General features: G+C 34.9%; 6 protein-coding genes, 1 long non-coding RNA gene and 2 pseudogenes across 8 annotated transcripts in view; 6 read left to right on the top strand and 3 right to left on the bottom strand.

Annotated features, from left to right (window-relative positions):
- Positions 1–5,597, top strand: part of LOC142539392 (myosin-1-like) — a 16,086-nt gene extending 10,489 nt beyond the window's left edge. For both annotated transcript variants that reach the window (XM_075644818.1, XM_075644821.1), the window contains exons 16-23: positions 171–329; positions 690–896; positions 1,798–2,003; positions 2,097–2,232; positions 3,216–3,345; positions 3,427–3,573; positions 3,917–3,984; positions 4,734–5,597. In XM_075644818.1, the coding sequence (XP_075500933.1) occupies positions 171–329; positions 690–896; positions 1,798–2,003; positions 2,097–2,232; positions 3,216–3,345; positions 3,427–3,573; positions 3,917–3,984; positions 4,734–5,399 (1,719 nt within the window). In that variant the 3' untranslated portion in view covers positions 5,400–5,597. The remainder of the gene's footprint in view (positions 1–170; positions 330–689; positions 897–1,797; positions 2,004–2,096; positions 2,233–3,215; positions 3,346–3,426; positions 3,574–3,916; positions 3,985–4,733) is intronic.
- Positions 5,598–6,088: 491 nt separating this feature from the next.
- On the top strand, positions 6,089–10,053 carry LOC142539393 (FAD synthetase 1, chloroplastic-like). The gene is made up of 5 exons (XM_075644822.1): positions 6,089–6,792; positions 7,216–7,268; positions 8,327–8,462; positions 9,110–9,285; positions 9,375–10,053. The coding sequence occupies exons 1-5, from the start codon at positions 6,410–6,412 to the stop codon at positions 9,899–9,901; spliced, it is 1,275 nt and encodes a 424-aa protein (XP_075500937.1). The 5' UTR covers positions 6,089–6,409; the 3' UTR covers positions 9,902–10,053.
- A 6,764-nt stretch (positions 10,054–16,817) lies between these two features.
- Positions 16,818–19,097, top strand: LOC142539390 (uncharacterized). Its single transcript, XM_075644816.1, has 2 exons — positions 16,818–17,196; positions 17,938–19,097. Exons 1-2 carry the CDS (start codon positions 16,875–16,877, stop codon positions 18,828–18,830), a joined length of 1,215 nt encoding a protein of 404 aa, XP_075500931.1. The 5' UTR covers positions 16,818–16,874; the 3' UTR covers positions 18,831–19,097.
- A 2,085-nt stretch (positions 19,098–21,182) lies between these two features.
- LOC142539391 (putative GEM-like protein 8) lies at positions 21,183–22,438 on the bottom strand. Its single transcript, XM_075644817.1, has 4 exons — positions 22,170–22,438; positions 22,000–22,080; positions 21,643–21,917; positions 21,183–21,545 (listed from the first exon to the last, which is right to left on the bottom strand). The coding sequence occupies exons 1-4, from the start codon at positions 22,351–22,353 to the stop codon at positions 21,369–21,371; spliced, it is 717 nt and encodes a 238-aa protein (XP_075500932.1). The 5' UTR covers positions 22,354–22,438; the 3' UTR covers positions 21,183–21,368.
- A 6,399-nt stretch (positions 22,439–28,837) lies between these two features.
- Positions 28,838–30,740, top strand: LOC142538835 (pectinesterase-like; annotated as a pseudogene).
- A 4,781-nt stretch (positions 30,741–35,521) lies between these two features.
- LOC142539387 (transcription factor SRM1-like) lies at positions 35,522–41,880 on the bottom strand. The gene is given in 3 exon segments (XM_075644815.1): positions 35,522–36,459; positions 40,376–40,491; positions 40,493–41,880. Coding segments are annotated over 3 exon segments (843 nt in total). The 5' UTR covers positions 40,760–41,880; the 3' UTR covers positions 35,522–35,999.
- On the top strand, positions 36,459–38,067 carry LOC142539389 (uncharacterized). The gene is made up of 2 exons (XR_012818893.1): positions 36,459–37,859; positions 37,955–38,067. It is a non-coding gene; the product is annotated as an uncharacterized LOC142539389 (long non-coding RNA).
- Positions 41,881–60,354: 18,474 nt separating the features above from the next.
- Positions 60,355–62,298, top strand: LOC142539386 (high mobility group B protein 7-like). The gene is made up of 8 exons (XM_075644814.1): positions 60,355–60,578; positions 60,917–60,999; positions 61,103–61,154; positions 61,247–61,345; positions 61,438–61,495; positions 61,584–61,628; positions 61,717–61,803; positions 62,000–62,298. Exons 1-8 carry the CDS (start codon positions 60,454–60,456, stop codon positions 62,081–62,083), a joined length of 633 nt encoding a protein of 210 aa, XP_075500929.1. The 5' UTR covers positions 60,355–60,453; the 3' UTR covers positions 62,084–62,298.
- A 176-nt stretch (positions 62,299–62,474) lies between these two features.
- Positions 62,475–64,559, bottom strand: LOC142539385 (uncharacterized; annotated as a pseudogene).
- Positions 64,560–72,089: the final 7,530 nt, after the last annotated feature.

The following is a 72,089-nucleotide window of genomic DNA, read 5'->3' as shown; positions in this document are numbered from 1 at the left end:
TGTCTCCCCCAATTTTAATATTGAATACGGATTCACAAGGTCCTACATGATCATTCTTTTTTTTTTTAAATTCTTTAACTTATGGTGGAAAATAAACTGAATGCAGTTGACTTGGAAATTTATGTTTCTTTTATTTTTCTTCCTCATGGATTAATTATTGTCTTGTGCAGAAACCTTTAGGGTTGCAATCCTTGCTAGATGAGGAATCAACCTTTCCAAATGGCACTGATTTGACATTTGCCAATAAGCTCAAGCAGCATCTGAATTCCAACCCTTGTTTTAGAGGAGAAAGAGGCCAAGCTTTCACTGTATGCCATTATGCAGGGGAGGTATTCACTTTTATTACTGAAATCTTTACAGATAAATAACCGCTGTTTCATTACCACCCCCTTTTTCCTCGTCAATTCACTCACACAGAAAGGTTAAAGAAGTAAATGCAGAATAAAATTCTAGTGGCTATCTTTTCAAAATCTTAGGTGCTGCCAGTTCTGATATTTAAATTCTTCGCTATACCCTGACTACATAAATGTTGACATTGTGCTTATTGGTCTATATTTTTATTGCTGTTTGTATGTGCTACAAACAAGTACTAAAAATATTTTAATCGACCATAACAATAATTTGTAGAACTTTTATGCTTAATTTGGTTTTGATCTGTGAAACTGTGCTGTCTTCTTTGCTCATTTCAGGTTACTTATGATACGACTGGGTTTCTCGAGAAGAATCGGGATTTACTTTATTTAGATTCCATCCAACTTTTATCTTCTTGTGCATGCCACCTTCCTCAGGCTTTTGCGTCCAGTATGCTTTCTCAATCCGGTAAGCAGGTTGTAGGTGCATTACATAAATCTGGTGGAGCAGATTCACAAAAACTAAGTGTGATGACAAAGTTCAAGGTAACAATCACGTCTCCTTCTTAAAGGATTTTGGAGATTAAATTTATGCCCAAGTTTGGTGATCTGGGTTGGGATAAACTAAGTTGCCAATTGAAGATGCTATTGTTCGGTACAAACAGATGAAAGAGTACTTCGTGGCCATTGGTCTGTGTATTTCACCAGTATATATTTCTCCTTTTAATGTGATGTCAAAATTATGATGACATGATTGGCATCAGATAGTATGAAGTGACTGATTCAGGAAGTTAACAAAAAGTAGCAATGATATTCTCTTCAATTTGAACTAGAAGTCTAATTATAGCATGCCATGTTTTCAGATCCTGAACTTTCCTTCTATTTGTATATATGGTGAAAAATCAATTAAATAGCATTATGTTGCGTCGCGGTTCTACATAAGGTTTTATTGATCAAAACCTGTTGTCTTAGTCTTACCATATTGCCTTGATAAGTTGGATAACTAGCAACAATATGAATTAGCGGGTGGTATGGACCATATTCTAGTTTAATAGAATCACATGGTCTAATCAGAACTTACAAGTGTGATAGGTTCCCAGATTTGATACTGCCAAGGATGATCCTTGCGGGGGCATACTCATGATACATGTTTGGCTACATATGTTAAGTTTGCATGTCAAGAAATGTGGTCGAATAAGGATCAATGTTGAAAATTGTTAAAACCTGGTATCAGTTTGCTTTTCTGTTTGATTACATTCAAACTTGCTTGCCATTTGGACTTTGTAAGTATGCACCTGGTAGGGTACCGTGCCCTATATGTTTCTTCTTTGGAGTGTGGGAGGATGGGGTTTGGATGTTAAAGGCAGAGGTTTATGAATAATATACTTGAGGCAATGCTTTTATTATGTTGTTGATGATGATAGCGGTGTTTACTTTCTATTATCAGGGCCAATTGTTCCAATTAATGCAACGCCTGGAGAGTACAACACCTCATTTCATACGTTGTATAAAGCCCAACAACTTTCAATCTCCTGGTACCTATAATCAGGGTTTGGTCCTACAACAGCTTCGTTGTTGTGGAGTCCTAGAGGTTGTAAGAATATCAAGATCTGGTTTTCCTACTAGAATGACTCATCAAAAGTTTGCCAGAAGGTAAAGGAAATGAAATTAGCCATCATTACTTATTTGACTTCATACATTCTCTATTTTTATTCGAATTGTGTTCTCGCCTTCCACCTTTGTCAGATACGGTTTTCTTCTATTAGACCATGTTGCATCACAAGATCCACTGAGTGTTTCTGTAGCAATTCTTCAGCAGTTTAATATTTTACCCGAGATGTATCAAGTTGGCTACACAAAGTTGTTTTTCCGGACTGGTCAGGTGAAAAACTCACTCTGTATATTTGTCCTTTGCTCTTTATTTGAGGAAACAATGTTAAAACATGCTGGTAATTAATGTAGACATAAATAGGCCTGAACAGTTTTCTGTCTGTGTATGTTTTTATGTGATTTTCCCATCTAGAGTGCTGGCTTAATTATTTTAATCAACTCCCAAAAATTTGAGATTCACGGTTGGCAATGTAGAAAGATGCTACAGGTTAATAAAACGTCAATTTATGCCATAAGATTGTGTGTATGGTCCTTTTAATTATTATTCATACCACTAAATTATGGCCACTGAACTTATAGGTCCTAGTTTCTTTCGAGCATTACTCTCTTGTGCCAAACAAAGGTTGCAAGAAATGTTGGGAAGTATTCTGCTTTAAAAGAATAAAAATTCTTGTCTGATGATTAACCCCAATAGTTACTTCAGAAGCTGTTAGCAATCTTGACTTTATTATTGCTCTAAAATCGGATTTTGCTGTAGTTAAGTGAAAATAGGCGACACTTCATCTTCGAGTGTTTGGATGGGCTTTTTTTTTCATCTGAATATATATTTCGGGTGGGGGATTATTAGGTATTGAACCTTCACATCTCCCACATTGGAATAGGGGATGCCACTTGACCATGATGTCACTGAAAGTGCTTGGTTGGGCTTTCAGTGAAGCTTTCTCTACTCAAAAGAAGGCACATGTATTGAAAGTAGTTATAAGAATTCTGTTCATTTATTTATTTATTTTCAAAAAAATTTCAATCAACATATTATTTCATGTTCAAAATACAATCAGTACTAATCTTCCTAGTATGGAAAAAGATTTGGAACAGTTTATCAAAGATGTGTCTGTATATCTTGTTGCTAGATTTACACAAATTCAGACGGGATCCTGGAATTACTGAATTCAAATAGTTTATCTAGGATACTTGCACTATCTTATTATCATCCTTTATGAACATTAGTTTGCAACTTATTGTGAGTTGTTTCAGATTGGAGTACTTGAGGATACAAGAAATCATACCCTCCTCGGTATCTTGCGTGTTCAAAGCTGTTTCCGAGGTCATCAAGCTCGTTGCCATTTAAAGGAGCTTAGGAGCGGGATTGCCTCACTTCAGTCATGTATGCCTATATATATCTAACATGATTATCATAATATTTACCATTTATCATCTCTATGAGCAATGAACCCTTTCAATGCAGTTGTTCGTGGCGAAAAATCTAGAAAAGAGTTTGGAGTCTTATTAAACAGACATAGAGCTGCTATATCCATTCAAAAGAGGATAAGAGCAAGGATTTACGGAAAGAGGTTCGACGTTTTGAAGGAGGTGTCCATTTCGATACAATCAGGTAACCATAATCTGTATTTACTTGGTGACTGATGACTTCACTACCCCATTAAAGTTCATGCAATGTTGCATATTCTGGAATCTGAATATCTGCCAGTTAGTCCGTGGGCTGTTTATTTTTAGCTAAAATTTTAATTCAAGCTGACAAGCTTTTTCACATGCTGATGAAAAGTTTTCAACATTATTTTAGAAGCCGACGTGACTGAATTTTTAAAGATAGTAGCTCCCTGTCTTGTTGAAATACTAGACACTAGCAGGACAAATCCTGATCCTCATAGCTCATTGCTCTAAGAGGCGAATATTGTACTGATACAATTTTTTTCCTCTTATTTTTTCTTTTCAAGTAATTCGTGGCTGGTTGGTCAGAAGATGCTCAGGAGATGTTGGCTTGCTGCAGTTTGGAGGAAGAAAGGTACACTTGATTCTTTCAGTTTTCCTAAAGAAAAACCATACACATATGTTTTGTTGGCAGCAAAGGAGTCACTGCTGATTCAGTTTCTTTGCTGTTATTTTTTTTGGGAAAATGGGATTCTTAAACCAAAGTGAACACACTCATATCATTGCAAGTACTTGCAATTTCAAGATCCATCCAAAACAGTTAATTTTTTTTTCCAGTGTTGTACTGTAAATGTACTAGAGTCCGATCACATAAATGTCAACACCCGTATCCTAGCTCTAGATTCGATTTTGGCACAAAAAATACCACTGGTATCATGAGGGCGGAAACTTTACCTTAAATGAAACTGTTTCATAACCTTTTTTTCTGAACTTTAGTATCGTAAATGTAAGCCAATCACTTCCAACTGTGCCATTCAATTCCCTTTCTACTGTTTTTGATTTATCTGCCTTTTTCATGTTTGAATGTTGATTGAACTCTCAACTTTAAACAGTTAAGGGTTTTCCTCTAATATGGAGTCTGATATGTTTGTCTTGATGTCTCTTTGCGATTGTTGCTATTTGAATTTTACAGTGATATCTGAAATGAAAAAAAGTATCATTGGCTGGAAGATACGTTATTGAACATATGTTGATAGTTAAGATTGTTCTTGACCAAATGGGGAAATGTGTTATTTCACATTTGTTCACGCATTTGCATATTTCTCCTTTATAGGAGTCGTGCATTTGGAGTTATTTTTTTCACATTATTATGTTGCAAATCAGGGCAATGAGCCGGAAGAGGTACTGGTGAAGTCATGTTTCCTCGCTGAAATGCAGCGTCGTGTCCTGAGGGCTGAAGCTTCTCTGAGAGTAAAAGAAGAGGAGAATGATATCCTTCACCAAAGGCTTCAACAATACGAGAATAGATGGTCTGAATACGAGCTAAAAATGAGGTCCATGGAAGAAGTGTGGCAGAAACAGATGAGATCACTGCAGTCTAGCCTTTCAATTGCAAAGAAGAGCCTGGCTTTTGATGATTCCCGCAGAAACTCGGAAGCATCAGTGAATGGAAACGATGACAGAGAATCTAGCTGGGAGAGTGGTAGCAACTTTAGGAGTCATGATATCAATGGCGCAAGATCATTAGGTGCTGGTTTAAGTGTCATCAATCGACTTGCTGAGGAGTTTGAGCAGAGGAGTCACGTGTTTGGAGATGATTCCAAGTTCTTGGTGGAAGTAAAATCCGGGCAGGTCGATGCAAAAAATTTGGATCCAGATCGCGAGCTTCGAAGATTAAAACATATGTTTGAAGCTTGGAAGAAAGATTATGGAGCCAGACTGAGGGAAACAAAGGTGATTCTCCACAAGCTCGGAAATGAGGCAGGGTCATCAGGCGAAAAGGCAACAAAGAAATGGTGGGGGAGGAGGAACAGCACAAGGATAATTTGAGTTGCATTGCGTTTAAGCTCAATATTCTTTCATATGCTAGGTACTGCACTTTAGATTTAAGCTGACGTCATCTGATGAAATATCATGCATAGCTGATGATATTTGTTTCACTCTTATAGGAAGACCTGTGGACTGCGATAGCTTTGAGTATGTATATATATGTATGTTTTTTTGGCCCTTTATTGATTTTTTGAGAAATGGTGCTGTAACGTCTCTCTCAGAAGACCAGCATTGGGTATAACTCATTTATTTATCAGATGGATTTCTCTGGTACGAAGTATAAGTTAAAGTATGTTAGCGCTAACCTATTAAACTAATAAAAAAACCAATTAATAATAATGAAAAAAATGCATGATTTTCGGTTGATTAATTTGAGTCAAAATAGAAATGAGACACCAGTTTGTCTTTTTTGGATCCTACTATGGGCATTATGTGTCGGCATATCCGGATTTTCACTCGACTAAGGCCTTTCCCTCCTTTGGCCTCCAAACACGTTGGGTTCAGCTTAATAGTTGATGCCACACACATACGATCCCTGCCACTAGACGGGGCCGACGGTGGTCGTGGTAGATTCGAGTCTCTTTTTCGACGGAGTGAACTCTTCTGTCGTGTTGCATTTTCTCTGGTGGGTCCCCTTTTTCCCATCGTACTGGAGCGATTCGAGAAGAACGATTAGGTTAGGATCGGGGTCGGACCCTTATGGTCCAGGTCGAAGCCGGACCGTCGAGTCAACAATTTTTAAAAGATAAAGCTGTAATCGACCCATCTAATATCGGTTATGGTCCCATTTTGAAGTCAAACTTGTCGACCCGATTAACCGGTCTGTGGACCACGAGCCGCGTCTGGGTCACCAGGGCCAGGTCTACCTGCCACCACCTTTTTCTTGGCGCTGTGTTCTTCTCCCACCTGTCAGCAAGTAAACCTCTTCTCCATGAATACAGTGAAAACAAATTAGCCATTTATCAAAGAAAAAGGGGAAAAAGGATAAAGGAGGCGCAAGAAAAAGAGTGATGTTAAGTGCGTCTCGTATTTCACAGCAGTTGCGAGACCACCATTCTCTGCAATTAGGGTTCTATGGTTACCATTCCAATTGGAGAAATTCTTATCATTACCGCAGCCTCAGGCCATCCCACCTCTCTTCTTCTTTCGTTCTTTCGTTTCCCTTTTCGTTCGGTTGTAATATTGCACAATTCCCATTTCGTTCCTCCAAGAGATTTTTCAGATTCAAATTATTGCCCACCACCCATTCATGTTCTTCTTCCGCTTCTCCCCATCCTTCTGTTAGCAATACTAATAATGACGACGACCCGGCTCGTGTGTCTTTCGTTAATAACGAAAATTGTGTTCGGAGTGCAATACATCCTCCTCCTCCTCTCCTTTCTGGTTGCTTGAGGTAATTTTTCCCCGTTGATTTGGTTTCTTAATTTGGTGCATTATTTCCCGTTGGCATATTTTGGACGAATTACTGTTTGTTTTAAAGTTTGGATATTATTGTGAAAACATGTTATGCTTCGTTTCGCTCAGCTGAATCAATTTGTTCGCTCTTGTCATTTCTTAGTCTATTGAACGATGAGGTATTCAGTTTTGGACGATGGGCTGCATTTTCTTCACATTACTGCAATTTTATGTTATGGCAGAATTCTCCTCGATTTTTTCCCTTTTTGCATAGTTTCTGCAATCAATGAATCCTTGTATATGTACATTACTGACCCCAATTAAATGATGTCCAATTTCCACGTCCTATTCTTAATCTTGGGGAATTTTCTATTCTCAACTATTCACGATTCTTATTGCCACGGTATGTTGCTTTTAACAGCCCAGCTGGAGATGTTCCAGATCCTCCATCTGCAAGATTATCACCTGTGGCAGGTTGCTTCTTTGAATATTGTTGGGTTTTCAGTTTGCTGGAAACAAGTAGCCAGAAAATATTATTCTAATTACAAGAGTCCAAATAATGGATATTTAGTATTTCAGTATTGTGGCTGTAGCATTGTTCAACTAATGCTTTAAGATTATAATGCCTCTTATAAAGTGTTTTTTGACTTGTGACTTCACTTCTACCATTTAAATATTTCAAGGATTTTGTTTTGTTCAGTCAAAGAAGCAGCATAGTTAAATTTGGACTGCAGTCTACTGATTTTTGCTTTGTGCAAATGTATCATGATCCATTCATGATATTTAGACTACCTTCTGTACTATAATTGCCTTAAAATATCTGGAGGTCAAATATCTACTTTGATGGGATCTTATGTAGATTTTGAATGTCTCAATCTCAGATTTATTGAGAGATTGATCTCATGTGTATTTTTGATAGGACTAGGGTATTGTCTGGTATTTTGTCATGAGTGGATCTCTAGTCCGCTTATTGTAATTAAAAACTGTTAAGTATTTAATAAAATATAGTTTCTTATATATATATAAAAAAAGATTTAATTGTGAATCTGGCGTCATCCATTTTTCATCATGTGGTATTTTTTAGTGTGGTTCATGCTTTTCTTATCGTTGTCAAGATCTATCATCAGTAATCAAAATTTCTTTTTTTTTTTTAATATGTCCTGAATAAAAGCCTCGGTCTTCATTTTATGTGCTGCTTAATTAATATTATGGAAACTGTTTGATAGTTTCTACTTTGTTGTAATTAATCTTGTCCTGTAATTTTATGCTGTACACTTCTATTTCTCTTGATGTGCGATGACTCTTTGTTAAAAAAAAATATCACTCATTTAAAATTTGAAGGGATTTGGCTTGAAAACGGAAATTTTGATGCATATTGCAGCTATAGTGATGCTTGTGCCGTGCTTACCATACCCTGCAATACATTATTTGGGAAATTTCTTCGTTTTCGACAATCTTTTATGGTTTATTATTACAAGTTAATGTGATTAACAGATGGATTGATGTTTGTTTGGTGTTATTCATTCGAATAGGAGGGATAGTAGCTTTGGGAAAGTTTGATGCCCTTCACATTGGTCATCGAGAACTTGCCATCCAAGCTGCAGAGATAGGAGTTCCATTTCTCTTGTCCTTCGTTGGAATGGCTGAGATACTTGGGTGGGAACCTAGGTATGGTATGCCCTCTGTCTTCTCAACTTTGTTGTCCCTGCATATATTAAAAAAATGCTTGCACGAAAGAACGAACTATTTTGTCAAATTAATTATTTTGTCAAATTTAATTTCAGATCAATATCTAAAGATATGTCTTGTGAATAAGTAAGATGAAACCCTCATAAATAACCCATACTTCAAACTACTTATCTACAAATATTACTGGTGTAAGGATTCATATTCTGAAATTTGATATTTTATAGCCACATACATCGAGCAGTTTGTTTGATATACTTGTGTGATTACCATAAGTTATTGTTTATGCTCTTTTTATACAAATTAAGGAGATGACGTAAATCTTGTTAGAATACTGGTTTTGCATGACTGTCAAATCTTTCATGCCACTACGCTAGCGACTTTTGCTCTTTCGAGATTTGTCGAAGTTGAGTGTTAGCACTCTGTCCATTAGTTACTTTAAAGCCTGCGTGTTTTTAAAATATTAAAGAGTCGGATGGGTGCTATTTTTAGATTTTTATTTCAGGCTTGTGTATCAATCTGTTCCAATTTTCTAGTAATTTAATAATAAATAATTAACCTGCTGCGGTGGCATAAAGCTAAGAAGTTGATTGGATGTGTATTCGTGACCGTTATGACTTTTTGAACAGAGCTCCTATAGTTGCCAAATGTGATCGAAAGCGAATTCTTTCCTCTTGGGGTCTGCTCTGCCATAATGTCATCCCTAAGGAATTCCAAATTGAATTTTCTACAGTTAGATATCTCACCCCACGACAATTTGTTGAGAAGTTATCAGAGGAGCTTGGAGTCCGTGGTGTTGTTGCTGGTATAGAATTTCTCTGTTGATCTTCCAGATTTATACATTTTATTTTGGTCCAAAAACAGATACATTAAGCACGATTGTTAGTGTGGCAGGTCAAAACTACCGATTCGGATACAAAGCCGCTGGTGATGCATCAGACCTGGTGCAATTGTGTGCCGAGTTTGGCATGAGTGCATGTATAATAGATTCTGTCATGGACAAAAACCAAGACTCTAAAGACATAAACTGTAGCAACTCAAAGGAGAAAGGCCAAGTCTCATCCACTCGGGTTCGTCATGCTCTTGCCAAAGGGGACATGAAATACGTGTCAGAGCTGTTGGGACGCCGTCATCGTCTTATGCTAGGGGTCAAAAACAAGGAAAAGTTTTTCATCAATGGAATGAGGTTATCAGCTCCTAGATCTTGTTTGTTGAATCTTCCTCCCTGTGAAGGTGTATACGAGGATTGTTGTCTGTTGATTGGTGAGGAGAATGTGGTGGTACCCTGCAGAGTGATTATCGAGACCACAAATATTCACGTGGAATTAGAGGAATTAGACTTAGCCCCTCACTCACATGTTACAGCCCAAAACTCGGAGTTACTGGGTATAGAATTTGGAGAGTCGTCAGTTTTAAGCTAAGCTAAGTATACATATTATTTATATGGTGTTTTGGTAGTAACAATAATGCTTACAAGTTTACTCCTTTAGGATTCATTTGACTTACAAGAAATGAATACATGCTATTTATATACTAATTTATATGAATTCTAAATCATTCTCTATTACCACTATCTATACTTCCATGCATTGTTTTGTTGACCATTCGTACTTGAAAGTATAAAGTGAAAAAGTGAGAACTAAGCAACATTGCAGTCGTATACATGGTTTTCTAAACAAATTTCTTATGTGGTACAAAATTGTTTTGGAATAAATTGAGAGATACAACTCAATGTAAGCTACTACCACTTGGATAACTAACAACTGGCAAATCAAAGAAGGGATATAGGTAGTGGTTGTAGGGCAAAAAGTTGTGTGAGACGGTCTCACGGATCGTATTTTGTGATGCGGGTCTCTTATTTGGGTTATCTATGAAATTTTTTTATTTTTTATACTAATAATATTATTTTTTATTATGAATATCGGTATGATTGACATGTTTCACAGATAAATATTCGTGAGATCATCTCAGAGACTTACTCATGGTCATAGTTCCATTGTCCTTAAAAAAAGTCAAAGAACACATAAGAAACGTTTTTTATTTGAGGTTTTTAATTATTTTTTGGAACTTTATTATATTAATAGACACTAGGCATATTGATATTAGTCAAGTAAAAAATCTTCTAGATGTTGTGAAAAAGTAAAAATTTATGGTAAAAAGTAAAAATCTCAAACTCTCAAAATTTATCAAACAACACACTTTATAATATTTTTTTCTCTACTCAATTGTGAATATCTTCACAAATGGTGAGGCTATTTATAGAATTTCTTTACAAATAATCCAAAAATAAAATACATCATTACCTACATCATCACACACTAATTTTCAATATTTACAACTCTTATTTTCAACATTCAAATATTCAATACACACATTTTAAATATTATTTTCCAACACTCCCCCTTGTGATGATGATCATAATGATTGTATTAATTACGTGTTTTTATACTGCCTCGTTAAAAACCTTACTAGTAAAAATCCATTGGGATAAAAACCATAGTAAGGGAAAAAGAATGCAGTCACGTAAACTCCCCCTCATGTTGACATGAACAATTCTTCACAAATTTCGTAGATTGCGCATCCTAATATTATATATGTGCTTTCTGAATATTGTCGTATGAAGTGCCTTTGTGAATAGATCTGATGAGTTTTCACTTGATTGAATGTGACGAACATCAATACATTTATTTTTCTCAAGCTCCTTGGTGAATGCGAAGAACTTAGGAGGAATATATTTAGTTTTGTCGCTTTTTATGTATCATTCTTTCATTTGAGCAACACATGCAGCATTATCTTCATATAGTATCACATGTTTCTCGTCGAATGATAATCCGCATGATATTTGGATATGTTGGGTCATTGATTTTAACCACACACATTCACGACTTGCTTCATGTAGTGCAATAATCTCGGCATGATTTGATGAAGTTGTTACGAGCGTTTGTTTCTGTGAATGCCAACAAATTGCAGTGCCTCCACGAGTAAATACATATCCAGTTTGAGAACGTGCATTGTGTGGATCAGATAAGTATCCAGCATCAGCATAACCAATATACTTGGATTAGCATCTTTTGAATACAAAAGTCTCAAGTCTGTTGTTCCTCGTAGATAACGGAATATATGTTTAATTCCGTTCCAGTGTCTCTTTGTTGGATATGTGCTAAATCTTGCCAACAAACTTACGACAAAAGATATATCAGGCCTTGTACAATTTGTAAGATACATAAGGGCACCGATAGCACTTAGATATGGTACTTCTGGACCAAGAATATCTTCATCATCTTCACATGGACGGAATGGATCCTTTTCTATATTTAATGATCTAACAACTATTGGAGTACTTAAAGGATTTGATTTATCCATATTAAAACGTTTAAAGATCTTTTCTGTATAATTTGTCTGGTGAACAAACATTCCACATTCTTTTTGTTCAATTTGTAAACCCAGACAATACTTGGTTTTTTCCAAGATCCTTCATTTCAAATTCTTCCTTCAAGTATGACACAACTTCTTGAATTTCCTTATTCGTTCCAATGATGTTTAAATCATCAACATACACAGCAATAATTACGCATCCGGATGTTGTTTTCTTAATGAAAACACGAGGGCATATTGAATTATTTACATATCCCTTTTTAATCAAGTGATCACTTAGTCGATTATACCACATTCGACCGGATTGTTTTAACCCATATAATGATCTTTGTAATTTCACAGAATAACATTCTCTGGGTTTTGAACTTTGTGCTTCAGACATCTTAAATACTTCAGGGATTTTCATATATATATTACTATCAAGTGATCCATATAAGTAAGCTGTAACAACATTCATAAAACGCATTTCTAAATTTTCAGATACCGTCAATCTAATCAAATACCGAAACATAATTGCATCCATCACGGGAGAATACGTTTCTTCATAATCAATTCCAGGTCTTTGAGAAAAACCTTGTGCAACAAGTCGAGCTTTATATCTTACAATTTCATTTTTCTCATTTCGCTTTCGAATAAAAACCCATTTGTATCCAACAGGTTTTACACCTTCAGGTGTAAGGACTATAGGTCCAAAAACATTACGTTTATTTAGCGAATCCAATTCAACCTGGATGGCATCTTTCCATTTTATCCAATCTTGCCGATTTTTACATTCACCAAAAGATTTTGGGTCATGATCTTCATTATCATTTATGATGTCGATTGCCACATTATAAGAAAATATATCATCAATTTCTTCTATATCTTTTCGGTTCCATATTTTTCCAGTATTAATATAATTGATAGAGATTTCACAATTCTCGTCAGTTTGTGGTTCTGACAGAACATTTTCATCGTCATGTGTTTCTTCAGGAACATCATTCTCTATTTTATGATCATCATGTGTTTCTTCAGGAACATCATTCTCTATTTTGTGATCATCGTGTTTCTCAATGAATTTTCTTTTTCGAGGATTTTTATCCTTGGAACCGACTGGCCTTCCACGCTTCAGGCGTTTAATGACATCATGAGTATCTTCAATTTGTTTCTTCGGAATTTCAATTCGAGCAGGGACATTTGCAGCATGTATATATGATTTAGTCACCCCTTTTGTGTCTGCAAATGCATCTGGTATTTGATTTGCTATTCTTTGCAAATGCACAATTTGCTGTACATCTTTTTCACATTGTTTTGTTCTTGGATTCAGATGTAACAATGATGATACATACCATGTAATTTTCTTTTCGGTATGTTTCTGTTCTCCCCCTAACATTGGGAAGATTTTCTCATTAAAATGATAATCAGCAAAACGTGCTGTGAACACGTCGTCTGTCTGAGTTCAAGATATCAAATGATTGATGGACTATCATAACCGATATAAATTCCAATCTTTCTTTGAGATCCCATTTTCTTTCGTTGCGGTGGTGCAATAGGCACATACACCATACATCCAAAGATTCTCAGATGAGAAATGTCTGGTTCTTTACCAAATGCAAGCTGTAATGGGGAGTATTTATGATATGCACTTGGTCTGATACGAATTAATGAAGCAACATGTAAAATTGCATGTCTCCATATAGAAATAGAAAGCTTTGTTTTCATAATCATTGGTCTAGCAATCATTTGCAGACGTTTAATCAATGATTCAGCCAATCCATTTTGTGTATGTACATGAGCAACAGGATGCTCAACAATGATTCCCATAGACATACAATAATCATTGAAAGTCTGGGAAGTAAATTCACCAGCATTATCAAGTTTAATTTTCTTGATTGTATAATCGGGAAATTGATTCCTCAATTTTATTATTTGAGCAAGTAATCTTGCAAATGCAACATTTCGAGTTGACAATAAACATACATGTGACCATCTGCTGGAGGCATCAATCAATACCATAAAGTATCTGAATGGTCCACATGGTGGATGAATTGGTCCACAAATATCACCCTGAATACGTTCAAGAAACATTGGTGATTCAATTTGGATTTTGACTGGTGATGGTCTTATAATAAGTTTTCCAAGAGAACATGTTTTACATTGAAACTTATTATTCTGAAAGATCTTCTGGTCTTTCAGTGGATGACCATGTGTATTTTCTATGATTCTTCGCATCATTGTTGAACCAGGATGTCCCAATCGGTCATGCCAATTTGTTAATATTGAAGAATTATCAACTACCATGTTTGATTCAATGAGACTTATATGTGTATAATGCAATCCAGTAGGGAGCATTGGTAGTTTTTCAATCACATATTTCTTTCCTGATTTATATGTGGTAAGACACATATATTTCTCATTCCCTTCATTCATTGTTTGAGTATCATATCCATGGGAATATATATCATTAAAACTCAACAAATTTCTTTTTGATTGTGGTGAATATAAAGTATCATTGATCAAAAATTTTGTACCATTAGGTATCAACCTTTTGTATCATTAATCAAGTCTACAGGACCTGATAATATATTCACCATTGTTTTTGTTGGTTTTAGTTCCAAGAAATATCTTTTATCTCGGAGGATAGTGTGCATTGTACCACTATCGGGTATGCAAACTTCAGCTTTGTTCATAGCATTTTCCATGTTTGAACTTCAAAAAAAAATATGCAATGAAATATAATTACTGACAATAAAATACAATACAATACATATGTAAAAAAATATAGCACACGATAAAACATTATCATACGGGTACATAAAATATTTTATATATTTATTCCACCAGTAAATTGATCATTGTCTGAGAAATCAATCAGAAAATCTCCAGCATCAAAATGAGTTGAATCACTCAAAGGTTCACTTTGTTAAGTGAAGTTGGTCTCCTTTTTTTTCCCCTTTATTGATTCTTTATAAAATTTACAAAGGTGTTCAGGGGCTCGACAAATACGGGACCAATGTCTTGGAGTACCACATCTGAAACAAGAACTTTCAAATATTTTTGAGTGATTCTCATTAACATTCATATTTTCATGATGCCTTTTCTGTGGATGGTTTGGGGCACTCTTTTGAGATGAGTTATGGAAGTAACTATCTCGATTATTTTCAAAACCACGGCCGCGTCCACGACCACTTCCACGTCCACGTCCACGTCCACGACCTCGATTTCGTCCTCGACCAAAATCTTGTCTATAACTTTGATTTGATTTCCAGATTTAAATTCATTTTTGTTTACGACATTTACTTCAGGAAATGCCGTTGAACCAGTGGGTCGTGCCTGATGATTTCTCATTAACAGCTCATTATTCTTTTCCGCCACAAGGAGACAGGCGATAAGTTCAGAATATCTCGAAAATCAACGCACTCTATATTGTTGCTGTAGAGTTATATTCGATGCGTGAAAAGTGAAAAATGTTTTTTCAAGCATTTCCATTTCAGTAATCTCGTGCCCACAAAATTTCAATTGCGAGATTATTCTATACATCGCCGAGTTGTAATCACTGAATTTTTTAAAATCTTGGAATCTCAACGTATTTCATTCATCCCGGACGGTCGGAAGTATAACTTTCCTTATATGTTCGAATCTTTCTTTTAATCTTTCCACAAAGCCATGTGATCTTTTTCAATTAGATATTCACATTTCAATCCCTCGTCGAGATGTCGACGCAAGAATATCATGGCTTTTGCCTTTTCTTGGGATGTCGATATGCCATTTTCTTTTATGGTCTCATTTAGACCCAATGACTCAAGATGCATTTCTACATCGAGAGTCCATGGCATATAATTTTTTCCCGTGATATCAAGAGCAATGAATTCGAGCTTTGCCAATTTTGACATGGTGGTACTAAAAAAATTACGATGCATTTTATTAGTTAATGAATATTGCAATACAAAGTAATGGATAAACAACAAGTACAAGCATTTGTAAAAATAAAGAAAACACACGAGGAGGATATTCTCCGATAAATACAAGACTCGTGAGTATGATAACCAAAATAATTAAAAATAACCTTGAGAAAGTCATGTTCTTTTTTCTTCAAAAATTTGATGAAGAATAATTTTTTGAGAAGAAGTGAAAGTTGGAGTGATTGAATGTGTTTGTGAGATCATATTCATAGGGCAAAAACTAGCCGTTTTGTTACCGTTTATGACCGTTGGTGTACAAAAAATAAACGCATGTATTTAGACAATTTTATGATAATAATATGATGTATATAATATTAGTCATGTTTAAATAATTATGTATAGCATATCACATTATTATAATGTGGTGTCACAAGTTATTTTGTTTAAAAATCTTATAGACTTTTATACTTGTTGTATCCCTTACCGGGAGTGTGGGATGTCGTCTTAACATCCTCCCAGGATTTATAACAAGTTTTTGAAAAATTTATTTTTGTTATTTCTGAATAACATTATATTATATATTAAATAGATACACAATAAATAAATAAACAGTAAAATAAATATTATTACTTTTGTTACCTTTTTCTTCTGTTTTGGAGCTTGGAAAAATATGGAGGACTTTTAGAGCTTCGTGCTGATAACGTGTTGTGAAAATGTAAAAATTTATGGTAAAAAGTAAAAATCTCAAACTCTCAAAATTTACCAAACAACACACTTTATAATATTTTTCTCTCTACTCAATTATGAATTTCTTCACAAATGGTGAGGCTATTTATAGAATTTCTTTACAAATAATCCAAAAATAAAATACATCATTACCTATATCATCACACACTAATTTTCAATATTTACAACTCTTATTTTCAACATTCAAATATTCAATACACATATTTTAAATATTATTTTTCAACACTAGAGAAATTATTGTATTATATTTGCTAAAAAAATAATTAAAAATGATATTTTTAATATTAAAAAATTAGTTGATTTGATATATTTATTAAACAAATAATAAAAACAATACAAACTCACAATTGTGGAAAAACGAGTTCGATGAGTAGTGAGTAGGTTATCTGGGATGGCTTGCATAAATGACAGCCTGGGTGACGATGAACTTCGGGCCGTGCTGTCCAAGCTTCAACTGGACGTGGAGAAAGATCTCTTCGGCCTCGTCTGCAAGAGGTGGCTCCGCCTCCAGAGCACAGAGAGGAGGAAACTCTGTGCTCGTGCCGGGCCCCATATGCTCAACCGGATCGCCGCCAGATTCACGCGCCTCCGCGAGCTAGATCTCTCGCAGTCCGTCTCACGCTCCTTTTATCCAGGGGTCACCGACTCCGATCTCTCCGTAATCTCCACAGCGTTTTCCGCGTTGCGCGTTCTAAACCTACAGAATTGCAAAGGTATATCGATCTCATCGTTACTTTCCACGTTTTTTTGTTGGACATTGTTACAAAGATACGATTTTGATTTGAATGCTTGTTTTCTTCCACCGACCCGTTGTGATTTTTTTCTGAGTTGCATTATATTGGGAAGTAGTTTTAAAATTGTTTCTTTATTGTTATCGGTCTTTCTTATCGATGAAATCATCTGATCGAGAGTTGAATATTGTGGCTGTTGAAGTTATTTTTCTTAGAAAATTGATTTGAATTTGAAATGGTTAATTTAATTTGATGGATCCATTGTCACACCTATCGTATTTGATTGAATGACTCAAAGTATTATTTTTTTTGAAAAGACCTTTACAGGTTGCTAATTTGTTTTTCAATGGAAACTTGAAAAACAATTGGGCCGAAAGATATACCTTTGCAAGACCTACTGGTGCTCGAATTATGGAAAAGAAGCAGTCTTTAATCCGCTTAAATCTTATTCCTTGAGACAGATTTCCTCACAGTGACTGCTTCTGAAATTTATTATTGTATACTATTGGGAAAATTATTGTTAAATCCGTTGTTTACTTTTTGATGGAACTAATAATGTTTTCAACTGTTGCTGCACTGTGGAGCTTTACATTCTGTAGGAAAACTGAATGTTCAGAGATTGCAAGTTCAATTTTAGTTTGGTGCTAGCAGTTCTTCAGAATAATACTTCAAAGCGAACTTATTTTGATTGATCTCATAATATATTAATGATGGTTTTAATAGGTATAACTGATAATGGAATATCAGCAATTGGATCGGGTCTTCCTTCTTTGGAATCGTTAGATGTGTCTTATTGCCGCAAGTTAACGGATAAAGGATTGTCGACTGTTGTCAAAGGTTGCCGGGATCTCAGAGCATTACATCTTGCTGGTTGCAGACTTATATCTGATTCTCTGTTAACTCATCTTTCGATGAACTGCAATAAACTTGAAGAATTGGGTTTGCAAAGTTGTACTTACTTAACTGACTCTGGTCTCACTGCTCTTGCTGAGGGTTGCCGGAGTTTGAAGTATTTAGACCTCAATAAGTGCATTAATATTGGTGATCTTGGTATATATAGCATAGCAAAAGGTTGTTCCTCTTCCTTGCGCACTTTGAAGTTGCTAGATTGCTACAAGGTTGGAGATGATGCCATTCTGTCCTTGGCCAAACACTGCAGAAATCTAGAGGGACTAATCATTGGTGGTTGTCGGGACATAGCTAATGAATCCATAAAGTCATTGGCTGGGGCATGTTATAGCAGTCTCAAGATTTTGCGCATGGATTGGTGTTTAAATGTATCTGACATATCTTTAGACTGTATATTTACTCTGTGTAGGAAGCTTGAGGCTCTAGATGTTGCATGTTGCGAGGAGCTGACAGATGCTGCTTTTCAAAGTTTGGGAAATGATGATTTTAAGTTGAAGTTAAAAATCTTGAGGGTGAGCAACTGCCCAAAGATTACAGTCGATGGAATCACCAAACTTTTGATGTCATGTGAAGCTCTTGAATATCTTGATGTCCGTTCGTGCCCACACATAACCAAAGTGAGTTGCCATGAGGCAGGACTTCAGTTTCCGATAGGATGCCAGGTAAATTTTTCTGGTAGCTTGGCAGAGCCAGAAGTGTTGCGCTAGAATTATAATTTATGGGAATGGTGATAGCATAACACAGCTGACGTGTTACAATGGCAGTTGTGAGTTTGAAAATTAACGTTCGAATCTGAAACATGCGAGGGCTTCTACATCTCTTCTCCGGTTTGATATAGAATCTTCTATTCCAAGTTTCACAACTTAGGAATGTCTTTTCTTCTCTCTTCTTTTTCCTGAACAAATTTGTACATTATGAATGTATATTATCGATTCCCACCTTTCTTTTTGTGGATAAAGACAGTTGTGCAATGAATAATGATATTTAACTAGTTTAATTTTCCCCCCACTGGTTAATTATTCGAAATCACACATTGGCAGCGTAATATATATTCATAATATCTTTGAGCAACATTCATTCACCATTACTTATGATTTAGAAAGTTTAAATAAAAATGAATACCAACACCCTTGTCAGTGCGATAGATGTTCTTCCCTGTAACTAATTGTCATCATAGATGTAACACCCTAGTTAGTGCAATAGATGTTCTATATAATTAATACCAACACCCTTGTTTAACAATCTACACGTGTTTCCGGTGGTGTTTGTTTTTCAATGCTCAAAATTTCATATTTATATATTAAGCAATACAAATAAACAGACAGCATTCTCATCAAGTATAAATGCTCAATGCAAAACATTTTAAGATTCTTGCTTGGGGACGAAATGATATAATCTTCAAAATGGCATGCAATAAAATTTTTTAAGGTTGATTCTCCACAACTCAGAGTTCTACAACATACAAAATTCATCTCTAAGCTTCCACCCCTGAGGTCACATGTTAAAAACACAAATAAATGGAAGATCAGACCCAAATGGCTAGATGTAGCCTGTTCTGCAGATCAACACATAACGCACTCGGCAGATAATATTCATATCCATATATCTCGGATTTATATCCAGATACAGATCTATCCTTAATAACAAGGTACTTATACAAACTGCAGTAATCCCTGTAAATTCTGGCTAATCAAATTAAATCTCATGAACAAATTAAGTTACAATTCCATTCCAAATCAAGCAATGCTCTAACCTATAAATACTTAGGTACACCATTTTTAGTCTTTGCACACATTCTCCAGCCTTCAAACTTTCACATATTCTTACAGTCCCTTAACATCGGGACTTTGTTTGGAAAATTTACGACACCCTTTCACCTGTTTGTTCATGTTATGTGGACCATTGTTAATCATTAATAAAAAAATAATCCTTTATTAATCATCACCACATGTTTATCATTCTATTTGTGGTAGTATCATTAGGAAGGGTGCAACATGGACCACAGGAGGCTGCCAGCCCCCTTCCTATTGATCTGATCTATCTCATCTCAGTTCCTCCGAGCCTCGTGGGGACTCTGTTCACCCGCTTTTGTCCGTGCCAAGCATTCATTTCTCTTGGGACTGGTAGGAAAACATACCTTTTAACGTGTAGGAAAGAAAGCTGAATTTGGTACTATGAAGGATTCGAGGTCTCCGCGGAACATCCTAAAGTAGAGAGAGTTATGTACTCTTTTGCCTAAAATTCGTATTTCCAACCAGAAAGTCTAACTAGAAAGTCCCAAGAAAATAAGAAATCCATATGGTATTCAGGGAGCTTGGTTTCATGTTCCTCCATTCAGTCCACCGTGCTCATGACACGACTCTGAAAGTGGGCAGTGGCCTCAAAAAGGCAAGAGGTTGGGTGACAGCGCCTCCCCAAAACGTAAACAATCAGGGATTGGTGGTTAATTAACACATATTTGCATTTCTATGACTTGGATCGAAGAGGAAGGTGCCTATGACACTATTTCAAAGCGGCTTCGGAGCGCAAGGAGAGGGATGGGATGCCCCAAGCTACGGCTCTACGCTAATCGAACAGACCTGACAGACTCTACTTCGCTGACTAGACCGAATACTGCCAGAAGTTCGTTCTTTTCCCACATATAAGAAAGGATTTGCCAACGGAGAGGTACTTATGACAAAACGTGTTGAATGATGCATTTACAAAAGCGATAACCTGCTGGTATAGGCCAAAAGATATGAAATCCCCGTTGGAGGAGAAGTTGGTAGATGTCTCCTTTCTTACATTTTACATTCTTTCAGTTGGTCTACTACCATTATCATTTCCGTTTTGGTATGGTCTCCACTAGGATAAATAAAACTCTGGAATTGAATTGTCAGGAAGAGAACAGGGATATTGTATGGTTGATCTTCTGGAGTGACTCTACCTTTCTTTACTTATTTGTTGATGTTTGTACGGCTTGAATAACATCGATAGTAATGTGTACATTTTCAAAACTTCGTTGGTACTTTTGCTTACTTTACTTTTTCCCATTGTCTTTCACTGCGGGGGACATAAAATGAGAATGAATATTTGTTCTTTCACCAAAAGGCTAAGCCCGAGTTTGTACAAAATGGCACATATTTGAGAATATAGCTTCTTAAATGTACATCTATCCACCCCAAGAAAAGGGTGACAATATAAACACAGGAAGACAGGAAAATAAATTAACGAAATAAAAGAAAAAATATAATGCTGCCAAAGCCTCATCTAGCTTGATGGATTGCCTGCTGCAGATACTTGAAAGTCCTCTGATGATTTAGAAATCCCATGAACCAGAAATCAAAATTGTCCTCGGTTACTACTTGCACATACTTCTGTGTAGGCTTTTTCACATCCTCACTTTCGTTGGCTCTCCTTATTTTCCGAAGTGGAATCATAACCTGCAAATGTATAACAATTTTGAAACAAGTTGGTTTCTCTTGTTGCCGAGGTCATGGTAGTTGCAAGTTGGGTTCAGAATACCAAAGATAAACATACCTTATAATGAATTTTAACCAGCTTTCCAGATGGAGAAGAGAGTTTGATTAATCTCTCACTGCAGAAGGCAACTCTATGATTAGAAATAAAGAGGAGTCCAGCAATAGGACCAGCTGTCGTCGACAAATAGCACTGTGAAGCCTTGAACAGCTTTTCACCGTCTCTGGTGTCAAATTTATGCTTGAAAATTTTGTCCACTCCCCCTAACTGAAGGATTCTTGCTCCCAGGCTCAATTTTCCTTTCACGGTTTCACTTAACTTGGGTCCTAGTCTCACTGCAAAGGCCATGAACATGTTGGACATGGTTTTTTTCCTCAAATAATGATAGTTGTTTATATCTCAAATATGAGTAGTTACCGTGCTCTCGGATCCCTTGAGCAATTATGTCCACACTCTGCCCGAGCTTGTTAATCTTGGAAATCATTGAGTCTACTCTACCTGCATATTTCCATTAGAATCAAATGAGTGACTAATTATTCAAATATCTTATATAGTTGTTGAGGGTGGGCTAAGAAAGAATAGCTTACTGTGCCTGATTTTGTAATAGTGATTAGCTGGAGAAGGCAGAAGCTGATATTGAGACACGGGATCAGGTAAAATTGGTTTTGCAGAGAGAGCATAATCTTGTGAGCTAATGGGAATCCCCATGATCACATGTTCTTTCTGCATATTTTTCTTCCCAATTCGTGACTTGCTGGTTTTTACTCCCATTATACTTTCAGTTTGGTGTATTTGATAAGTAAATGAAATGAAATGCTTCAGAATGTTCACCAATTCTTGAGATCAACTTTGCTGATCCAACCATGACTCCTCTGTACTCTATTTATAATGAAATGGCTAATTAGTTATTTAATGTTAAATTATTTTTTGCATGAGTCAGCTTTGGGTCATCAAAAGTTAAAGATCTGACCATTCTTTTTCTTTTTTCCTTTTTTTTTTAATTCCCTTATGCATGGTGTTTTTGGGATCACACCCTTTTGATTTTGAGCCAATATTTTTTTAATATAATTGATCATCTGGTCAATATTAATGTCAAAGGAGTTGGCCATCTCCATATCTAGTTCAAATTCATCAATTTCTCCAGTCCAAAGATCTTTTCCTCCTTTTCCTGTTCGAATTTTTATAGAAGAGCTCTGAATTTGATCGCTTGTCGGATAACACTATCGAGCTACATCTGTTGATTTTTGAAGTTTGATTACCCTTTCCTGATTTCTCGGAGAATAAGGATCCAAAGGCAGCTGTTTATAAATCATTTAACTATATATAATTATCTCCATTTGATATGAGTCATACACGTATATTTAATACAATGCTATACATGTTCACACACATTATTTAGCAGTGCCTACAACAAAGCTAGTTGTTTTCCGTCCCTTCAATTCTTAGGTGGAATATGAGTGTGTGCAGATTCGTCATTCAATCCTTTTGAGCTGGAATTCATGCTTTGTGACATAACCATGCACACACCAGCTTCAAAAGAAACCTTTACATTTGCCTATTAATAATGTCCAATTTAGGACAAAAACTTTCAATTGGATAAACACCCGTCATTAAACAAAACAGTGTCATTAACTAATTTTGTAGGGCCAAAAGCATACAGTCGTTACACCCATTATATTAAAGGGATTCCTTAACAGGTTAGGCAAACCAAAGGTTATGGCTGCCAATTCGAAAGGTGGATTATCTTGTGTTCTCTTTTTCTTTATCAAACCTTATCATCTTGGTGTCACTGTAAGTCTGTAACCAACATATGCTCAGGTTTTAAAATAGTTTTCTTTTAGAAGACAATTTGACTGTCACTATGTATTATATTGCATATAATACAACATGTCCAACTTTGAAAATCTACATTTAAAAATAATTTTACTTGTAATCTATCTCATTCGATGTTGAGTAGATCTCTTGTGAGACGGTCTCACGAATCTTTATCTGTGAAACGGGTCAACTCTACCGATATTCACAATAAAAAATAATACTCTTAGCATAAAAATTAATACTTTTTCATGGATGACCCAAATCCGTCTCACAAAATACGACCCGTGAGACCGTCTCACACAAGTTTTTGCCTTCGACGTTTCTTTTATGCATTTTATTATGATAATAATTTTTATAGATTTTTTAAGATGAAATAACAATCCAATGATACAGTACACAAAGGTGGATCTATAGTTTACAAGAGAAGATTCAGAATGAGAGAAGACCCATATGCAAAGTTCACATTATCTTATTCAAATATTGTAACCACCAAATCCGTAACTTTTATAATTATGGCTTTTTGTTAAATATATTTTTTTCAATTTGATCGCGAATATCCAAATTTTATTATTTGATTGTAAAAGAATATAAATATGTACTCAAATAATTATGTATTCCAAAGATAATATCGAATTAAAAAAGGACAATATCTGTTAAAACTCCAACAATTCTGATTTTTCCGTATCTATTAGAATGATTAGTGGTTAAATAAAAATTTAGAACACAATTACTAAAAAATCAATATGTACATACGCAAGCTTGGTGTATGCCATGAAAGCTAATTACATATAAAATATGAGATTTTTATTGGTCTGATTTTCTGATATCAATTGATTTTTACAAAAATATCGTTATCGACTAAGTAAAATTAATATTTTTTTTTCATTTGACAAAAAATCTATGTACACTTTTGTAAATAATGAAAAAGTTTGATTTTCTGATATCAATTGATTTTTACAAAAATATCATTATCGACTAAAAAAAATTAATATTTTTTTCATTTGACAAAAAATCTATGTACACTTTGAAAAAGTTTTCCAATTATGAACGGACATAATTATAATTCACATGTTTACTTATTTCTATTATCAAGTAACATATGTGGTAATTTTACATTTAGTATCAATTAATATAATTAATAGTAATTAACCACATTTTATGGTAGTCTATGTACCTAGGGATGGCAATTTCCTCCGAACTCGTTGGAGGATCCGATACCCGACCCGAATAGAAGAGGGTATGGATGGATTTTTAGACCCGATTAAATAATTGGGTAATCGGGTATGTGGATTCATTGTATTCCTTTTTTGTTTGCATATTTCCCAATTCATTTTAGGGTTTTTTTAACTAATTAATTTTGAAAGTTTGGAATGTACATGGCTTTGTTTTTTTATTGGTTTTTGTTTTGGTTTTTTTTTTTAACTTGGGATATTTTTAATGTTTGGTTATTTTTTCTACAAAGTTTATTTTGCAAATTTTTATCATTAATAATTTTTCTTATTTTCATTTAAATAATTTTTTAAATATTCATAACTTCATTGAAACAATTTAAATTTGAAAAAATTCAATTGTATATGATAATAGGGTATTTGGGTAGGGTATGAGTATCCGATAATCCGATGGGTATGGGGATGGGGATGAAATTCAATACCCGATGGGTATGGGGATGGGTATGGGGATGAATTTGATAAATGGATATGGGGATGGATGTATGAAATCCGACCCATACCCTACCCATTGCCATCCCTATATGTACCTATAAAAGTGTAGATAATGAAAAAGTTTTCCAATTGTGAACGACATGTTTACTTATTCCTATTTTCAAGTAACATATGTGGTAATTTCACATTTAGCCTATCAACTAATATAATTAATATCAATTAACCACATTTTATGGTAGCATGAGAAATAAAGTTTAATTATATTTATATTTTAGTTTGTATGTAGCAAATAAGTCATTTCCATGTTCTTAAATGTTTGAATTAATTTTTTTAAGAAAACATACTATTAAATTTACTCAATATTAGTATCAATTATTTTTCTCATTTTAATAATTTTCTTGGACTTTCATTTAAATCTTAAAATAAATTAATTATGTTATTTATTGAGCTATTTCACCATCATTTGAATATATTCAATGAATTATTAAAAATAAATTTTAATGTAATTAGATTTTAAAAAAAAAACACTTCAAAAAATTATATATATGTAAGACTCGTTATAAAGTATCTGAATGCTTTGAATGAAGAGTCATCCAAATGAATTCTAAACTAAATATATTGGCAAATGAAAAACAAAAAAATTAAAATCACCCTTTTAAATTTAATAAAATGAATTGAATTGAAAAGAAAATTATATTTAATCAATTTTTTAAAAAAATTAATTGTTGTAAGGGCAAAATGAAATATCAAAATTTTATATTTATCCCACATAATATATAATTAATTAGTAGTCTAATTATTCCACCTAATATATAATTAATAATAGTCTAAAAATGCTAATGAATTATCAATACAATATACATTGATTGTAATTATTTATATCACTTCAAGGATAAAATGTAACCCATATATTAATTCTCTCAAATAATTCATCTTCATATTACCTTTAAATGTTTTATCTTTTTAATTTTTTTTGTTATTTTATGATTTTAATGAAATTTTGTAATTATATTTTATTGTAGTTTCTAATTAAGTAATAAACTATAGTATAATCAGAGGATATGTGAATAATAATAATTATATATTTAATAATAGAATATCGTGACAATTATATAATAATATGAAGTTTAATACTAACATATTATATTTTATAGTTTTTAATTAGTTTTTCCTCACTGATTTTGATAATAAATAAAATAAATTGAATGATTAATTGCTTTAATTACTTCAATAGATTCTATTTTATTTAAGTGTTCCGTGATTATATATTATGAAATAGTAAGCGTAGGTAATGAAATCCCATCAATACACGTTGTATGCTCACTCTAACAGGCAATTCTATCGCGATCGCAACATATATGGAACGGTGGATTTCATATTCGGCGGCACGGCCTGCCGTCATACAGAACAGCCTCATACTTCCCAAGAGACCAATAGATGGAAACCAGAGCATACTAACAGCCCAGGGAAGAACAAACAAGTACTCAAACACGGGCACTTACAAAACTGTGTGATATCACCATGTGTTAGTTGTCCAATATCGGTGGAATAAAATACCTGGGAGTTTTATATATGGTCTTGGACAATCTTCCCCTTGAGCTAGCTTTTGGGATTGAGTTAGGTCCAAGTTCTAATCTTAACATCAGGAGAGGATCTTGCAGGAGCTAGCTAGAACATGCTTAGGCCGGCTATGGAGAAATCATTCCACCACTATTTCATGGAAAGCCAAATGGAAAACTTGATCGATCCACAGGGATGGCTTGCTTGGGGCGTATCTGTTCCAAACACCATGCATTATGTTGAGTACCGCAACAGGGAAACTGGTGCGAATGTTGCAGGCAGGGTAAAATGGAAAGGGATGAGTGGTCAAAATACTACTCCAGAAGAACCCAGCATGTTCATTGTGTAGGCGCTCATCAATGGAGATCAATGGCTTCCTACAACTAGGCTTGCCTTTTCTGTCTGACCTATGAGTGAAATCAAGATTTGAGTTAGCCGAACTTGAAATTATAATAATGGAATCATTCTTCCTTGTCTGATAAAATTTTACACCATGTCTGATGTCTCCATCTATAAAAATAAAATAAGATTTTACAAACTCCATAAATCCAGGATACTAGCTAGAAAAGCTGCTACAAAACCACAAATGCCTGCCTACACATCAATGCATGAAGTTCAATCTTGCCTTATTTCAATTTAACAGTAAAATGAAACATGACCAACTCATGAAATGGTTTGTTACAATTCCTTTTATTTCTTGACACAGTCTCTAAACGCGGCATCGGAAAATATGGCATGCACGACGATCAATATTACATATATGGCGATCTATGTTATGTTTTCGGCGGTCCATATATATTACGCTCAAGGGACCAACATGAGATTTTTTATTAATTAAACTTCTCTGGAAACTAAATCATGAAATAACTTTTAGCACTAATTGTGTTCGAACACACAAAGAAAAAATGTGTGGCAAACTAGATGATTAAATTAAACAGACTCACTTTCAAATTTACTGTAGGTGAAATCTACAATTCGTGATATGCAAAAGTGGAGGCAATCTAGTTGTAGTAGAAAAGGAAATAAGAAGTTTTCGGATTGGGGAGAAGCTGATGGATATATAAAATTTATTTTATTTTAACACTTGGGGAATTTTATTTAAATGGGAAGTGTATTTCTGGTCCTATAACTTCGTCATTTGTGATTTTAGCCATATAAGTTTTAAATTTAATTTTACTCTCGCATCTTCCAATTTTGGTAATTTTTATCATTTTCATCGAGAATGCTGATGTAATATTATACACGTCAACATCACATCAATGGTGCATTGGTGTCATATCAGTATCACATCGGAAAAATGATTAAAATTACAAAAAAAAAATAGCAGATTAAAACTGTAATCTGATAACATAAAAGACTAAAAATCACAAAAAGACAAACATACATAGCAAAAATACAAGAATTGACCTCATGTATATTCTATATTTAAAATTACTTTGATAAACATATATATAAAGTCATATCATGTTCTTGAGAGACTTACTGATGTATATTGTAGTGTGTTTCGCCGCATGTCATATCAAATAAATTTTTGTAGTCCATTAAATTTCAGTCTCGGGTTGGTCTACTATGCATGTGTTTAAAGTTTGGGTTTTTTTACAATAGATTTTTTTTTTAGTCCTGTATTACTGGAGTGTTGATCATGTGGTATCATAAAATACTGACGTAACATTAAAAATCACTGATGTAGCATCGAAAATTACTTATGTATCCAACAATTAATATGCACTATAACCAAATTTCAACAATTTAATGAATCAAAACCAAAAATTGGACAAAGTAGTATAAAAAAAATATTTTTTTCTTTGACAAATGCTGCTAATTCCTCTTTTATGAATGAGATTTGACCAAATTTATGATGATTCCACAACAATTTAATGTATATATATAGTATGATTTAGGAACTGGAAAATTTTCATAATGTGATCTCATCATGGATTTCCCATATTGTAACTCTTCAAACTTTTTATATATATCAGATTACATATCTTCTAAATTCAATTACCACCAACAAGACTTTATGCTTGCATTTATAGCATGCATCTGACCAATGCATTACATTTTTACTACAATTTATTAACAGATGTAGATTTTGTACACACAGATTACACACAAAGTAGGTCACCATCTAAAATATTTTTGATAATTCACCATTATATATATGTATATTACAGATGTTAGAAATGTTAGAATCCAAGAAACTAACTTTGAAGCATATATGGCCTCCCTCAATCCTCCTTTTTACATCATGAAAGCTGGTATTTTGATTTTGTTGATGATTGTTTCAATATCAGATGCAATAGGGTCTCCGAATCCCATTTGGAGAACTTCTGTCAAAGAATTATGCGGCATGACGCCATACCCAAATGCATGTCGCGACAGCCTTGGTTCCTCGCATATTATTCGTTCGATGACTGAGTTGTATCCTTCGCCAGTTCTCTATAAGATATCTGTGGAAATCTCTACAATTGAGGTCTCCAAAGCGTTGAAGGAATTTGTTCACGAAAATGGAACATTAGCAAAGAATGCTAGTATAGCATCCATATCGTCTTTGGGAACTTGTATCCAGCTTCTTTCTATAGCATTGGATAATCTTAACTCTTCCTTGCCTACAACCAATTCCGATGCTTCGATGAGTAAGAAAGCTCAGGATAATTTCAGAACATGGCTAAGTGCCTCATATGCGGACTTGCAGACATGCGTGGACGGCTTTGATGATGCATCCCACGATGTGAGACGCCAAGTCATGGGAAAATTGAACAACTCCACGATATCTGTTAGCAATAGCCTTGCTATAATTTGTAAAATTCAAGAGCACCATGTAGTGCAACCGGGATCATCAAAAAAAATAAGCATGAAGAAAAATTGGGCGGATGCAGCAGTCTTGAAGCAAATGCATCAGCTGGCAGATGTTATTGTGGCACAAGACGGCTCGGGAAATTTTACCACGATAAATGCTGCCCTTAACGTCGTACCGTATAGAAGTTTAAACAGATTTGTGATTTATGTGAAAAATGGAGTCTACAAGGAAATCGTGCATGTTGACAAGGACAAATGGAATGTGATGATGTTCGGCGACGGGATGAACAATACCGCTGTTATAGGAGACCTTAGCACTGCTTCTGGTAAAGGAACCTTTGATACAGCTACTTTTGGTGAGTGCATGCATGCTACATAATTTCATAATCCTTAATACTTAATTTGCGAGTAATCCATTTAGTCTCCTATCATATTTGTTTCCCTTGAGACTTTTAAATACTTCATAACATGATATGAGTCAAATGTGCAACATCCAACATCTAAGTAAAAAAGAATTCATGATTTACGTACAGCTGTTTTTGGGAAGGGTTTCATAGCTCGAGACATGGGATTTGTTAATGTTGCAAAGGGAAGGTATCGAGCTGTGGCCTTGCTATCAACATCAGATCAATCCGTATTTTATCGCTGCCGAATAGAATCTCATCAAGACACATTGTATGCTCACTCTGCTCGACAATTCTATCGCGAATGCAACATATATGGAACGGTGGACTTTATATTCGGCGACTCGTCGGTTGTCATACAGAACAGCTTCATACTCCCATACAGGCCGATAGAGGGAAACATGAACACAATAACGGCCCAAGGGAAATCGAACCCGTATTCTAACACCGGCATCTCCATACAAAACTGTGTGGTTTCACCAGGACAGGATCTTACAGGAGTTCTGACATACTTGGGCCGGCCATGGAGAAATTACTCCACCACTATTTTCATGGAAAGCCAAATGGAAAGCTTGATTGATCCACAGGGATGGCTTTCTTGGGTTGGACTTGTTCCAGATACCATAAATTATGTTGAATTCGGTAACAAGGGACCTGGTGCGAATGTTGCAGGACAGGGTTAAATGGAAAGGGGTGAGTGCTCAAAATAGTACTCGAGAAGAAGCCAGCATGTTCACGGTGAGGACGCTTATCAATGGAGATCAATGGCTTCCTGCAACAGGCGTGCCTTTCCAAATAGACTTGTGAGTGATCTGAAGATGGAGCTAAATGAATGGAAAAAATAATGAGCGTCATTTTTGTTCTAATAAAGCCTAACAAAGTGGCAAACTATTACAAGTATTACTCCTATGTCTCGATCTATAAACTTGGAAATTACATTTTTGGTATTTTTATTTGCACTTTTTCTATTTTAATCATTTTTTCATCGACTCTACAATGACCAATGTCGCGTCAACAATTTCCGGTGACACGTCATATTTCTGATGTCACATAAATTTTTTTAGCTTCACATCACAATTCCGATGAAAATTGCTAAAATTAATAAAATGCAATAATTATTTGACTAAGGCTTGATCAATAACATGATTTTAAAAATACAAATTATAGCACAAAAAAATATAATTTTTCCAGTTACCCTACTTTGACTAGAGTAGGTCTCTTGTGAGACGGTCTCACGAATCTTTATCAGTGAGACGAGTCAACTCTACCGATATTCACAATAAAAAGTAATACTTCCAGCATAAAAAGTAATAATTTTTCATAAATGACCCAAATAAGATACCTGACAAAATACGACCCGTGAGACCGTTTCACACAAATTTTTTCCCTTTGACTATTTAAATTATCATTAATATTTATATTCCAATTAAAATATATTTAGGCTATCACAAAAAAGTTATTATAAATAAAATTACATTTTATACATGCAAACGACCATTGGTTTCTATTATATACAAAGACAAAATTTATCTTGTATCACGAGTTCCACCATAAGGGATGCTAAATATTTGTAAGCCTATTAACAACTTGAACCTTACACCTATTGAACTGCTAAACATTTATAGAAGAAAATAAAATATACTAATATACAGTTATCAACAAAAGAGAACCTCTGTAGAACCATCAGTTTAACCAGTGATCGGACCTTAACCGACACGCCGGAGGACCTAATTGTGGTACCGGCATGTCTCCATTGTCGGCTCTGATCGTGATATTGTGAATGCTGGATTTCCCATATTGTAACTAATTCAGCCTTTAACAGATCACAACTCTTCTAAATTCAATTACCATCAGCAAATTAAATACTTGAGGCATGCATTCATAACATCTTCCCGATACATAATCTTTGGAGGATTAGTTGCATTTATTAAATTATAAGTAGATTTTATGAATACAGAATACATACTAAAGTAGTTCGCATTCAAATGTGAATTTATGATAACTCGCCATTATATATATCTTACGTTATGGAGGGAAATCTCTTGATTTTGATGTTGATGGTTACAATAGCATATGAGATAGGGCCTCTGATCCCATTTGGAGTTCTTCTATCAAAGAATTATGTGGCATGACACCATATCATAACTTGAATCGCAACACATATTCATACTTTGTAATCTATATAAACGTTAGGAAATGGCAACGGCCATAAGCCTCTATTTTTTACAAACGATGCATGATCTGCCTAAACTTTAGAAAATTGAGACACACATGTGCCTCTTCTTTTGACTCTCGAGCTCCCGATAAACTCATTGATGGTGTGATAAATGCATATAAATAGCAGTGGTTGAGGTCCCTAAGTACACACCTCATAAGAACAAAAACACATCATCTACAGAGAGTTGGAGTGTGCTTAGAAGGCTTCAATCGGAGAAAACCAGAAAACTTACAATTATTGATGGCCGGAGGTAACGCTCGATCTGCTTCCGTATATTGTTTATCATGTTCATAGTTGTGTAAAAACATGATTTTGTTGAAAAAAACTCTAACAATCTAGTCATCATAACATAAACCATTGTAAGCACTGAAATTCACCTATTTTTTTCCATTACTTACTGATATCAGTTCCTAATTTTAAATTCTCTAATGGATGATGTCATATAATAGTTACAAATTCATCGTGAAATTAAAGGGCAAGTGCACATATCTTATATATCATAGTTCGGAAATCTTTCTCAGATCCAGATGAATCCTCACAATGCTCAAAACATACGGTACTTCTTTCAACACGATACAAAAAGGAAAAAACTTGTACTCGAGAAACTTTCGAAAACAAAATTTATTCATATATGAATATAATTTTAAAACAAAAATCTCACTTACATAATCTTAAAACAAATGTGAGAGAGATTACTTGGCTTGAAAATATCTTGAACTTTTGCTTGAATCCAGACATCCCACTTATAGGTGTTGTGGTGTAAAACTTACCATAAACCTGTTGATATTCTTACATAACTTAGAGATTGTAAGGCTTATACAAGGTAATCATTTGATTATAAGGATATTTCTTTCATAACCTTCACCATTGTCATAATTTTGAAACTCGGTGCTCAAGTTTGTAATTCTTGGAAATAGGGGGCTTAAATGGCAAAATTATTGGATTCTCACATTCCTCCCTCTTTATTGGAAGTTTTTGTTGAGAAAACCCATAAACCGCAGAATCCATCATGCTAAATCATTAAAAATTTGACTGGAAAACTTAAGCGGAAGCATACCTGAAGCCATATTTCTGAATTCTTTAGAATGTCTTTGATCTTCTAGATCTACGCGCTCTTTCCTTGAGAGAATTCTTTATTTTCTCTTCAAAGGTATTTTCTTATGGATGAGAGAATAGGGAATGTGAGAACGCGAGATCTGGGAACCATGACCCATATATATAGATAATGTTTATCATTATCTTCTGATATTTCTGTTTTAGCTCATCATAAAAACAAAAATTACATTTATGCCTCTACATATTAAAGGCTCATAACCTATTAGATACATTAAAGCCCAATAACCTGAAACCTTATTTGATCACTTTATTTTGGACTTAACTTAATAGACAACCCACAACACATAATTATTCACATATAAGCTCATATAAATAAAATTGATCCAACAGTTTTATCCTCGATATTTGAGTTTTTTTTCTTCAAAAAGTTAAGGATACTGCTTGCACATCTTATCTTCCAATTCCCAAGTAGCTTCTGGCTCAGTGTGGTTAAACCATTGTACCTTAACATAATGAATGATGTGTCGTCTCAGTACTTTACTGGTGTCCACAATTCGAATAGACACTTTTTCATACTCCAGTTCCTCACTCAAGTTGCCTTTGATTATGAGCTGTTCAGCTTCAAGAACATGACTTGGATCTATAATGTATTATCTTAAATGTGACACGTGAAAAACATTGTGTATACTTGACATGTCTAGTGGCAAAGCTAGTCTATATGCTAGGGATGCCACCTTCTCTAGGATTTTGAAAGGTCCTACATATCGGGGGTTCAGTTTTTCAACTTTACTCAATCGAACAGCCTCTTTCATTGGCGAGACATTTATGTAGGCTTTCTCACCCACTTCGAATTCCACGGGTCTTCACTTCAAATCGTCCCTAGTTTTCTCTGTCGATCTTGATCTTTTGTTTGATGATTGTTACCTTGTCCACTGTTGCTTGGAAAAGCTCAGGCCCAGTGATAGCTTTCTCTCTTATCTCATACTAGTACAGAGGCGATTGACATTTTCGTCCGTACATGGTTTCGTATGGTGTTATACCAATATTATTGTGGTAGTTGTTATTGTAGGCAAACTATATTAAAGAAAGATATTCACTCCATTTGTCACTGAAATCTGGAGCATAAGCTTGTAGCATATCCTCAAGAGTTTGTATTGTCCTCTCGATTTGAACATCATTTGAGGGCGATAGGTCGTTGTACTTAGGGTGACTTAGTCAACATAGCTTCTTGAAAGCTCTTTCAAAAATGAGATACAAAATATTGGATCTCTATCTGATAGGATGTTCGCTGTAACTTCATGCAGTCACACAATATTATTCATGTACAAAGTAGCTAACTTGTCCAAGTTATGGTTCTAGCAAACGGGTAGGAAGTGCGCAAATTTGTAAGTCTATCTACGATTATTCATATACCATCATGACTTTGTCTAGATTTCGGTAAACTTACTACAAAATCCATAGAAATTATGCTCACATTTCTATTCTGAGATTTCTAATGTTGTAGCAGTCCTTCATGTCTTTGGTGTTTGGCTTTAACCTACTTGCATATTTGACTATTGGAAACAAATTTTGCAATGTCTTTCTTAATTTTGTCCCATTGGATGCTTTCTTTCAAGCCCCTAAACATATTTGTACTGTCAGGGTGGACTGAAATTTTTTACTTATGTGCTTCTGCATCACTTCTTGTCGAAGATTGTCGATATTTAGTACGCATAGTCATCCTTTCATACACAGGATTCCGTTTTGATCTACATGAAAATATGATGTTCTTCCATATTTGGCTTGTTCTTTGAACTTTTCCAATGTTGTGTCTCGAGCCTCGACTTTGGTTCACTTGACCATCTATCGGTGGCGTGGTTGCACTGAAAGTGAAGTTAGGGTTATTTTGCCCATGCTTTCCGACTAAAAGCATCACCTGCCCGAGACCTTTGTGTTTTTTGTATATATAAAATAGATGAGTTTTTTTTCGTATTCTTTACTATATTTAATAAATAGTAGATCTCTAATGAAAAGATTTCATGTATCTATATTCCTGAGACCCTGAAACGAGTAAACTCGTCCTATATTTGGAGTCAAAAATAATACTTTTGATATAAAAATAATAATATATTTTCGAATATCGAATAAGATATCCGTCTTATATATTGATATGTGAAACAACTCCATATGATTTTCTGTTTACTAGTTTTGATATAATCTCTTACATATTATAATTTTATATTTGATAAAAGAGGTGACAGTTGAATTCAAGATGGTGGTAACACCCACACGCAAACATAGCATTTGCAGGCCAAATAGTTTTTCTCGTGGGCTGGGCGCTACATATTTGCTAACCTACTACAAATAACCTTTTACATATTAAATTGCTCAATGCTCAGAAAAAGACATTAAAATATGTTACTGTATAGCAGTCATAGAGCGAGGGCAGAATGCAGAAGGGTATTTTACATATTTCAATCTCTTACTTTACTTGAGCTTTAATAACTTCTCAAAATTCCTACAAAGTTGATGCATCCAGGATACTAAAAAATCTGCCAAAATACCACATATGACTGCCTGCCCGTTCACATCCATGAAAGTTTATTCTTTACCTTATTTCAATTTAACAATGAAATCAAACATGGCCAACACATGAAATGGCGGTTTGCCGAACGAACAAAAACCATTGTGCGTGCACAAATAGAAATCACTCTATAAGTGCCACATCAGAACTATCCAAATTGTTCATTCATGAAGCTTCAAGACCCAAATCGACCAGGTTCTTTCTTTACTACGCCTGGTGATATACACACTAGCGAATCTTGATTGATTCCCATATTCCCACAAAACCAGCGACTGATCTATGTATATTGCCAAAGTTGAATGACGTTATACGTGGAAGGTAGCATGATAAAAACTTCTTTGTCACCTGCTAACAGGTGGGTGGGGTATGGGGTAAGTCGGAGGACCTACCGGAGCACCCGGAACGACTACATATGCTAGATGTGGTGGTGGAAGATTAACAGGAGTCCCAACCGCAGAAACCAGGGCTCCTCCGATCGGTTGTACCATAGAAGGAGCCCCATACATAGCAATGCCTGAGGATTGAGGAGGTTGTTTGTTCAATTTGCCTGACGAACCTCCCACAGTAGAACCATTGGCTTGACCGGTTATTGGACCTTGGGGTACAGACACGTCCCCATTGTTGACACTAGTGATGTCGTGAATGCTGGAACGCCTCCTGTCTTTGTTGATAGAGTTCAAACGAATAAAATACTTCTGGGCATGGCTGGCCACTTGAGTTGGTGTCCTCGTCACCACAAAATTTCGGGAAATGCTTCGCCAATCGCCTTTTCCATATTTTTCCAAACCAAGAAGAAACAATCTGTTTTACCCACAAAGGAAAAAAAAGAGCAGTTCAATGACAAGCAACGTGCAACTAGAGAAGAGTAGAAGCAACATGAAAGTATAACATCAAGTAATAGACAACCACTTCAATTTGATGTATACAACAATAAAATCTGTGGTTCCGAGATAAAATTAAATAATACAAATGCTACTCGTTATCTCATGGACATCGATCTTCATCTTTTGGTCATCCAAAACTTTCCGAAAAAATGAGTGGTAAAAATGGAGAAGTGATAAAGAAGAGCATTCCAACTTAACCGCGGAATAAAATTGTTTTAGTCACCAGCAATGGAAATCTCAAGGTACTGTTGTCTGTATTGATTTCCTTTTAGGTCTTTACATTAAAAGAAAGAATATTTTCCATTAAAAAAACTGTGCCGCCTAAGGTAATCAATGATAAAGCACCAAAACAGAGTTTGAACTTCCTACAAAGCATATAACTTAATTATTCATATATTCTCTCTTAAACAGAGTTTGAACTTCCAACAAAGCATATAACTTTAAACATGTATGCAATCAGAAATGAGTCAAACCATGAATAAAAACAGTTATAAATTCAGTTGAATCGTAAGAGAACAGGACATGCCCAAACTTTCCCAAGCAACGATGTTGTCTCCAATAACTTATTTGCTGTATATTTTTTTAATGGAGTTTTATCTCGTGGTCCACAGAAATTGATTCTCTATTCTCAAATTATAAACGTGAAAGCCAAGAGAAGTGCTTCGGCAACATGGAAAAGTCCCAAATGATTTTATAAGACATAAACAGCAAGTAAAACAACACTCTGGGAGTGAGAACTCAAATCACTCTCCACTAATCTGCAGTCAGCTTTGACGGTTCATTTTTTCATTCCATCAATCAGTATCTGGTAAGCATCTTTGGAGTTCCCCGGTGTTCATCGACAGGTTAGGATTCAAAACACCCAAGTGGTTCAAACAGACCACTAAATGAATCGTATACAGTTAGCACATTAAAGATACATTGCACGTGTGAAATCCCAAGAGAAAGGGAACACCAAGTTCATTCTGCCTATTTCTGCACATTCTGATGTTTTGAACATTCTTGAAACGTAGTCTAAAGGTTTCTATGGAAGATGTCGGAGGTGCAAGAAATTTTATTCATAGGAAGAGCAAAAAAAGAGAAACAAAAGAAGGAACAACTAGGGTTAAAATCTAGACTTCATTGGACACAAGAGGATATAAGCGGCCATAATAAACAACCCAGGTACATTTGTTGCATGAAGTTCCACTAAATTGCTACACCACCATACTAGAATTGAAACCATGGAAGAAATGTTTTAACTCCTACAGAGACAATTTCGACCACAAATTTGACAAGGTTGTTTTGGGCTATCAATCATCAATTATCACTAAAGGAGTTCATCACACTCCTTTGAATGTGCATTCAATTAAATTACCAAAAGGATTAGGTTATTTAGGTATTTTAATTTTGCAGCAGAGTAACGTGTTGAGACAAGGAAGGTGTACACAAAAGGACAAAGAATTGAGTAGTAAATAGCTTTAGGTTGATCACTCTTCAGCACAATGCTTGAGACAAACTGGTGCTTTAAAAATTTAAAAAAGAATGCCCACGTCAATGATATTTAAAAGTGGGACCTGAATCCTACGAAATCAATAGCTCCATAACTCAGCCAATAGGTTGAATAGCTGAGACAAATCAGTGATATTGAAAAGGTTTCATCAATCGGTCCCCCATTTGACTTTGTTAAACACTATAACATAAACATTCATATTCACTCCATAATTTTGGTATTGTCTCAGACACAAGCTCTTCTTTCAATATTTCCAGTCCTCCACGGTAATCATACTCAAGTTCCATTTACTGCAGTAAGCTTCTTTTCAATCCACTACAATAATTCTGAACTCCAAACCCATAAAAGTGTAAGGAGTATGATAATGTTCAAAAAATTATAAATACTTAGCCCAAGTAATAATATCTCCGAGAACATTTAATATCGGCCAGCAAGAGGAATTTAGACAGGAAGATTACCAATGCATAGAGACAAGTCGTTCAACCTCTAAAACTCAAGTATTCAGCTGGATTTGTTGTATTACAGTAAATTGTAAATTGCCTCTACCTTGAAAGATAATAAGAGATCAACAAATTGGCACCTTGTTCTGTCATACCACCTACTTAAAAAAATAAAGTCCAAACATTCCTCAGGTCATAGAACACGAAACCAAGGCTCAATCCAAGGAAAAGAAACATCAAAGGGGAAACCAGAAGAATAAGCAGACAAATAGTCGCATCTTTATTTCATATGTTGAACAAACCAAGCTACAAATTCATCTCATCAGTTAAGCAATAAATTCAAGTACAATGCTTAAAAACACTTATAGTTTTACATGTAATAGTGCATTGTTTGATTTAGCATCAACTTTGATGCAGCGTATTTTCTTTCACAGGTTTCAAAGCTAGGCTTTTGCTAAGTTCTAGTAGTTATGTAAAGTCCATATCCCTTGCTACTTTTTCAAAAAGACTAATTTTCCAGGATCACATAAACTCAGCTTACAAAACATAATTAGATGTCCTGCATAATTAAAACGGACAAGCAAAATTCGTTGGAGATTATCCAAGCATGTGGCATCTACTTTTGAACTTAAATTGTCTATTGGATAAAATGAGTGTATCTTCAAGTTAAAATATTTGTCTTGCATAGCTTCAGATTGTCCAGCCAACTCAAACATCATGCCTTCTATTTTCTCAATTTTGTATTAGACAACTATCTAGATTCTAGGCTGCAGGCTATCGTTTCACAACCATATTTGACAGCTCAGCCATCGAGATACTTTTTGTCAGCAATTCAAGCAAGCAGCATTAAATACTACCAATAAAGAAGCTTCTCTGATGTAACTACTCATTCGCTACTTATTCACCTGCAAATCCTGCCAAATGTTAACTGAATAAAGATTGACGAGGTACGAGTTTCGATCATTTTTCCCCATAAATGAATCTACCTTTCATGGTTTGGTAAAAATCCAAAGCTGCATTTTGTTGGAAATTCAAGGGAGATGTGAACATGAAGCTGGTAGTAATGGTAGCTCCTATGTTCAACATAGCCAAGACACTTCTATTTGATCAAGCATCTGTAGGGCAAAGTTAGGTCCAGTGTTCATGAGCAAATGATAAGTTTTATAGAACTGCAAGCAGAACATTTAGAACTAGTGACATTACAAATTGGCTCTAATGCAGGCTGCAATATGCTAATAGTGAATGAGCTGACTCTAGGCGCACTGATGGTTCAAAGCGAAAGTCATTCATAATGGTAAGGTTATGAGAGACAGCGTAACAAAGTTTTATAGAAGACATCATTAAGTCTTTGACATAATTTCGAAGGACGACCTCTGAACAAGGAAAAACAGCAGGGCATATATAAGATGAAAAAAGGATGTGTATGTCCATCAATATAAATTAGAATTTCTCGTTCTTAATTAAAAACTAACACAAAAATAACTTTTTGATCCAACTTTAAGTTCGACATAAATTTTTGACTGAATCTTAGTATTATAAAGATCTAGGAAAACCATAGAACTGATAAGACTTCAATTTTTTAGTCTAATAAAAAACAAAGAAATGCTAGAAAAAACTTTTGAGAGGTCAAAATTCGCATGGAAGAATATAATCCAGTTAACATCATCTTCCTAGTTTAAGATCTACTAGGATCATTACAGAAACTCTACAAAAGAGTGAAAAAAGTGCAGTTTTCACAAGTATTACTTGCTTAACTGTGATCTAACAATATCAAAATTCAAAAACCATTAAGGACCCACTAATCAGAAACTGCAGTCATCAGAATAATATATTCAGCATATATTAAAATTGAATAGCAATTCCAGATTTAAAAAATAATATATAATTGAAAATTAGTTCACCTGTGTTCATCCTCTGTCCAAGCAATCCCCTTGCGTCGCTCCTGATCTGACCTTGAAGACTTACTTCCATGATTGGAGTCACTGTTCAGTAGCCCCAAGTTGCCACCTTTCTTACCAATTCCCTTCATCACCGCCATGGCTGCTCGAACCATCCGAGGAAGAGTTATAACAAGGCACCTGTATGAAGCCAGACTCGATCCGATTAACATCGTCCACTAACAGTTCATAGTGATGTTTAACCTCTTCCACTGATTTTCCGGAGACATCAGCTGCAATTTTCTCCCATCTATCAGACAAATCCTCGGGGTACGTTGCTAATGCTCTTTCAAATTGAATATCATGCTCCCTTTTCCAAGAAGAGCTACTTGATTCACTTGCGGGCATCTAGACTTCTTTTTCAATATAATCTCAAGAAATTTCTTCTTAGTACTTGAAAATCAAAGCATAAAAATATTCCTTTTGAATCTTGAGATTTGGGATCTATAAAGCAAGAGCTGTGTGGATGGATTAAGAATCAGTAAGCAAGGAGATTGTGAAAAATTCAATGGTGATTTAAATCATAATTCAAGAACTGAACCCTTGTGAACGGGTGGCCCTATAGTTGAAGAAAAAGGGCCAAAATCTGGTTGGAGCATGACAAATATCTGATAACCATAAAACCCAAGATGTAGAGGAATACAAACAAGTAAATCCTGCAATAAATGTTACCGAGAGAAATAGAATACATGGTTAAAAAAATAGATTACTTTCATTGGTGACGATAAATTCAACACGGCAGTAATTGTAGTTGAGTGAGAATTTAGATGCGATAGAGACCACCATTACGTCTAATATTTATGCCCATTAGAAAAAAGAAACGAAATGGATAAAAACAGGATTCAATTTGCTATCATTCACCCCTAGAAATTTCCAACGGCCAAAACCGGAACCCTCAGTTTGAAAGCTCCAGTTTTCACAGCACAGGCCCACAAGAAAGATGAATTACACCTAACTTTTACAGTCAAATACCATCTCCTCATTTGTTATCTTCTGCAGAGTCCCCACACAGTTAAAACTACAAACATACATCAATCTGAAGATAATTGAAACCACGAGGAGTGTATAATTTTCCTTTCAAGGAACTAAAAAGGTCTGTTTTTAATACAGTGAGCAAAATCATAAAGTGAAAACTTTCCACTACCGTACCAAGAAAATGAAGTGGGGAAAAGCAAAACCCACAATCAAAGAAAACCATCACAAAGATTTAAGAAACGTGTAACAGTGAATAAACAAAAGGAGACGAAATCCACAGCTACCCATCTCGTGATTTTCCAAATCGCAATGGAGAAAACCCAAAGCCTACATCCTTCCGACACTAATTTTCCAACACAGAGAAAGCGACCTCGAGAAAAATATGTACAAATCTTTAACGAATATGCTGACATGAAAGAACCACTACCCTTAAATATCCCTTCAACAGTTTACCAGCACAGTGAGCACACAACTAAAAAATTCTATTTCAATGGGAAATGCACGACTAAAATTAAGCAAGTTTTAAGACAATAGAACTGCCCAAAAAGGAAACTTGCCTTGAACTTCCCCCATTTCCAGCTCTCACGTGTTTTTCCAGATCAAAAAATGTAATATTTTTCACATATTATATAAGTAACTAAATTTGACATATAACTCCCTCAATTTTGGAGATATAAGAGAATGTATTGGTTTTAGATTTTTAACGATTTTTATAGAGTTTGAAAGTCTAAAAATATTCAAACTAAACTTTTATATACTCTATAAAAGTTTAGTGGTATTCAATGTAAATTTTTGTAAAATTTTAAAAAGTATATGGTATTCAAACTTGACTTTTAAAAACTATACAAAAGTCTATAAGTATTCAAAATGTCAGTAGACTTTTAATAACTTCGTGGAATTCTATTAAGTACAAGAATTATAAATTCAACCTAAAGATTTGGATGTATATTTAATTGAGAAATTTCTCAAACTCACATACTCAATACAAACACTAAAATTTTCATTCTTTTCTAATCTATATTTATTTTTTCTTTTATTGTACTTTTTAAAAACATATTTTTGTATTGCTAACAATAGTTTAAAATCAAAATTATTAATATTGTTGGTTTTATTTTTGGAGCTCTAGTCATAAAATCTCATAAAATTTAAAATTATATTTATTAAAATTTTTAAAAAAATTATTCCACTAGATCATTAAAAATTATAATATTTTATTGACCTAGAAATTAAAAATATAATTATTTTAATTAGTAAAATTTATTTTATATTAATTATTATATAATATTCTATGTTTAACGATTTTCTATAATTTTAATTAATTTATATATTAATTTTGATTATAACTCAAAATTCTTGTACATGATATTTTTCATTAACTTGAATAAGAAGATATACATATATATATGTGTGTGATTGATATATAATTTTATAAGTTTATCAATGCACATATATAAAAATAACTATAATAAATTAAATATATTAAAATTTTATAAAATTACCATAATTACAAATATTTTCATACTTATTATTTATTTTCAGTTATAATAATTATCTTGTTTATTTTTTTATTTGACATATTATTTGTATATTACATGACTATTTATATTTTTGTAGTTTTCAAAGATTATGTATAGTATTCGTTAGTTAATTAACTCTAAAAATATGATTTGATTGGTAAATATTTTTTATTGGATGATAGATATCCAAATCGACATCAATTTTTGACTCCTTTTCGAGATGCACGTCATTATCTTCAAGAATTCACAGGTCAAGGTCGTCACTCTGAAAATGCTATAGAGTTGTTCAATCTTCATCGTGCTTATTTGAGGAATGCTATTGAGTGGACATTTGGTATATTTAAATCATGGTTCAAAATATTCAAGGTGACTCCTCCATTTCCATATACGACCCAAACAGAGCTTGTTTTGGCTTGTGCTGGATTACACAATTTTCTTCGAAAGCGTCGATTTGATGAATTTCAAATTGAACCAGATAATGAAGCTCAATTGTCTTCATTGGCACAAGTTTGCGAATGTGATAACTTTGATAAGTTATTTGATACTCATGAACAACAACGAGCAAATACTAATGCATGGATGGATATCATAGCCAATGAAATGTGGAGTGATGTTGATCGAATTGTCACTAATGGTTAGATTTTTTTTTTTTTAAAAAAAAGTACTCATTATTTTGATTGTTCCTTCAATAAAATTTTATTATGAAATTATAAAATATTGTTCATTAATATGCTAAATTGACATAAATAATTGAAATTTTGATTTCAATAAATTGGATAGTTCATTTGTCGATTTTTCACAAATTAAATTGATTTAACTTTTAAGCAAGTAAAATTCATTTACATTCATAAATAAAAAATTCTTATTTATGAATTAGACAATGTAATAGATGCTTTAAATCTTATTTATCGTGAACTAATTCATAATTGAACAGGGTGGGGTTAAGCAGGCTTAGGAGGGTAAAGTACTGGTATATTGACACACAGCACTATGATGTTGTATGATTTGATTGGTTAATTGAATTGTAAGTAAAATAGATTTTAGTGGGTAAGATCGATATTTGATGAAGATTGTGTCAACAACAAAATAATAATACAATTGCTTTATACAGCTGATATAAAATAAAATCAACAGTAAAACATGATATCTTCTGAATTCATGGGCCTATTGTCGAACCATTGACACTCAAGTAAGTGTAAGTCCCTCGTGTTGGCTCTCATTTAATGTATAAGATTTTGCGTCATCACAAATATAAGAAAATAAAATTACACATTCGTTGTTTATAGTTTTTTTGTCTAACGATAAACACTCGATGATAACACAAAGATAAACTATTTGATTTAACTTATTTCCATTTATATGCCTCAAGCTCAAAGTTTGAAATTGTCAACAACTTGAACTAGTTATATAATAATGGATTTAATTTATTTTAATCAACGATAACAAAGATATCAAACTCATGGAATGATAGCTATTTAATTGAAAGAGTAGGTCTCTTGTGAGACGGTTTCACGAATCTTTATCTGTGAGACGGGTCAATCCTATCGATATTCACAATAAAAAGTATTACTATTAGCGTAAAAAGTAATATTTTTTCATGGATGACCCAAATAAGATATCCAACCTACGAAATTGATTCGTGAGACTGTCTCACAAGAGTTTTGTGTAATTGAAAATACTATATGTTTTTGCTGTTTAAATAACTTTATGCTATTAATTAAAAATAATAAGAAAAGAAGATCCCTTTTGTAGTTTTCATGGGGAATTTGTTTTATCTTATATCAAAATATCCCGCTCAACTTTAAGTTTGTAGTTTCCGTACATTTTTACTTTTATTTAAAATAATGCTCAATTTAATTTTTGTAATAGATTTTGTAAGAACGTGGTATCGTATTATCGTAAATCATATTGGGATTATCGATAATTTATGAAATTGTTATGTGATGACGTGGATGTTACGGTTTTCAGCATAATTATTTGAGTATTAGTCCAAATGAAATGAAACCAATTTCATTATAAAGCTAATACATTGTATTAAAATTTTTATGTTTTGAGTTTGTCCAAATCCAATTGAAAATAGGGGCAAATTCATTTTGAAGTCTAGCGTGTGCATTGCAGTTCCTCTACTGACACATTTTGGGAGAATGAGCATAATTCTCATGTCAGATATCCAAATTGAGAGAGGTCGGTGGCAAATGAAAGTTAAGATAGAGATCTACAACTTTCATGTTGACCACTTTTGCTAATTTGGACCCTAGGATTTTGGACAGAATCGCTCGCGCTCGAGCGTGATATTTTACCGCCCGAGCGCGGCACAAATAACACTCGGGGGACAGAGAGTCTCGCGCTTGGGCGCGAGATGTTACCGCCCGAACGCGAGAGCTGTGGAATGATAAGAACAAGTTGCTACTACGTCTTCTTCATTTTATTTCAGCAACTTCGATAGAGAAACGAGAGAACTTGATTTATATCGTACGAAATCAACCCTGAAACGTTATTAGAACGTGAAACAAGTTATATATTCGGAATCATCGCGTAGAGAACTTTCTTTTGAAGTAAGTTTTTTCTAGTTTCAGCAGCTCTAATTATTGAAAATGCTGGATTAGCATGTATTTGAAGTCGAGATCCATATATGTGGTAGAATAACCGACAAATAAAACTAAGTTTTGAAGTCGAAATTGAATTATGTTCTGATTTCGATTTGATATGAATTTTCAAAATTTCAAAAGATATTTGAAACTTATATGGTTGATTTTGAATGATGTTATTGATTGGAATGAATATGTTATTGATGTAGATAGATTTTTATACTGATATCTTCAAGCTACATCGACTGGAACAAATATTTGAGGCATATTGCGACCGGGTAACATCCGACAGGTATCTGTATCATATGATATATGTTTGATAGATTTGATTGAGAATATATTTCTATATGTCTTATTTGTTGAGTTGATGTGCCATACATGACATACACGTTGAGATATGATCATTTGATACCTATTATGATCAGATTGGATTTGATTTTGAGGTTTGTGAACACAATGCTATGTTTGGCATTATATGGCCCTTAAAACATATTCATTAGTGGCCCGCTGATTGATTGAGATTTGGGATTTGATAGGCTTTGTCGACGTTATCATACGAGTATCCCTAATTGAGGTCGGTGTTCTAGCTCGAGCATTGATTTGATAACGATTCGTTTGATTCTGACATGTGCTCAGTGGATGGGCATTTGACCTGATACCTCCACGACATACATGCATTGCATATCATATATTATTGTTTAGATACTTGTTGTATATATTGTGGTTGTTTCAGACTGAAATTTGCTCACTCAGAGGGGGCTGTTGTTGTCTTTGTATGTGGACAATGACATGTACTCCAGGATATCAGGAGGCCGGAAAGGGTGATTCTGGAGGGAGTCACAGTTTGAGCTGATGTTTTATGTTTTTCCAGTGTATATATGTATCTATATATCGGGGTATGTCCCGATGATTTGAGTTGTTTGTATGTGGTTGGTTTTGATTATGTGCGGACGTATTTTATGATATGAGATGAAATACTATTTTTAGTATTCAAATAAGATATTTTGGGCTCATTGAAAAGAAAATTTAAATTCGTTTTCCGCTGTAATTAATTAACCCTAGTCAAATTACATTGTAATAACGATTATAAGTTAATGGCCCACATATTTTACTTATTTAAATATATTCCTAATTTATTTTGAACTTAGTTACTAAACTATCAAATATTAATTATATCATATCCGCTATTTTACACCATGACATTTTATAGATTTTTTTATTAATGATTGAACTTATGGATCAAATAAATTATTTATTTTAATATATTTTATTAATGAACTTATGGTTTAATAAAAAAAATTAATGATATTGTAACTTATTGTTTTAATATGCATACAAATTTAAAATAAGAGTAAACTAGATTTATATTAATAACATAGATGGACTCATATCATATTTAGAGTCAACAATAATATTATATCGTTTTTGACATAAAAAATAATATATTTTCATATGTCGGGTCGGATATGAGATCCGTCTAAAAAAATTTATAATTTTTCACATACTTTAAAACAACCTCATAAACTATTATTCATTATGTATTTTTTTACATTGTAATTAATGATTGTTCATTAAAAAAATTAAATTGAATCATGGATAAAAGAAATTAATTAAATATAATTTATTATTTTAATATGTATATTAAAAAAAAAGTGGTAGAAAAGTGGGGGCGACATTGATGGCTCATCTTGAAACGATCAATAGCCCACTGAAAAGTAAGCAAGTCTCTGTCCGAATAATAATGTGGTGCATGGACCATTAATACTTGCCAACCTTCTTACTATTCATTTTTTATAGTTTAACTAATACAAATATATATTATTATTATTTTATTATAGTCATAATTATAAAAATTAAAATATCAAAATAATAATCATGAAAATAATCATAGTATTAAACGAATCATTATTATTTTATATAATAATAATAATAATAATAATAATAATAATAACTGAATGATCATGTGATAATAATAGAAAAAAAGTATAATAAAATAAAATAATTGTTATTATAATAAAAGTTATGATTCATAGTTATGTAGTTTCATGATAACAATAATTTTATAATAATAATGATAAACAAAAAAATTTAGTAGTTATTTTTTGAAATTAAAGTAAGAAATTATATGACAATTAAAAACAATTTCATTATATTCATTTTTATTTTTATTTTTTGTGTCAATTATTTGAATGAAATAAACATCACATTCAATTTCTATTTTTATTTCGTTTCATTGATTTCATTCTTATCTTATTTCATCTAGTATAACAACCATGACCGTAGTCTTGTTTAAATCACGTGTATTCGCATAATATTATTGTTAGGAATAAACGATTATCACTAAGCCAAAATTTATGACTAAGATTCAATGTGCAACTTTATTTTCTTATAATTGTGACAGCATATAGTGCACCTACCTGCATGTTAATTGTTCGGGTGGTTATACACATGAGTCTAGGGATGTGCGTGTATATATGTTGGTATTACCTTGTAACGACCCATTACAGGCCCAGTGGACCGCCCATACGGCCCACTGCCCCGATCGACCCAAGGCTATCCCGATTTTGGGCTCCCTCAAAGGGGTCTTTTTCCTCACGGGCTTTCCATAGGCGTCGTACGAGTTACTCATAGGATCTCTCCCTCCCTATTAGCTCAATTGGTACCAGGACTCTTGATATCAATGTACTTATCCTATAGGTCATGGGATCGAGTCCTGGGGAGGCGAAAGAAACCCCTTGGTAGGGAGGGGGAGATCCTATGAGTAACCTGTACGACGCCTATGGAAAGCCCGTGAGGGAAAAGGCCCCTTTGAGGGAGCCCAAGATCGGGATAGCCTTGGGTCGATCGGGGCAGTGGGCCGTATGGGCGGTCCACTGGGCCTGTAATAGGTCGTTACATACCTCATATCTCTTATCGACCAATCTTACTATTTCTCTACCATCGGTCATGTCCCTCAGCAAAGACAATATTACTCGTCAAGTCTGTCGTCCCTATATTACGACACACCTAGCCAACCATATCAAACAGCACAACGTTAGCAGCTTGACGTATGAGAACTTCACACGAGGTCACTCGTTCTAATATTATTATCATTTATACATGATTAATCCAACATTTATATATATTGACCAATCATAAGAAAATGTGTTAAAATTATGATTTTTTTTTAAACTTTAAAACAATTGTGATATTGTTACATAGATGATTGGATAGAAATAGAAATGAGGATTGAAAACAAGCTCGGAATATAAAAAAGGAAAGAAGAAAGGGCAAACTTCCAATAACTCCCCACATCCCTTCTCAACTTTATCTTTACTCCCTATCCCTTCAATTCTTTGTTATAGCTCCCCGATATTTTAAAATTTTAAAGAATACCCTTATCCTTTTATTTTAGTAATTGATTTTTCATTTTGAAATAATGGCACATCATGCTTCCGTAAAATAAATTAAATCTTTTACCTCTTTGACCGGAGTACCACCGAATTATATCCACCGTATTTTACAGACTGCTCCTCACAACCCAACCACGCGATCGCAACCGATGGTTACCGACGTAGATTCCTTCAGCAGCACTTGGCACAACCCTAATTCGTTTCCTACCTTAGGGTGTACAATAAAAGATAAAATTTTGAAAATAATACATGAGAGGGGCTGAGAGCAAAGATTTCTTTATTCAAACACCAACATTTTATTAATACATAGTAACCTCCTGTAGAGGAGGAGAAACTTGTTTAGCTACGTCGTAGCTGAACTCAATACACATATAAACTTTAAAGAAAATTATTACAAATGATTCGAAGAAAAATGAAGAGGTTGATCGATGCCTTCATCTTCATTCTGTCTGCTTATTTATAGAAGGCTTCCTTCGGATTTGAAACTCGGACTTCAAATCTTCATAAACCTTTACAGCTTGCTTTGGGACCATATAGTGGTTGAGTGGTCCCTTCTTGAACTGTCTTTTTCTAGATTATTAATCTAGAAATTAACTTTTCATCTTCCTTGATCTCTCCGAGATACCAGTATAGATGAGTCTGGAAGATATCAGCTGTAATCTCTTTTCCGTCTTCTTTATACATTTGAATTATCGATCTAAGAGCTGCAGCCTCACTTCTCTTATGCTTGATTCGTCTTTTCAAGACTTTTAGATATACCCGGTACATGTTCAAGTTTTGATTTTTGTGTGTTTAACTGGTTCCATTTACCCTTATTTATAGTGTAAAGTTTGGGTCCAGTTTTCTTGTTTTCTTTATTGGACTCCTTTTTTAAATAAAGTATCCAATGTTCTTTCGTCTTTTACCACTCATTATTAGTGGTCCTGGTGTCCTTTTCCACCGATTTATTGGTGGTCTTGTCTTTCCACTCACATGTTGGTCCTTCTTTTGTTAATGGGTTTGGTCACATGTTCCTTTTAACTTTGTCGAGGAATCTTTGGCTTTCAGTGTCCTCGAGAAAAACGTGAATGTGGTCCATCCCCACTTGTGCTTGTGTCGGTAAAGTGTTTCCGATCAAATCTCGGTTTGAATCCTTTACCGAATTCAGGTTCCTTCTGGTTCTGGCATTCAAGGCAGATGTTTTCTGACCATCTTCCTATATGTGCCATGTTACAGAATTTTCGGCGAGTCTCTTTACTGGTCGGCAGCTTGCTGTTCCACAAAAGATTTCTCTTTTTCTCGAATAAATCTTCTGCAAAACTAGTTGTTTTTCCTGTCATGGTATTTAACAGGAATGATCCGTTTACTGAATGATTATAAAATTTGAAAGGAAACTTGAATTTGTCCATCTCAGTGAGACAGACCCATAAACCCTATGCTCTTCGTGTAGACATATCATCTTCAGAAATTGAAGCAACCAGGGGTGTTTCTTCTGTTGGAGGGTCCTTGATAAATTTTTGAACATTTGTATCTGGCCTCCTTAACTTAATGAAATGAAAGGCTTCGTGAGAACATTTCCCTGCTGGTTCTGATGCTGCACTGAAAAAGTATAGCTCCAAAACATCTCATCTGGACAAATAATCATTATTCGCCCAAGTTTCATGAACAGCTTCCTGGATCCATTTTGGTAATCCTGAAATTTCCGGAAAGCTGGGCGATGTAGTATAAACTGAGGCAAGAGCCCCGAATTCATACCATGCCTTGACCTCCTTTGGATATGAATTTGGTTTCATCCATACCCTGGGATATTTTCCTGAGACATCAACCCTGTTAGTAGCTGGGTTAATTCCAATTCTTGTTTTCAATTTCTCCCAATTCTGCTGATAAACCTGCAATGGAGAAATTGTTACCTCGTTATTACCAACCTTAGATTTGCCTTTGTCAATACGAGGTCTAAGGTTGATCTCTCCCTCTTCAGTCCCCGAGGTGAAGGGTTGACTTGAAGACTCAAGATAAGGATCAAGAGTCTCAATTTTTGTTTCAGCCGACTCAACTGGTGATGATCCCGACTTAACACTTGTGCAAGGGGTATTTGAATCCCCCGCTACAGGTATAGAGTCCTGTACTCGAAAACTCTCCATTTGGGAAATCAATGGCTTCTCAATGCCTTGGAGGATAGGCCTTTGCATTACAGATCATAACTGAGTATATGCCTGTAAAGAACCTGTAATTCAATCAGAGACAATTCTCTTATCAGCTTGTTGTAGCCTTCCCGCAACTTCTGCGTTAACGACCGACTTGTTAAACTCGGTTTGAATCATTTCAAGGTGTTCCCTCAAATGCCTCTGCATCTTGATAATAGCATCAATGTCAATGCTGTCCATCTCTTGTTAAAAAATCTGCAAGAATATTTTCATGAGATTTTATTATCACAATATCAAAAATATAATTCTGACATAGTGCTTGCCATCTTAATAATCTTGCATTTCAGGTTTAGACTCAATTCTATTCCTTAATAAAGCTTTTACCTGTGTGTTATCAACTTTCAAAGTAAATTTCTTTGCAAGTAAAAATAATGGCCATTTTTCAAAAGCTCTTTTTACTGCATAAAATTTCTTTTCATTGATATGCCATCTAATGGCTTCTGCATCTGAGAATAACCCACTACAATATCTGCATGGTTGTTCTCCATCTGGTGTGAGCTTAGTAAGAACTGCTGCCCACCAATGATCACTGGCATCGGTATATAATTCCAGATCATCTTCATCTTGAGGAATAGCCATTTTCGGAAGATTTTTACAAACCTCCTTTAAATGGATAAGTCCTTCTGTGTGTTCTTTTGTCCATATGAATCTTGCATCTTTTTTCAATAATGGACTGAACACCTTCATGTGTTTTGCTAGGTTTTTGATAAACATCCCAGCAAAATTAACAACTCCTAAAAAACTTTGAAGTTGTTTCTTGTCTTTGAGACTTTCTGGAAAATTCTGCATCTTTTCAACTATGTGATCTTGCAGAATTATTCCTGACTCATCGACTTCAATTCCGAGGAATTCAATCTTTCTTGTAGCAATGACTGTTTTCTTTTCAGATAAAACCAGTCCTTCTTTCTTGCAAACATTAGAGAAAATCTCCAAATGCTTAACATGTTCATTCATATCTTTAGATGATATTAAAACATCATCAATGTAAACAAACATAAACTTAAAATAATCTTTAAAAAGATTATCCATTTTTTTTTGAAATATCTGGGGTGAATTAGCCAATCCCATTGGTAATACTTCTCAAATATAATGTCCTTGAGGTGTAGAGAAAGCTGTGAATTTCTTGCTTCCTTCCTCCATCCGAATCTGATAAAATCCTGACTTGAAATCAAATTTAGAGAATATCTTGGCATTGCGAATGCAGCTAATTAGATGTTCTCTACTTGGTATAAAATACCCATCAAACTCCAAAATTTTATTAATTTCTTGATAATTAATAACAAGTCTGGGTTTTCCTCGTTTTATCTCACCATGGTTTCTTACCAGGAAACCTGGACTGCTATATGGTGACATACATGCTTTGATTAAACCAAGGTCCAAATGTTCCTTGATTAGACTCTGCATATCCCTTTGATCAATGATATTCATTGGGATAGGTTTACAACGGACAAATTCATACTCTTTGCCTTCCTTAATCTTAATGCAAGCTTTGAGTTGATTTCTGTCCCACCATGCCAAGGGATCTTCATTGTAATTTTCTCTGATCCTTTTCTTGACATCTTCCAATGATACCTTAGATTCGAACTCTACTTCATTTGTTTGTAGAGTTATCTTAAGGCATTCTATATTTTCTGGTTAGAGTACTTGATCTGCTCTTAACTGGAGCATTGTTTCTCCAAACCGTCTAGAATCCTTCATTTTTGGGTTCAAAAGTTGTCCTGAATCACCACGCTTGCTGCGAAACTGGAACGACAATTTTCTGTAAAATGCCTCTCGTAGTCTCTGGAATATGATTTTATGATCACAGGGTATTGTGAACACTAATCGTCTAGTCTCATTTTCTTGAGTATAGGACTTGAACATTTGTAGGAAATTATTTCCTAGTAAAATATCAGCTCCTGTATCATGAAAATAAATTGGTGGTGTTTTTACCTTTTACCAAGGTGTTTGCCCCGCACCGCCAATCATGATTTCAGTCATCTTAATCCCTTTACATAAGATTAAGATTCTTCTGGAAAAATATCTTCCAGCAATCTTTGGTAACTCTTCTTCCAAATTATTTGAAAAAACACCTCTTTTTGCTGTACAGATTCCAGCACCTGAATCAATATAAGCAGCAAAGTATTCTGCCTTATATTGTTCATACAACATTCCCACTGGAATGTATATGGAAAATGGACTTGTGGTCATTGGATTTTCCACATCTTATCTTCTGTCATAAACTCCATTCCATACTCTAGACGTTTCCAATGTTTATGTTCCTCGAGAAACTCTAGTCCAAGAATCAGTCGAGTTGATTCTTTCTCTGGAATTCCTTGAATATGAACTTCCAATTCTCCGATATTAATCAGTCCTTGGTAAGTTCCTATCATAGGTTGTTCCAAATAGTATATTGAATTACAAGGAAATTGATTCCTTTGCTTAGTAATATCAAATACTATTTCGACTTCCTTCCACCCTTCTGGGCATCGAAGTTTTCCTATTGTAGAAAAACTTTTTAGCTCCTGTTGGGTTTCTATGACAGGCGTTTTTCCCCATCTGTAACTTGTAATTATATCTCCTTGAAAAGATAGTCTTCTAGATTCCAATCTAAGACTTTGATTCCTTTGTAGAATCGGTTTGTCTTGTATTTGGATATCTGTTTCCTGTATTAAAGGAAACTCGACTCTTTCTGGATAAATTGCCTGAGCAACTTTTCCGAATATCTCAGGGATTTCAATAAACTCATTTCTAATAAACAATTCAAAATGATGTGTATTAGATAGAGCATATGAAATTTGATAGGTAATAGAATATGGCCTATTACCTTCTTTCATCAACCTTTTTTCCTTGAAGTTTTGATGCAATGTCAAGGCTCGGCTGAAATCTCGATCTGCCAGGTTGTAGGCTATCCTTGGATAGATTACTCCTACAATCTTTCCTGCACAGAGATTTCCTGAGATTGTTCCCAGTACTGAATCTTGTAAATTCCCCATTCTTTTATCGCATATAGCAATATCAACATGTGAATATATCCCTTCTTTGAAAGTAGCCTTTATCATAATTTGGATTGCTCCAATATGAATCCAGGACATAGTCCTTGCTACTTCTATCTTGAGTTTTTGTAATTCCTCCTTAATTTCTTCGGAAGGAATTAACTGCATCTCCATTCTATTTCCTGTAAGTTCCATCGGGATTGCCATTTCCCTTCTAGAAACTTTATAGATTAGATGATGCTTTCTGTTCCTTAGGCCAAGACTTCCTAAGAACTTTTCTACCTGTCCTGCAGAGAATCCTTGATATCTCTGTAGGCTAGGATTTTCTCTCATGATCCTTTGGACCATATTATGAGAGATTGTTGTCTGACTAAAAAACCCGACAAATCTTCATGTGTTTCGTGTCGAAACACCTCGTCTTCAGTCAGATTCCGATTCTGTTCCATCAGATTCTTCCTGACTTAAGACTTTTTCTTCTTCATGTATACTTTCATCCGAGGCAATGTCCTCGAATCTGTATACCTGAATTAGATCTTGGTAATAAACTGCTTCTTCAATATCTAGGGTAGGATCGAAACGTTTAATACCTCTTTTTTCATTTTCTGGACAGTTGGTCGAAATATGACCTCTTGCTTCACATGTCCAGCAATTGCAGTCCTTGAAACTTTCATTGGCTCGAGTATGAGCTCTTCTGAAAGTTTTCTTCGTAGGTATTCTTCCTGTGCTTCAAGATGTACTCGATGCTTGGGATGATATCCTACTCCTTGATGGTCCGCTTCTTTGTCCAGATTTATAAGATCTGGCTTTCTGTCTAGACCATACAGTTCTTGGCTTCCAAGAAATTCTTCCACTTCTAGCATAAGGATGAGTCCTAAAACTTTTCCTCTTATGCTTCTGTGGTTTACTTCCAATAATTGTTGAAAGATCATTTTCTTTACAACACAGAGGAGTTCTTTTGTTTATACCCCTTAAGCATTTGTAATTCTTTTGTAATGCTGCCATATGGCACCATTCTGCCAATTTTTCTTTAAGGAAAGAAGCTCTTCGTGCCAACGTATCTGGATTTCCAGGTACGTATTCCTTTATAAGCATTTCTCTCAAAGGGCTTGGCATTTTTGCGAAGAAAAGCTGCATAGCTATATCTTCTTCGACTCCTGAATTCCACTAAACATATATCGTGTAATTCAAGACTATACAGAGCCTGAGTATATTTATTCCTCTTCTCTGTATCCTGACTATTAAAATAGTCTACCCCTATAATTGTGCTTTAAATAGGGTAACCATTTTTCCGGCTATCTCGCTCAGAGATTCTCCGGCCAGGACTGACTCTTTCATTTCTAATGAAGTCATGTCCCAAGCAATCTTCACTGATCCCATTAGACTCATTTCTAAAAGTTTAATGAATCCTTCTTTGTTGAGATCAAGTGTACCTGCTGCGATTCTCATAGCAGATGTCCAGTCATCTATGAGCTCTTCTCTTTTTTTTAAATCTAATACATCAAGGTTAAGCATAACCCCGTAAGGATGAATCAGATCTAAAACAGTCTTCCCGTAGGGTGTTTGGTGCAAGGAAATTTGATTTCTCCTTGACCTTGTTCCCGCTGGGTGTGATCCTCCACCAGTGTGGAAATCAGATTGGGATTCTCTCATATTAACATTCTAAGATCCCACACTTTCTGTTGGTGGTTCCTGAGTAGATGACCAGGTTATAGCAGGTGTTTCACCTCCTGCTGTGTTCATCTTTAGATCTGCAACTTTGAGATTTGCGAAAGATTCCGCAAGCTCTTGTAGATCCTCTAGACCAATCTTTTCTAAAGTTGTCATCAGATAAATTTCTTTTCTGATATAGATTTAATTAGATTGATCATCTTTTCTTCTTCAGTCAATGGTTTTAACACCACTCTGGCCTTCCCTTGTTGATGTAACAAAGGTTCGGTGCCAAATGATGGTGGTAACCAACCTCCTGAAGTTCTTCTACTAGAACTTGGTTATTGTTCTAGTTTCTGAATTCTTGTTTGAATATCCTTTAATATTCCAAGAATTTCTTCCTGGGTTTTAAGGATTTCTTCAACTCGTTGGGGTACAAAGTATAGCATGTTGCCTTAATTTTGTACTGTTTTCTGGATTTCTCTAATATCTAAAGAGAGCTTAGAGGAGTCTGGTATTATCTTCAGAAACTTATTTGCTTGAATCATAAGTTTACCTGAGAGTTTACCTGAGGGTGCTGTTGCTTCCCTTTCTGTTTCTGATATCTAACAATAGTTAGATGAACTTGTTGATATTCCAAAATTTTGGAATAAATCTTGTAAATTATTTCTCTCGAACCTAAGTTCGGATTCATAATTTTTTCGAAATTCTCCTTCTCTTACAATTAGTTACTATTAAAAATAAAATTTGTGTTTGAAATAAATCAACCTTTCGCTCTGATATCATTTGGAAAGCGTGGAGGATCAATTAAACTTAAAATAGGAATAAGGGTAATTTTGTCCATTTTAAGGTATTAGGGAGTTTAAAGAAAGTTTTTGATGTTTAGGGAGTTTGGGTAAAGTTAAGTTTGGGTTTGGAGATTTACTAGCAATTTACCCAAGAAGAAACCTTAAAATAGCTAACTTTGGTCTCCCAACATGCCAATTTTCCTTTCAAAAAATAAAAAATATAAACTCAAAAGCAAAAGTAAATAGGGAAAAAATATTGTAATATTACTTTTTTACTTAAATAAAGTTTGTGAATGAACAATAATTGTAGATACACTCACACGCAAATATCGATGCGTCAATGATCACTATTGTTGTTGTTATTATTTTATAAAAAATTGAGTACACGATGCATATAATTTATAACTGATATGATATTAAAATCTCGAGTTTGAAACAAAATGTTGAATTCAAAATCTAATTGTAACAATTATTTCTTCAATTTAAAAAAAAACACACAAAAATTGAGCTCGTGTCTGGGGCCTTTGGTGTTATTCATTCTAATCCTACTTCACATAATAATTGCAGACTACCACAAATTTTTAAAATAACCAAAATAGTCCTAATCAAAAAAATTATTCTAACGAAATTTAAAACCTCTTTAAAAAAATAACTCCAAATTTATTTATTTCAGTATGATGTCTTAATATTTCAGGTAAAAATTTCAGAATAATTATGAAAAATTTCCCCTTGATGCTTTTAATTTTTTTAGAGTAGGTCTCTTGTGAGACGGTTTCACGAATCTTTATCTGTGAGACGGGTCAACTTTACTGATATTCACAATAAAAAGTAATAGCCTTAGCATAAAAAGTAATATTTTTTAATGGACGACCTAAATAAGATATCTGTATCACAAAATACAACTTATGAGACCGTCTCACACGAGTTTTGTTTTTTTATGATGGCTAAATCTTTTATATAATTATTTACTTAACCACCAAATTTTTTTAATCAAAAAATAGCAATAAAAATATATATACAGCATATGTTTATGATCCTTTGTATTTCAAAACAGAGTACGTTGCCTAGGCCCAAATAAAGAGGTAATGGTAATTAAGCCCATCGGAGGCCCGTATTTTCATCTAAAATGAAAATAAATAAAAAGAAGGATAAAAAGCAAAGAAAATATTTCAAGAATTTGAATTTTACATTTCAGGAAAGAAGAGATGAAAGTGCTTGTTCCCCTGTTTTGGTGGGTGTGTGATCTTTAACTTTTCCAAATGATTGATTTCGGCTATTTTTTGAGTTCATGAATTTGAGAGGCGAGAATTGATTTGGGGTGAATCAAGTTTGAGCGCTTGAGTTGCTGTTAGTTGTAGGGATTTGTTTTCTTCGGATTCTGTTTAGCCCAAATCTTGGAAGCTCATTAATAATAACAAGCCTACAGAACATGGAGAGGTCCAATGGACAAGCCCGAAAAATACGATGGAGGAGATGACTCATGACGCATCAGGGATAAACGTGAAAGATGTTCAAACTGCTCAGGGGAGTTAAACAAAAACAAAAAGGAAGAATGAGAAAGGGGACAACACATCCAACAAAATCTACCCAACAAAATCTACAGCAAAATTCTGCAGGATATTCCTTGTGTGTTTTCGTTTTTGAGTCATTTCGAAGGAGATACAACTTAGGACCGAATCGAGATCTATAATATTTGGTAAACGAAGTCAGATTATTCCACAACTTTGACATGATCACGCTCCGCAATTTTCGAGTCAAACAGATTCTCTTCTATATGCTTGCCGCAGGAGGCGGGGAATGAGGCAGTAATTGAATTTTCAAGCCCTGACATGACAGCAAATATATGCCCCATTTCTGCTGTCACGTCGGATTCTTGTGAGTTATGCACTGATTATGTTTCCAATTACTGATCAAATAGATAATCGGTTTTCAATTTGATCATAATGCAACCATTGTAATGTAGATCATTGGCGGCGTAGAATGGAAAGGACCCGATACAACTAGAAAAGAACTTCAAAGCAAGAGAAATAGAAGAATGAAGAGCATTCCAGCAAAGTTGGTGGAATATGTAGTTGCAAATAAATAAGTGAGAGTTAAATAAGAAATGTACACGAATACGCTGAAGTAATAGAATAATGAGGAGTAAAAGAGAGTTTGCTACTTGATAGGAAAGTATAAATATGGGTGTGAAGCTCATAAACCGATAAGAAGGTATATCGATGAAAAAACAGGGGAAAAAAAATCAGTTTCTCGCTTAACTGCTTTTCTCTGCTCTATACTCCCCGGTATAGGAGGTTGGCTGCCTCAAACAAGCTTAATCATAATTCATACCAGGACCCCTTGCAACTCTGTAAACAGAATGCAATGCAATGCAGATGTCGTCATATGCTGGCATCCCCTAGTCGCCAGCTTGTTGTATTTTCATTGCTGAGTTTGAGCTCCGAGGTAGTGTCGTTACGGGCTCGGGATGGATCAGAAGAGGGGGACGAGAGTGGCCTATCGAGGGCCTTGAAGTTGTTGTTTTATCATGACAAGAAAACACAATCTGGGAAGGTGTTGCCCAAGGCTTACCTGAAATCCGTGCAGGAGGTGGTGAAAAAGCTGTGCGAGTGGTGTGAAAACGCTGTGCGAGTCACTCCAGAAGGACACGAGGGGCATGGCTAAGATCAGGCGGACGACCGACGCGGCCAAGGAATCTATCCGAGGCTATTTTAACATTTGGAGACTGAGGTATCTAGATCCATGCATGTTTAATTGCAAAATGTATGTGATGTCGACCGGATGAATCGGTTGAGTTTAGTGGATAATTACATTGGGTCAGGTAGATTTTGGCTCGGGTACACTGGAATTGAGATGAGAAATACCCGCTATGAAAGAACACGCACACTTAAGAAAACAAAGAACGTCAGCGGGGTGCCGAAAGGTTTTCTGGTATGACCACTCTGATGTTCAAGTCAGTCAAATATTTACTTGAATGAAAGTATGCAATGATAATGTATGTTTCTTTTGTATAAGAATGGCTGAATGCATTAATATCAAACAAACCTGTTTTTTTACAAAAGAAAAATCAACGATGACCTTGTTTTCAGTGTCCAATTACTACTCATGGGGAGATGATTGCACATGCCCTGAAACTGTCAAATTTGACAACTTATATTATTTATAGCTTAGTCACATCACTCATGCATGTACTGAAAGACTTGTGAATGATTATTGAAACAAGACGTCCCATACTTGCAGTCCTGGAAGTGACACCTTTATCGGGCTGCTCGGGTGGATGATCGTAAGTGGAGCACTGCGTACTAATTATACAACCCAAGCCCACACTGCCCGGGCGCTCAGTTGAGAGCCCGCCCTCTTTCGAGCATTAGACGATCTGCTCAACTTCTTCGGTACTTACGATATCCAAAGGTACATCTGGGCTGACTCATTTCCCTGTTTCCCAGACTTCCTAGAACCTCGGCTAAATATTACTCAGATACATCCAAAATGATCCGGATACTTCCGGAGGTACCAGTATGTGTTTATTTGGTGTTGATTGCGTTGCAGGAATCATATGTTATGATCGAGAAAGCCACAAGATCTCTGGCCAACTTCTACTCGAAGGCTGGCCCCTCTGCGCCGCTTCCGGAGGACGTGAAGGCTGAGATACGAAGTAACTTGTCCGCAGCTGAACAATTTCTATGAACTCCCTATGTAGTTTGATTGTTTGAAGGGGCAAACAGTGATTATCAATTCTGAAGGGGTGGTTTCACTATTTCCATCACACATTTTAATCCAACGGCTGTAAACAAAACAAGTCAACGACCCGGTTCAAAAATTTCAGCACAAAAAACTCGGCGCCAACTCCCAAAATCCGAAAAATTTCAAGCGTCCCTCCATATCTTCTGTACAAATAAAGACCTAAGCTGTAACATTTCGACTTATTCCGAACCACAAAACTGAGAATCTCCTCTTCGTTTTGCATTCTGAAGGAAATGGCTGGCGGCGGAGAATCGAAATCATCAGCGCCTCACAGAGTCAGGAAGAGAGTTGAGGCAGAATCATCTTCCTCTGCTGCTTCTCTCAAGCGCGCTAAAGATGGCAGTGCTTTTACCAAATGGTACCTTTGTCCCCGCGCTCCTCTTTTAATGTATTTTTCATGTTTATATGCGTATGTCTTTGTCATTGTTTCCATGAAATTATTGCTGGTTTTACTTTACTGAATTTTCACATTCTATTACCAAAATAGTGCCGATTTTTAAGTTTCCTGTACTTCGAGATACTTTATATCACAAATATGTAAGAAAACGCGATATAAATTTTAGGTTCAGTTTCCTTCTATGTTTGTTCTTATTGTTAAATGTTTGATGTGAGGGTTGAACATGTATTGAAGCGAAGTTTTGACATGAATGTGTTTTAATTTTGGGATTTTATAATGACATGTTGCAAAAATTGCAGTGAAGATTGTTCTAAAGATGTTCCAGTGGCTTTGATAAGCTTTCATGATTGTAGCCTTGATGCAAAAATTAAGATGAATCTCGGTACTTCACGATATCTTGTTTTTTAATTGGAGTTGGGATTTGATATGGAATTTTCATCTGATTAATCTTTCTTTTTTTTTTTCCTCCCTTTTGTCTTCTGTAGAGACTCAAGCCGAGGACATACCTAGTGAGAACCAGAAGAAGCCAACTGAAAAGTAAATATGTCATTTATTATTTTTAATTTACCTATTGAAACATTATACTATGTATATATGGTATCAGAGTTTTAGACAAATTTTGTTGCCAGGAAGAAGGTGAAATCAACTGAATCTAAAGCAAAGAAGGAAAAGAAAGTAAAGAATCCAAATGCCCCAAAACGCCCCCCCACTGCCTTCTTCGTATTCATGTACTACTCTTTTAATTTTTTTTGGATGGATCTACTCTCTCGTTAAAATATTTTATTGCAATGATAATTTTTTATTCTCTGAAAATTTGCAGGGAGGATTTTCGGAAAACATTCAAGGAAGCTAATCCTGACTGCAAGAGTGTGGCATCGGTAACACTGAAGTTCTACTAATTTTCACTGATTCTAATTATCTGGATTCTTTTCCAAGTTAAACGTGAAGTTTGTTGTGTTCTTTTAGGTGGCTAAAGAAGGTGGTGTGAAATGGAAATCCATGACTGATGAAGTAATGTTTCTTTGCTTGTATTTTGAATTCATTCATGAACTAAAAGTAGTTTTTTTGTCGTTCTGATCATAAATGGATAATAAAACAGGATAAGAAGCAATACATTGATAGAGCTGCAAAGCTTAAAGCGGTATATGAAAAGGCTGTGGCATCCAATCAAGCTGAAAATGAACAAGTATGATTCTGATTTATTTAATATTAGCTGATATTTTGGTGAAATGTGAGTGAAGAACCACAATTCTTATTTTGTCAATAATTGCCTTAAATTATCTGTTTTTGCAAGTAATTGGCATTTGGCAGTTCAATGTATCTTGCTAATAGTCAAACCTTTGGTAAGTCATTGTGATTAAATTTGTGTTGTTATTGTTTAGAATGAAGATGATTCCACAGAGAAAGAAGTTGAAGAACAGACAGAGAAAGCGGTTGAGGAGGAGATTGAAGTTGATGCCGAGTAGAATTTTGCATCTTACTAAGTGAACATCTTAAGTTGTAAATTTTAACTACTTATCAAGTGTAATAGGATTTCGATTAGATGCTTTCTTGAGTAGGGTGACTGTACCCTGGCTTCTTTTTCTGTTTCATTGTGCCGACATCACTTGCTTTTGACGTTTGCAATTGATGATACAAGGAAGTAATCTAAAACTTTTATCTGTGTTCATGATTCTTAGTCAGCAATGCTGTATTCTATTGTTTCTTGGTAGTGATTTATTGTTTCCTGAGGATGGAACCCATGAAAGAGGTTCGTGGCACTCTAACCAAGGAGTGGTGGGTACTTTAAATGTTGTCAAATTCACGAATAGAAAGAAATTTCACATAAATATGGAGTAATCATTGAATGTGTCTTGGTTTCCAAAAACATGAGGGCAAATGGAATTACATCATGGCATTGAGCCTACTTTGTTACATGAATATAGGATATAGGGTCAGCATATTACTGGCTCATTTTCTCAATTTCTCCCCCTACAAGGCGACAAAGGCTTCCCACACAAACACAAGTTATGAGCATATGCAACCGCAGGAAAAATATTGAATGGTCTTCCTTGAGGGATTTCTCCGCACAGTCTATTTGCTCGAAAACTTGCATGTCTCAATGCTTCAATGCCTAACAAGCTGTCAGGTATTTTTCCTGTAAGCTTGTTGATGGACAAGTCTAGCCATTGTATTTTCAGCAATAGACCTAGGCTTGTAGGGATTGTGCCTGTTATTTTATTTCTTGAGATGTCGAACCTTGTGATCTTATTGAGGTTCGAAATTGAACTAGGAATATGACCTGCAATCTTGTTATTTGCTACGTTCAGCACTTTTATGTTCAACCCCCCACTGATTTCAGGAATGCTTCCGGAAATTTGGTTGCCTGATACATCTACATACTCCATGAATTTACCCGTTTTGTTGTTCAGAATCCCTGACAGAGAACCAAAGAGCTGGTTCGAATGAAGATCAAGAACAGAAATCTGGCTTGGAAATGTGATTGAAGAAAGATCAGCTTTGAGTAAGTTGTTCGAAATCTTTAGAGCCTGCAAACCAGTCATCTTTGTCGAGAAATTTGAAATCCCACTTGTAAAATAGTTGTCAGATAGGTCTATGGTAGTCAAAGACTCGGTCTTTGTGAAGTTTGGTAATGCCCCTTGAAGCTTACAGCCTGCTAAATGGATTTCAGAAAGTTCTCTATTTCTGATCCAATCAGGAATTGTTCCCAAATTAAGTCCGCTGTAAGAAAGGTCTATCGACAATAAAGAAGGAAGACCTTCGGAAAGTGCAGCAGTCGGCAAAGGATTGGTAAGTAAATTCCTAGACAAATTAAGATTCCACAAGTTTCCTAAATGTGATATAGATTCTGGAATTTGACCTGTGAGTTTGTTAGAGCTCAACTTCATTACAGAAACAGAGTTCAACTTCCCAATTTGTGCTGGAATTCTTCCACTCAGCAGATTCTGATCAATTGAAAGCTCCGAGAGTTTGTTTAGGTTGCACAAGGTAATGGGTATCTGCCCTGAGAACCGGTTGCCGGTGAGCACAAGATATGTCAAATTTCGAAGCTTCCCAAGAAAATCCGGAATGGAACCAGACAACGAATTGAAGCTGAAATCAAGAGATTCCAGACCTTGAAGCAAGCTGAGAGATAATGGGACTGAGCCTGTCAATAAATTCTTGGCTAAATTCAACTGCTGAAGGCGCTTCAAATTTCCAAATGTGGTAGGAATGTGGCCTGTCAAAAGGTTCCCACTCAAAGAAAGTGTCTGGAGTAGAGGCAAGTGGCCTAAGTGTTGCAGGGATGTCCCCTTTCAATAAATTGTCATCTAGAATAAGCTGAGTGAGGCGGGTGAGATTCGAAAACCCCTCGGGAATCGTTCCCGTGATACGCCTCATCCCACTTATCACCATCATTTCCAAGAAACGCAAATTGCTCAGAGAAGGAGACATAATTCCCTTCATGAAAATGTCATCAGATGGTGGCCTTTGCAGCATCAACCTGATGACTCGACCAGTCATCGGATCACATTCCACACCTTCCCAGCCGCCACCACAGCAATCCGCACCCGCCCATGTCGGCATAATGCCGGTGGTGTCCTTCAAAATCCCAGCTTTGAAACCAAGAAGAGCAGCTCTATCAGCAGGTGAACAAGCAGTGGGGGTTTCTGATTGGGAGGACAGATCAAAGAATGTTACCATCACCAAAAGCTTGAGAACCCACATCAGAGAACTCATTTTGGGGAAGAGGGTTTCTACCAGAATGGAAATATTGTCAAACCTGTCAGCTATTTTTTTTAAAAAAAAAGAGGACGAAAAAGTGGGAGAATGTTTTGAATTTTTAAATGTGGTGCTAAAACTTTAAAGAAAAAGGGTGCATGTGCTTGCAGAAGTATTTCTTGTAGGCAGCAAGAATCGTAAAAATAATGATTAAAAAAAAAGTGTAAATGCTCTGGGAGAAGATGGACTGTGTACTCCCCTTTATATACAGTTGGTTCAGTAAAATTTGTTTGTACTGCAAGGGGGATGAAATTGAATTGGGTCACATGGCAATTTTCAGACCGTTTGATGCATTATTATCATCCATACACGAGTAATATGAATGCCAAATTGAACGTTGGAGCGCACTGGTTCAAATTCTTTAGCCACCCTTCATCACTTGATTTTCTCTTTTGCCAGCCCCCACGGCCCACAAGTAAACCAACTAATCCCCCTTTTTTTTCTCCTTTTTTCTCACTTGTTATATTTTATTTTTATTATATTATTTACAAAGTCTATATTTTTTATTTTTATTTATTAAAAACAACTAGATGAAACTATTAAAAAATTTAAAATTTGTGTACCGGGAGAATACTTTCATGTTGAAAATTTTAATAAAATTTAGAGTTTGAATGAAAGTTATGACTCATGAATGTGGGAGTGTCTTTTGGCTCTTCACATTCTTGAGTTGGTTGTGACTCATTATTGTGGAGTGTCTTTTGACTTTCCACATTCTTGAGTTACTTGAAAACCTTTGGTTCTTCATATTCTTGAGTTAATGGGAAGATTAATTGAGTTAATTAATTTTCATGACTCTTGGTGTGCATTTTGGGGCTTATAAATAGTGGGTTCATTTCCTCATATCAAATATATGATAATCTTTTCTCTTTCAAGTATTCTCTTGCATTTCAAATTGTTAGCTTTTCATTTGGCCTCCGTTAAATCTCGGTGATAAAGTAAATGTACGTTTTCAGTTCGCCGTAGTAGTGTCTCGTGCTAAGTCACTGCTGGTTGTTCCGTTGTATCCTGGGAAAAACAGACGTCCAAGACGATCCTCGAAACACATACATGAGGGGACGAATCCTGTTTTAAGAAAACTGTACATGCTACATGCCTCGATTTGGTTTTGTTTTCTTTTACACAATAGTCATACTGTAAACATCACACTTGTTTCGATTATTGCTTTATCTCTACAAGTTCGTTTCTACGCTATTATTTTTAGCAATTTTATCTAACACTTATATTCTAATATTATTTTATGAAAAATGGAAAAAAAATATGTCACGCATGCTAGTCTCATTCAAATGTATTGAACATCACTAGATTTGATGGAGGTTTAATGTACTAGTTATGTCGGCAGTCAAAAATAAATCAAGATTAATGCCTTGTTTTCTACTTTCCTCATTGAAGATTATTATTAAATTTGTTTATTTAAAACGGATATTTCGGCTTTTAATTTCCTATTAAACTATAAAATAAATATTCTTTAGGTTGCCATTTTTTAAGACAAACATTAAAATTTAAAAGGTGGGCTCTCTTTAAGATGAAATTAATAATGATAATTGACATGCCATAAGTACCTCAGCTGTAAAGAACAAGCAGAAAGTAGCATTTGCTTGTCATCTTTAAATATTCAACTTATTGGGAACTTTTTATTAAAAAAATTTATTCTTTTTTTCCCCAAATATTATTTAAAAAACCCAATTTAATGAAACATTAAATGAATAATAATGAGAAAAAAATATTTTTTTCTCTGTCAAGATGGAGTCAGAACTCAATTAATCAATGCTAAAATTGGCCCTTCCACTTCATTCAGTTCATGTGGTTGGCGCTTAGCCATCATTGTAACTTAACTTACATTTGAGCTGTCGCTTGCATACTATAAAAGTACACAACCATTATGAAATCTTGATTGAAAAGATTTGCAAATGACCATATTGGTTATTATCCATTTATTTAATCGTTTTATAATTAATTAATTAAGCAATTATTCTTTGCTACAAATAAATAAAGATGTATGTTTTTCTCAAATTTTCAGTATTCTAAATTAGTGTGGCTAATACCACTCAAAATGATGAAAAATTTATTTGATAAATGCCCCGGTTTCCCCGCACATGATAAAAATATTGTTTTGGCTCATTACAAAATTGGGGTGGGTATGAAATAGGGGTTGATGATTTTTCACTTTTATATGTCGAATGGTTTATGTCACTCACTCGTCTTAACGATGTGCCGAAACAAGACTATAGTTTTTTTTGACAAAATGAACCACTGGAAAAATCTTTTGGGGGTCTTGAAAATTGTAATGCTCCCTCCTTTGCATGATTTTATTGTTCCCTAAAAATATGCCTAATGCGGTTGTTTAAGAAAAGATATAAGTGATCCTAATTTCAGTATTTAATAGGGAGACTTTGCATTCAGTCCCTCTTGAAACTCATTTTTAACTTTACTCCCTTTCTTCCCAAAATACCCCTAGATCCTATACTTCAAATAATTGATTTTTTCTTTTAAATAATGGCACATCAGGCTTCTATAAAATAAAATTAAATCTTTTACCTTTTTGATCGGAGTATCACTGGGTTATATCCACCGTATTTTACGAACTGCTCCTCACAGTCTAACCACGCGATCGCAACCGATGGTTACCGACGCAGATTCCTTCAGCAATACTTGGCACAACCCTAATTCGTTTCCTACCTTAGGGTGTACAATAAAAGATAAAATTTTGAAAATAATACATGAGAGGGGCTAAGAGCAAAGATCTCTTTATTCAAACACCAACATTTTATTAATACATAGTAACCTCCTGTAGAGGAGGAGAAACTTGTTTAGCTACTAACAGTAGCCGAAGTAGAAAAACACATACAGAGAAAACTATTACAATTTATTCTTGAAAGAAATGAAGAAAATGTTCGATGATCTTCACTTCCTTCTTCATGTCTTATTTATAGAAGGCTTCTTCGGATTTGAAATCCGGATTCCAAATCTTGATAAGCCTTTACAGCTTGCATATGGACCATGTAGTGGTTGAGTGGTGCTCTTAAGATGGTCCCTCCATCTTTCCTTGATTTGTCTTCTTCTATATCATTAATCTAGAAACAGTCATTTCTTGAATCTTTATCTGTCGACATAAATAGTTTATATGCACCTGGATCAGATCAGCTAGCATCTCTCTTCCTGTTTCTTCGAGCGTTTTCTGAAATTCTTTGAAATTTTTCAGCTCTTTTCTTGTTTCCTTAATCCTTTTTCTGGAAACTCTGAGATATGAAAAATACATTTTTGTTTCCAGTTTGGTTTAAGTCTTGTGTGATTTACTGGTTCCCGTTTGGTCTTATTTATAGATTTAATTGGGTCCAGTTTCTTGTCTGTTTATTAGATTTCCCTTATCTTTAAAGATAAGGAATCCAATATCCTTTGTCCTTTTCCACCTATTATTGGTGGTCCTTATCTTTTACCATCGATTATTGGTGGTCCTTGAATTCCACTCACATGGTTTTTCACATGGTGGTCCTTCTTTTCTTGGTGGGATGATCACATGTCTACTTTCAACTTTGTCGAGGAATCTTTGGCTTTTTGTATCCTCGAGGAAAATGTGCTGGTGGTCCTTCCCTGCTTGTCCTTGTTTCGGTAAAATGTTTCCGATCAGATCTCGGTTTGAAACCTTTACCGAACTCGGGTTCCTTTTGATTCTGGTATTCAGGACAGATGTTTTCTGACCATCTTCCTACATGTGCCATATTGCAGAATTTCCGACGAGTCTCTTTACTTGCCGGCAGCTTGCTGTCCCACAGAAGATTTCTTTTCTTTTCAAATATTTCTTCTGCAAAACTTGTAGTTTTTCCTCTCATTGTACAAGAATGATCCGTTCACTGAATGATTATAAAATTTGAACGGAAACTTGACTTTGTCCATCTCAGTGAGACAGACCTATAGACCCCAAGCTCTTCTTGTAGACATATCATCTTCAGAAATTGAAGGAACCAGGGGTGTTTCTTCTGTTGGAGGGTCCTTAATAAATTTTTGAACATTTGTATCCGGCCTCCTTAGCTTGATGAAATGAAAGGCTTCGTGAGAACCTTTCCCTGCTGGTTCTGGTGCTGCACTGAAAAAGTATAGCTCCAAAACATCTCCTCTAGACAAATAATCATTATTCGCCCAAGTTTCATGAACAGCTTCCTTGATCCATTTTGGTAGTCCTGAAATTTCCGGAAAGCTTGGTGATGTAGTATAAACTGAGGCAAGAGTCCCGAATTCATACCATGCCTTGATCTCATTATGATATGAATTAGGTTTCATCCATATCCTGGGATATTTTCCTGAAACATCAACCCTGTTAGTATCTGGGTTAATTCCAATTCTTGTTTTCAATTTCTCCCAATTCTGCTGATAAACCTGAAATGGAGAAATTGTTGCTTCGTTATTACTAACCTTAGATTTGCCTTTGTCAATACGAGGCCTAAGGTTGATCTCTCCCTCTTCAATCCCCGAGGTGAAGGGTTGATTTGAAGACTCAAGATAAGGATCAGGAGTCCCAATTTTTGTTTCAGCCGATTCATCTGGTGATGATCCCGACTTAACATTTGTGCAAGGGGTATTTGAATCTCCCGCTACAGGTATAGAGTCCTGTACTCGAAAACTCTCCATTTGGGAAACCAATGGCTTCTCAATGCCTTGGAGGATAGGCCTTTGTGTTACAGACCATAGCTGAGTATAAGCCTGTAAACATCCTGTAATTCGATCAGAGACAACTCTCTTATCAGCTTGTTGTAGTCTTCCCGCAACTTCTGCGTTTACGACTAGCTTGTTAAACTCGTTTTGAAGCATTTCAAGGTGTTCCCTCAAATGCCTCTGCATCTTGATGATGTCATCGATATCACCGCTGTCCATCTCTTGTTAAAAAATCTGCAAGAATAATTTCATGAGATTTTATTATCACAATATCAAAAATATAATTCTGACATAGTGCTTGCCATCTTAATAATCTGGCTTTCTCAGGTTTAGACTCAATTATATTCCTTAAGAAAGCTTTTACCTGTGTGTTATCAACTTTCAAAGTAAATTTCTTTGCAACTAAAAATAATGGCCATTTTTCAAAAGCCCTTTTTACTGCATAAAATTCCTTCTCGTTGATATGCCATCTAATGGCTTCTGCATCTGAGAATAACCCACTGCAGTATCTGCATGGTTGTTCTCCATCTGGTGTGAGCTTAGTAAGAACTGCTGCCCACCAATGATCACTGACATCAGTATATAATTCCAGATCATCTTCATCTTGAGGAATAGTCATTTTCGGAAGATTTTTACAAACCTCCTTTAAATGGATAAGTCCTTCTGTGTGTTCTTTTGTCCATATAAATCTTGCATATTTTTTCAATAATGGACTGAACACCTTCCTGTGTTTTGCTAGGTTTTTTATAAACATCCCAGCAAAATTAACAACTCCTAGAAAACTTTGAAGTTGTTTCTTGTCTTTGAGACTTTCTGGAAAATTCTGCACCTTTTCGACTATGTGATCTTGCAGAATTATTCCTGACTCATCGATTTCAATTCCGAGGAATTCAATATTTCTTGTTGCAATGACTGCTTTCTTTTCAGATAAAACCAGTCCCTCTTTTTTCCAAACCTTAGAAAAAATCTCCAAGTGTTTAACATGTTCATCCATATTTTTAGATGTTATTAAAACATCGTCAATATAAACAAACATAAATTTAAAATAATCCTTAAAAAGATTATCCATTTTCCTTTGATATCTGGGGTGAATTAGCCAATCCCATTGGTAACACTTCCCAAATATAATGTCTTTGAGGTGTGGAGAAAGCTGTGAATTTCTTGCTTCCTTCCTCCATCTTAATCTGATAAAATCCGGACTTCCAATCAAATTTAGAGAATATCTTTGCATTGCGTATGCAACTGATTAGATGTTCTCTGCTTGGTATAAAATACCCATCAATAAATTCCGAATTTTTATTAATTTCTTGATAATTAATAACCAATCTGGGTTTTCCTCGTTTTATCTCACCATGGTTTCTTACCAGGAAACCTGGACTGCTATATGGTGACATACCTGCTTTGATTAAACCAAGGTCCAAATGTTCCTTGATTATAATCTGCATATCCCTTTGATCAATGATATTCATTGGGATAGGCTTGCAACGGATAAATTCATATTCTTTGCCTTCCTTAATCTTGAGGTAAGCTTTGAATTGATTTCTGTCCCATCACTCCAAGAGATCTTCATTGTAATTTTCTTTGATCCTCTTCTTGACATCTTCCAATGATACCTTAGATTCGAACTCTACTTCATTTGTTTGTAGAGTTATCTTAAGGCATTCTATATCTTCTGGTTGGAGTACTTGATCTGCTCTTAACTCGAGCATTATTTCTCCAAACCGCCTAGAATCCTTCATTTTTGGGTTCAGAAGTTGTCCTGATTCACCACGCTTGCTGCGAAACTGGATTGGCAATTTTCTGTAAAATGCCTCTCGTAGTCTCTGGACTATGATTTTGTGATCACATGATTTTGTGAACACTAATCGTCTAGTCTCATTTTCTTGAGTATAGGACTTGAACATTTGTAGGAAATTATTTCCTAGTAAAATATCAGCTCCTGTATCATGAAAATAAATTGGTGGTGTTTTTACCTTATACCAAGGTGTTTGCCCCGCACCGCCAATCATGATTTCAGTCATCTTAATCCCTTTACATAAGATTAAGATTCTTCTGGAAAATCTCTTCCAGCAATCTTGGGTAATTCTTCTTCCAAATTATTTGGAAAAACTCCTCGTTTTGCTGTACAGATTCCAGCACCTGAATCAATATAAGCAGTAAAGTATTCTGCCTTATATTGTTCATACAACATTCCTATTGGAATGTATATGGAGAATGAGCTTGTGGTCATTGGATTTTCCACATCTTATCATCTGCCATAAACTCCATTCCATACTCTAGACGTTTACAAGGTTTGTGTTCTTCGAGAAACTCTAGTCCAAGAATCAGTCGATCTGATTCTTTCCCTGGAATTCCTTGAATATGAACTTCCAATTCTCCGATTTTAATCAGTCCTTGGTAAGTCCATATCACAGGTTGTTCCAAATAGTATATTGAATTACAAGGAAATTGATTCATTTGCTTTGTAATATCAAATACTATTTATATTTCTTTCCACCCTTCTGGGCATCTAAGTTTTCCTATCGTAGAAAAACTTTTCGGCTCCTGTTGGGTTTCTATGACATGCGTTTTTCCCCACCTGTAACTCGTTATTCTATCTCCCTGAAAAGATAGTCTTCTTGATTCCAATCTAAGACTTTGATTTTTTTGTAGAATCGGTTTGTCTTGTATTTGAATATCTGTTTCCTGTATTAAAGGAAACTCAACTCGTTCTGGATAAATTGTCTGAGCAACTTTTCCGAATATCTCAGGGATTTCAATGAACTCGTTTCTAATAAACAACTCAGAATGATGTGTATTAGATAGAGCATATGAAATCTGATAAGTAATAGAGTATGGTCTATTACCTTCTTTCATCAGCCTTTTTTCCTTGAAATTATGATGTAATGTCAAGGCTCGGCTGAAATCTCGATCTGTCAGGTTGTAGGCTATCCTTGGATAGATTACTCCCACAATATTCCCTGCACAGATATTTTCTGATATTGTTCCCAGTACTGAATCTTGTAGATTCCCCATTCTTTTATCGCATATAGCAATATCAATGGGCGAATCTATCCCTTCTTT

This window comes from Primulina tabacum, chromosome 3, assembly GCF_025594145.1.
Source record: "Primulina tabacum isolate GXHZ01 chromosome 3, ASM2559414v2, whole genome shotgun sequence".
Classification (NCBI taxonomy): Eukaryota; Viridiplantae; Streptophyta; class Magnoliopsida; order Lamiales; family Gesneriaceae; genus Primulina; species Primulina tabacum.
This window is presented reverse-complemented; position numbering and strand designations above follow the sequence as displayed.

Bases quoted from the DNA above. Each gene is read 5' to 3' on its own strand.
- LOC142539393 (XM_075644822.1), top strand. From the start codon at position 6,410: ATGTTAAGTGCGTCTCGTATTTCACAGCAGTTGCGAGACCACCATTCT. The intron at 7,269-8,326 runs GTTGCTTCTTTG...TCATTCGAATAG, and splicing joins AAGATTATCACCTGTGGCAG to GAGGGATAGTAGCTTTGGGA. The intron at 8,463-9,109 runs GTATGGTATGCC...CTTTTTGAACAG, and splicing joins ATACTTGGGTGGGAACCTAG to AGCTCCTATAGTTGCCAAAT.
- LOC142539390 (XM_075644816.1), top strand. From the start codon at position 16,875: ATGGCTTGCATAAATGACAGCCTGGGTGACGATGAACTTCGGGCCGTG. The intron at 17,197-17,937 runs GTATATCGATCT...TGGTTTTAATAG, and splicing joins AAACCTACAGAATTGCAAAG to GTATAACTGATAATGGAATA.
- LOC142539391 (XM_075644817.1), bottom strand. From the start codon at position 22,353: ATGGGAGTAAAAACCAGCAAGTCACGAATTGGGAAGAAAAATATGCAG. The intron at 22,081-22,169 runs GTAAGCTATTCT...GGAAATATGCAG, and splicing joins CTATTACAAAATCAGGCACA to GTAGAGTAGACTCAATGATT. The intron at 21,918-21,999 runs GTAACTACTCAT...TGGCCTTTGCAG, and splicing joins TCAAGGGATCCGAGAGCACG to TGAGACTAGGACCCAAGTTA.
- LOC142539386 (XM_075644814.1), top strand. From the start codon at position 60,454: ATGGCTGGCGGCGGAGAATCGAAATCATCAGCGCCTCACAGAGTCAGG. The intron at 60,579-60,916 runs GTACCTTTGTCC...CAAAAATTGCAG, and splicing joins GGCAGTGCTTTTACCAAATG to TGAAGATTGTTCTAAAGATG. The intron at 61,000-61,102 runs GTACTTCACGAT...TGTCTTCTGTAG, and splicing joins AAAAATTAAGATGAATCTCG to AGACTCAAGCCGAGGACATA.